At 44.1% G+C, this 72,089-nt stretch overlaps 1 protein-coding gene and 1 pseudogene across 2 annotated transcripts; both read left to right on the forward strand.

Moving 5' to 3' along the window:
• Positions 1 to 16,620: 16,620 nt before the first annotated feature.
• On the forward strand, positions 16,621 to 19,417 carry LOC123093326 (uncharacterized). 2 transcript variants are annotated; one of them, XM_044515259.1, is made up of 2 exons: positions 16,621 to 18,183; positions 19,022 to 19,417. In XM_044515259.1, the coding sequence occupies exons 1-2, from the start codon at positions 16,881 to 16,883 to the stop codon at positions 19,048 to 19,050; spliced, it is 1,332 nt and encodes a 443-aa protein (XP_044371194.1). In that variant the 5' UTR covers positions 16,621 to 16,880; the 3' UTR covers positions 19,051 to 19,417. The 2 variants fall into 2 exon arrangements, with proteins under 2 accessions (XP_044371194.1, XP_044371193.1); XM_044515258.1 differs by having other exon boundaries at positions 16,622 to 18,183; positions 19,019 to 19,417.
• A 2,999-nt stretch (positions 19,418 to 22,416) lies between these two features.
• LOC123089240 (uncharacterized) lies at positions 22,417 to 24,772 on the forward strand (annotated as a pseudogene).
• The last annotated feature ends 47,317 nt before the right edge of the window (positions 24,773 to 72,089 follow it).

Raw genomic sequence — 72,089 nt, forward strand, 5'->3', positions numbered from 1 at the left:
GTCCCAAGCCTGAGACTGAGTGCTTTTATTGCAAGGGGAAGGGTCACTGGAAGCGGAACTGCCCCAAATACTTAGCGGACAAGAAGGCCAGCAACACTAAAGGTATATTTGATATACATGTAATTGATGTGTACCTTACCAGTACTCGTAGTAACTCCTGGGTATTTGATACCGGTGCGTTGCTCACATTTGTAACTCACAGCAGGAGCTGCGGAATAAGCGGAGACTGGCGAAGGACGAGGTGATGATGCGCGTCGGGAATGGTTAAAAGGTCGGTGTGATCGCCGTCGGCATGCTACCTCTAAATTTACCTATGAGATTAGTTTTAAACCTCAATAATTGTTATTTAGTGCCAAGTTTGAGCATGAACATTGTATCCGGATCTCGTTTGATACGAGATGGCTACTCATTTAAATTCGAGAATAATGGTTGTTCTATTTATATGAGAGATATGTTTTATGGTCATGCCCCGATGGTCAATGGTTTATTCTTAATGAATCTCGAACGTAATGTTACACATATTCATAGTGTGAATACCAAAAGATGTAAAGTTGATAACGATAGTCCCACATACTTGTGGCACTGCCGCCTTGGTCACATTGGTGTCAAGCGCATGAAGAAGCTCCATGCTGATGGACTTTTAGAGTCTCTAGATTATGAATCATTTGACACATGTGAACCATGCCTCATGGGCAAAATGACCAAGACCCCGTTCTCCGGAACAATGGAGCGAGCAACCAACTTTTTGGAAATCATACATACTGATGTGTGTGGTCCAATGAGCGTCGAGGCTCGCGGAGGATATTGTTATGATCTCACTATCACCGATGACTTGAGTAGATATGGGTATGTCTACTTGATGAAACACAAGTCTGAGACCTTTGAAAAGTTCAAGGAATTTCAGAATGAAGTAGAGAATCAATGTGACCGAAAGATAAAGTTCTTACGATCGGATCGTGGAGGAGAATATTTAAGTCACGAATTTGGTACACACTTAAGAAAATGTGGAATCGTTTCACAACTCACGCCGCCTGGAACACCTCAGCGTAACGGTGTGTCCGAACGTCGTAATCGCACTCTATTGGATATGGTGCGGTCTATGATGTCTCTTACCGATTTACCGCTATCATTTTGGGGATACGCTCTAGAGACAGCTACATTCACTTTAAATAGGGCACCGTCTAAATCCGTTGAGACGACACCATATGAATTATGGTTTGGGAAGAAACCTAAGCTGTCGTTTCTAAAAGTTTGGGGATGCGATGCTTATGTCAAGAAACTTCAACCTGAAAAGCTCGAACCCAAGTCGGAAAAATGCGTCTTCATAGGATACCCTAAGGAAACCATTGGGTATACCTTCTACTTAAGATCCGAAGGCAAGATCTTTGTTGCCAAGAACGGATCCTTTCTGGAAAAAGAGTTTCTCTCGAAAGGAGTAAGTGGGAGGAAAGTAGAACTCGATGAAGTACTACCTCTTGAACCGGAAAGTAGTGCAGCTCAGGAAAACGTTCCTGTGGTGCCTACACCGAATGGAGAGGAAATTAATGATGATGATCAAGGTACTTCTGATCAAGTTGCTACTGAACTTCGTAGGTCCACAAGGACACGTTCCACACCAGAGTGGTATGGCAACCCTGTCCTGGAAATCGTGTTGTTAGACAACGGTGAACCTTCAAACCATGAAGAAGCGATGGCGGGCCTAGATTCCAACAAATGGCTAGAAGCCATGAAATCCGAGATAGAATCCATGTATGAAAACAAAGTATGGACTTTGACTGACTTGCCTGATGATCGGCGAGCGATAGAAAACAAATGGATCTTTAAGAAGAAGACGGACGCGGATGGTAATGTCACCATCTATAAAGCTCGACTTGTCGCTAAGGGATATCGGCAAGTTCAAGGGATTGACTACGATGAGACTTTCTCTCCCGTAGCGAAGCATAAGTCCGTCCGAATCATGTTAGCAATTGCCGCATACTATGATTATGAGATATGGCAGATGGACGTCAAAACGGCATTCCTTAACGGGCATCTTAAGGAAGAACTGTATATGATGCAGCCGGAGGGTTTTGTCGATCCTAAGAATGCTAACAAAGTATGCAAGCTCCAGCGATCCATTTATGGGCTGGTGCAAGCATCTCGGAGTTGGAACATTCGCTTTGATGAGATGATCAAAGCGTTTGGGTTTACGCAGACTTATGGAGAAGCCTGCGTTTACAAGAAAGTGAGTGGGAGCTCTGTAGCATTTCTCATATTATATGTAGATGACATACTTTTGATGGGAAATGATATAGAATTCTTGGATAGCATTAAGGCCTACTTGAATAAGTGTTTTTCAATGAAGGACCTTGGAGAAGCTTCTTACATATTAGGCATCAAGATCTATAGGGATAGATTGAGACGCCTCATAGGTCTTTCACAAATCACATACCTTGATAAGATTTTGAAGAAGTTCAAAATTGATCAGTCCAAGAAAGGGTTCTTGCCTGTACTGCAAGGTGTGAGATTGAGCTCGGCTCAATGCCCGACCACGGCAAAAGATAAAGAAGAGATGAGCGTCATCCCCTATGCCTCAGCCATAGGATCTATTATGTATGCCATGCTGTGTACCAGACCTGATGTAAACCTTGCCGTAAGTTTGGTAGGAAGGTACCAAAGTAATCCCGGCAAGGAACACTGGACAACGGTCAAGAATATCCTGAAGTACCTGAAAAGGACAAAGGACATGTTTCTCGTTTATGGAGGTGACGAAGAGCTCGTCCTAAAGGGTTACGTCGATGCTAGCTTCGACACAGATCTGGATGACTCTAAGTCACAAACCGGATACGTGTATATGTTGAATGGTGGAGCAGTAAGCTGGTGCAGCTGCAAGCAGAGCATCGTGGCGGGATCTACATGTGAAGCGGAGTACATGGCAGCCTTGGAGGCAGCGCATGAAGCAATTTGGGTGAAGGGGTTCATCACCGACCTAGGAGTCATACCCAATGCGTCGGGGCCGATCAAACTCTTCTGTGACAACACTGGAGCTATTGCCCTTGCCAAGGAGCCCAGGTTTCACAAGAAGACCAGGCACATCAAGCGTCGCTTCAACTCCATCCGTGAAAATGTTCAAGATGGAGACATAGATATCTGCAAAGTGCATACGGATCTGAATGTCACAGATCCGTTGACTAAACCTCTCTCGCGAGCAAAACATGATCAACACCAGAACTCTATGGGTGTTCGATTCATCACAATGAAACTAGATTATTGACTCTAGTGCAAGTGGGAGACTGTTAGAAATATGCCCTAGAGGCAATAATAAAGGGATTACTATTATATTTCCTTGTTCATGATAATTGTCTTTTATTCATGCTATAATTGTATTATCCGGAAATCGTAATACACGTGTGAATACATAGACCACAATACGTCCCTAGTAAGCCTCTAGTTGACTAGCTCGTTAGTCAACAGATAGTCATGGTTTCCTGACTATGGACATTAGATGTCATTGACAACGGGATCACGTCATTAGGAGAATGACGTGATGGACAATACCCAATCCTAAGCATAGCACAAGATCGTGTAGTTCGTTTTGCTAGAGCTTTTCCAATGTCAAGTATCTTTTCCTTAGACCATGAGATCGTGTAACTCCCGGATACCGTAGGAATGCTTTGGGTGTACCAAATGTCACAACGTGACTGGGTGACTATAAAGGTGCACTACAGGTATCTCCGAAAGTGTCTGTTGGGTTGACACGGATCGAGACTGGGATTTGTCACTCCGTATGACGGAGAGGTATCTCTGGGACCACTCGGTAATGCATCATCATAATGAGCTCAAAGTGACCAAGTGTTTGGTCACGGGGTCATGCATTATGGTACGAGTAAAGTGACTTGCGGGTAACGAGACTGAATGAGGTATTGGGATACCGACGATCGAGTCTTGGGCATGTAACGTACCGATTGACAAAGGGAATAGTATACGGGGTTGATTGAATCCTCGACATCGTGGTTCATCCAATGACATCATTGAGGAGTATGTGGGAGCCAACATGGGTATCCAGATCCCGCTGTTGGTTATTGACCGGAGAGCCGTCTCGGTCATGTCTGCATGCCTCCCGAACCCGTAGGGTCTACACACTTAAGGTTCGGTGACGCTAGGGTTATTAGGAAGACTTGTATGTGATTAACGAATGTTGTTTGGAGTCCCGGATGAGATCCCGGACGTCACGAGGAGTTCCGGAAGGGTCCGGAGGTAAAGATTTATATATGGGAAGTTGTCATGCGGACACCGGAAAGTTTCGGGGGCATATCGGTATTGTACCGGGGCCACTGGAAGGTTCCGGGGGTCCACCGGGAGGGGCCACCCCTTTCGGAGGGCCCCATGGGCCGCATGGGCCAGGGAACCAGCCCTTGGAGGGCTGGGCGCGCCCCCCTTGGGCCCATGCGCCTGGGGTTGGGGGGGAACCCTAAAGGGGGCGCACCCCCTTTGCTTGGGAGGCAAGCCCCCTCCCTGGCCGCCCCCCCTCTAGATCTCATCTAGAGGGGGCCGGCCCCCTTCCCCCTTCCCCTATAAATAGAGGGGCGAGGGGAGGGCTGAACACCTGATCCAAGGCGCAGCCCCTCCCCTCCCCAACACCTCTCCTCTTCCGCTAGCGCTTGGCGAAGCCCTGTCGGAGTACTGCCTCTCCACCAACACCACGCCGTCGTGCTGCTACTGGAGCCTCCTTTCTCAACCTCTCCTTCCCCCTTTCTGGATCAAGAAGGAGGAGACGTCATCCGTTCCGTATGTGTGTTGAACGTGGAGGTGCTGTCCGTTCAGCACTTGGTCATCGGTGATTTGGATCACCGCGAGTACGACTCCATCATCCCCGTTCCCTTGAACGCTTCCGCACGCGATCTACAAGTGGTATGTAGATGCAATCTCTCTCCCATGACTCGTTGCTTAGATGAACTCATAGATGGATCTTGGTGAAACCGTAGGAAAAATTTTAATTTTCTGCAACGTTCCCCAACACCCCCCCCCCCACTTTTTTTGAACTTATTGTTTTTTCTTAGTCGACCTTGCTGGGCCTGTGTTCGGGTAGTTTAGAGACGCATTTGGGCCCAAGTTGGCCTGTGAGCAAGGTTGTTTCTCGGTTCACTGTGTGTGCACTCTAATGTTTAGTCCTACCTCGCACGCGGAAGGCGCGCTTGACCTGTTTATAAGCTCTGGCGAGGCATACCGGTCGAACTCCTCTGGTTACTTATTTGGGCGCTTATACACGACGCTCGCAGTTATATCCTCTCTGACTTGTTGGCCCGTGTGTGTCCGGTCCCATGCATTGTGACTCAGAACGACTCGCCTTCTTTGGGCGCAGCCTACTACGAGACTGGCTGGGTCCGGCTCACCTGGGTGGTCAATTTTTTTCCTTTTGTATCTTTTTCAATGCTGGGGCGTGCACTGCTTTTTTAGTAAATCATCCTTGCACTGCATTGATTTAGTTTCACCACTGCATGTGCACGCATTCCATACTGCACGTGTTTTGCGTTACATTTTGTGTGCACTGCATGAGTATCATTTTTCTTTATGGTTTTTCCTCTTACGTATTTTTTTAGTGTACGGGTGTGCACTACTTTTGCGCCTTATGCGTACTGCATTCGTCATAGTCCTGTGCTGCAGGTGTACACATTTTGCACTGCGTGCATCCTTCTTTGTGCCCAAAAGTTGTGACTGGCTATGCCAATGCTGCGACATATAGTGCACTTCATGCACACATATAGTGAACTTCCTTGTAGGAACTTGGAGAACTGCATACATAAAATGGTTGTGGATTATAATTTTTTAGAGTATTATTATTAAATGATCTGCGGTTTTGTTCATGGTAACATAAGCCTTTATTGATTGTCCTTTATTCCTGGGAACATAATTTTCATTAAGTCCCCTTTAATTTTCATTTTTGACCTTTTTGCATTCCTCTTATATAAATGAAGGCTAACTTATACCCTTCCTTTGCATTCCATTTCTCCTCTAGCCGCAAGTTCTCTCCTTTCTCCAGCCTATAATTATTTTTTGCTTTTCTAGGTTTTTGTTGCGATGGCTCCAAGCCCCTGCGTGTATCTCTTCTGCTGCGGCCATGGTTGTGTTGTGCCGAGGCACTGCAATTGTTCAGCTTGCTCGCAGGCCCGTCATGCTCGTCGTGGTGGGAAGGTATTGTGCCGAACTGGGCGAGCCGAGCAGCTTGCATATGGTACAGTATTCACGGAAGGATTGGATATGGGCCAGATCAATGTTTCTGCGTTCTATTCTGCGCTGCTTCGTCGTGGCCTTGGTTGGACGAGTCCTTTTGTCCATCAGCTTACGCCAACAGATGTGGAGACTCACTACAAGATGGTATGTTTCGTTAGATATGTTTTTTTCTTTGTCTTTTTTTGTATAATTCCATTGTGTTCTGAACTTTTAGTATTTTAGGGACGCACTTTTTAGTTGTGTTTTTGAAGTGTACTGCAATGTGTTCTTATTTTTTATTTTTATTTTTTTGCTTGTGTGCATGGAGATTGTGTTTTAGTTTACATGGTTACAATATGTGAACTGCTTATATATTAGCTGAGCACTACATGTTTCCACATTTTTCCCAATTTGTATGGTGTGTACTACATGTAGCTAGTGTCCAGTACTGCATGATAGTTCTAAGCGTACTGCATATTTGCAAGTTCCATACTGCATATTGAAATGTGTTTTATCTGTACTACTTGTTGTAGTGTTGTGCACTTCATCTAGATCTATGCAGAGTATGAGAATTGTACTGCTAGTATCGTTCTCAAAAAGTTTTATTATTTTTTGCAGAAAATTCCTCAACGAGCTGTTAGGTATGTCCGGCTCAAGAAGAAAGGAATTCTTCAAGTTGTTCTTGGTAATGGATACCTCAAACCAGCCAAGTATAGTGTAGGCGTTGACGGGCGGCTGTGTCTGCAGAAAGGATGGAAGGAATTTGTCATTGAAAGTGGCCTGAAGTCTGAGGAAGTTGTTGTCCTCAACTTCTTTGAACTCGAGGATCGTACGGTTAGAACCACGTTTGATGTGATTGGCTAAGGTTACGAGGTTGATTTGTAATAAGTACTTTTGCGTGTTGAACGCTTCATCTTTTTGATGTGTTTTGTAATAAGCACTTTTTGTGATCTCAACCACTTCAATTATTATTCTGAACTTCGTGCTGCCAGTGAATAACTCATAGTCAACGGGAAATTTGTGTTTACATGGTTACAATATCTGAACTGCTTATATATTAGCTGATCACTACATGTTTCCACATTTTTTTTCAATTTGTATGGTGTGTACTACATGTATCTAGTCTCTAGTACTGCTTGATAGTTCGAAGCGTACTACATATTTTTTGCAAGTTCCATACTGCATATTGAAATGCGTTTTATCTGTACTACTTGTTGGACTGCAGTGAGCTAACAACATTTTTTACGTGGTTTTTGAATCAAAATGTGTCAATGTTTTACTCTAGACTGCTATATATATGGTATACTTTATATACCATTTTCTCTTTACATGGTTTAGTTGAATAACTCATAGTCAACGGAAAATTTGTGTTTACACAAAATTTAAACTGATACATAAGTCATAGAGATAAGCAAAGTGCTATGCATATGATTTAGTTATTGAAGTTCATCTATTTGGTCGTTAACCTGATGTTCTGCGAGGTGACTGGAGCGTGTTTAATGTCGCACTTTCTTTTGTTTTCCGTGGCGGTGTTGCTGGTTCTTGTCTCTGCACCTTTGTGTTTGTAGCTCCTCGCGTGTTGGTTGATGGCTGCTTCTGTTTTTCAGTGATGCGAACTGCATCCTTCTTTGTCCCCCGCGTGCTGGTTGATGGCTGCTTTGGTTTTTCAGCATTGTGGACTGCATCCTTCTTTGCTCCCTGCGTGTTGGTTGTTGGCTGCTTTCGTTTTCCAGTGCTAAGAACTGCATCCTTCTTTGATCCCTGCGTGCTGGTTGATGGTGGTTTTCGTTTTCCAACGCTATGAACTGCATCCTTCTTTGCTCCTACCTTGTTTTTTGAAAGTTGTGTTGTTCTCGGTTTTTTTTGTACAGCAGCATTTCCTTGGGGTGGTCTTGTTGGCATTGTTTCTTCATGTTCTTCGTCCTCTTCACTCTCTTCACTCTCTTCACTCTCTTCTTCCTCTTCATCATCTTCATCATCTGTTTCTTCATAAGCCACTGTTTCTTCAGTTTCTTCAGTTTCTTCACGTTCTTCGTCCTCTTCACTCTCTACTTCTTCCTCCTCTTCTCCATCTGCTTCTTCATAAGCCATTTCTTCTTCTTTGATCTCACCTTCTTCGTCTTCCTCATTTTCTGATCTTTTTCTTTTTCTTTTGAGGCAGGTTCTTGAATTGTGTCTCTTCCTCTTTTTGCATATGCTACAACGTCTCGGTTTCGTCCATTTCTTAGTGTTGTGAGTGGAATTTCTGTTTTATTGTGCATCGCCATGTCCTCGTTTTTCTTGTTCATTTCTTTTTGTACACGTCCTGGAATTGTGGCCGCTGATTTCATTACATGTTCTGCACATTCTTACTCCCAGTGGGTGACCATCACTGTCCAGCTCAGGCTGTGGCTTACTATTTTTGTCATCATTTTTATCCTTGCATGCCACTTTTTTCTGGGTTGCGTCGCCCCCTTTCTTCCTCCCTCTTGTGTTTGAAACAGGAGGTGGAAGAATTGTTTCTTTTTTGATAGCACCAGTTCCGTTGCGTTCAATATTTTCTACTTGCTCGGCATTATTGTCATGCTGGGATTTCTTTGCTTACTTTAGTTTTGCTGCTTCTTCTTCTTCTTCGTTGAGCACGTCAACTTCCTCGATCAGTGCCCTCATACCAGACAATGCTCTGTGGCACCCAGCGTCGGACCTTGTAGCTCTATTTGCAAGGTCCATTGTTGTTTATGTTAGCAATTTTCTATGGCAAAAAAGCGAGGTTCCATCTAGTGTTGTTTGTTCGTAGTCTCTTCTGCCAAACGTTGCATCTGATCTTCCGTTACGGGTGTATCTCTTCATGATGTACACCTCGGGAATCTTGAGTACTCTCAAATGAGAAAGCATGCATAACACATGGACGCAAAAGAGCCCTGCAGACAAACACATGATTTTTTTTGTAAGTGAACTACATGAAATTAGTAAATACATTTTTTTGTTATTTGTTCATTTTTAAAGAAGTGAACTTCATTTGGTTTTGTGAATTACTCATGCATGTGGACTTTTTAAAGTTCAGTAAGTGAGCTTTCATGCATGACTATCTGAATCTAGATTTTTTTTGCTAGGAGTCTCACCTGTGTGTGTCCAGAGTTTGCACTCGCATTTGTAGACACCTTTCTCTTCATCGGCGACCACTTGGAAATTATGCCTTGCCCAGTCAAATGCATCTGATCTGTTGTAGTGGTGTACGAGATACTTTATCGGGTTCTCAGGGCACCGTTCTGCTCTGAATGCAGTGCTACGGTAGAGTGTTTCTTTGAAATCTGGAAACACTGCCCTTGTATACACTTTTGATAGCTGAACTTCGAACCCAAACTTGGTTGTTGTTTTTACCTCTGACTGCATGATTACAAATGCACTGTTACGAACCAGAGAAATGAAAAAATTGTTTGTCTTTGCAGTCATATTTTAGTAGTTTTTGATTGACATTTTGTTTACCTCATTTGCTACTGTCTCTGCATGCTCGACGACCTTCCTGGTCTGAATGCACTTATCCACCTGCTGAGTAAACAGATGGAGATCATGCTTCTCCCTGACAAAATTCTTCTTCAGTATGCGGTTCATGCTCTCGCTTCTCTGTGTGGAAGTCATCCGAGCACAGAAAATTTTCTTGTAGTAAGCCGAGATCCACTCGTGCCTGTCATCCCACAACGAATTCATCACTTCGTCGTCTTGCAAGTTGTACCTCTGAATGAGGTTCTTCCATGCTTGTTCAAATTCTGACGGCGTTAGTGGGTGGTTCAGCACCGCATTGAGTTCATCCTTGAGTTTCTCATGCGCCTTATACAACAAGGCGAGGTGGTCTTTGTACTTCTTCATAATATGCCACCGACATAGCTTATGCAGAGTTTGTGGGAGGATAGTTTTTAATGCTGCCTTCATCGAAGAACACTGGTCTGAAAAGTGACAAATAGTGTTTTTTTATTAAGTTGTTTGCGTGTGTGCAATATAGATGGAAGAAACATAAGTGCACCAAAACAAACGTAAGTACGCAGGTGTTTTTTTTGTACCTGTGAGCATGCAGATTGGCGGCTTGTAGTTCATACACCTTAGAAAGGTTTTGAAAACCCACTCGAATGATGGTATTGTTTCATCTCGCACGAGTGCAACAACAAATATGGTGCTCCGTAGATGATGGTTCACCTCCACAAACACTTCCGGCAGCATGTGGAATTTGTTAGTTTTATACGTCGTGTCAAATGTAACGCAGTCTCCAAAATCTTCATACGATCCTTTGCAACTTGCATTCACCCAAAAGATGTTTCTTACATGGTTATCTGCATCAATGTCATAATCATAGAAGAACTCTGGGTTTATCTTCTGCATTTTCTTGAAGAAATCCAGAAGTTTCTTGACCTCATCTTCAGACTCTTCTCTGGCAAACTTCTGTTTCCTGCATTTTCAGACACAATGCAAACTCATCTCATCAAACAGGAAATAATTACTGACAGAATACTCAAGAGGATATGCTCTGTCACGTGCTTACTTGTTTACCCAGTCGCAGCTAGTATGTCCCAGGTACTGCAGACCACCGGACATACGCGACAGCGTCGACATCATCTGAGCATGTGTGTGGTTGTCCAGTTGCATGTCTTTCACTAACTGGTCTATCAAAGGATCGTCTTTTTTGTGCGATCGCATGTGCAAAAGCATCCCGGGGCTTTCCAGCATCTTGTGATTGTGGTTGAGTTGAACCATTTCTATCACAAATTTGCCATCCTTCCTATTTTTGACTCTAATCTTTGCCTTGCAGCCAATCCTTTTTGATGTCTTCTGACGTACCCGGTGATAATCTAACACAGTCTGCTTGTGCGTCCCTTCTCTTGAACAGACAATGTAGGCATTTGTCCTGTGTTTTGCCCTCTTGCGTATGCCAAACCCTGCACATCTTGCATAATTGTTGTAAAAGTCCCATGCCTTGTCGTACGTGGTGAACTTCATTCCAGCAGCAGGTACGAGGTTCAGCGGCATGTTTTTATCCTGTATTAATTGCAATGCTCTATGAGATAATTTGTTCTGTTCTGTTTTTTAAATATGAGGAGTGCATACGAGTTTAATAAAGCATTGCAATGTTCCTAAGTTTTCAGAAGAATCCAATGTATTAGATGCTAGGTCAAACCTCATAAGAAATATCAATATGCACTGCAATGTTATCTGAATGGACTGCAACTATATTTTTTCAGAACATGAACTTACATGTGTGTAGAGTCGTTCGCCCGATGGTGTTTGCAGCTCGCCGGGTTGTATTGGACATGGCGGGGTTATAGCAGATCTGTGTAGTTGAGGATCTCGCGGCAGCAATAGTGAGGAGGATTTGTACCTGCTGTTTACTTTTGACCAAGGTACCATTGGTGGTCGCAGCGTCAAAGTTGATGCAGCAGGTCTGCTTGGAGCTCTGTTTTTTGGTGCAACAGGTGGACGCTGAGCTCTGTTTTGGGGTGCGGCAGGTGGACGTGGTGGTAATCCAATGTTGTGACGACGTCTCTATAGATTGGTTTAAAATTTTTGGAGTAGTGGCACATCATCATAGTCATAATCATCATTTGCTGGAACATCGTGTTCAACTGCGTCATCATTGTCTATTCGGACATGCTGTCCAAACATAGTGAACTCGTGCTTATACTCTGGGTTGAGAACTATTATTGGTTCATCTTCATCGTCATCGTCTTCATCATCCCGTTGGTGAGAGCCTTCCCAGACGAATGTGACATCGTCGTCATCTTCGACTACATCTTCTTCCTGGAAAAAATCTTCTTCCAGAGAGTACTGCACCCTGTTTGTCATCGTGAAGAATCCTCGAGGAATCTCAGGGGTAACCCAGCCAGTATCTCTTTCAAAAGAAGCTCCACTCTTCTGAAAGTTGTTGTTCTCAGTGCTGTCAATTATGCGCGGCATTTTGTATCTGCTGAACGTCATTTCCTGCACACAAAATGACCGAGCTGCATTGTCAGGTTAAATGAACTGAATTGTGCGAACTGCAATGTGTTCAAAATGGTACTTCCAAAGCATTGCATGCTGACTGCATCACCCCGCAAGGTGAACTGAAGCAACCGGACTGCATTGTTATCCGTAATGAACCTATACAAGCGTACTGCATAACCGAGCAAGTGCACTGCATTTTCCCCACAGCGAAGCAAAGCAACTGCACTGCATAGGTTTTGTAGGCGCGTTGTACTGCTTGTACTGCTTTGTCTATGATAAGTACACTAAGATGGTTGAGGAAGTGTACTTCTTACCTCGTGCTGTAGTGATTTCTCGCGTTTACAGGAGGAAGTTCCCTTCTCCTCCGTCTGCACAACTTTGACATTCGCCCGTGCAGTCCACTTGCCCTTCAGAAGTTCATGAGCAGTCTAGACGTTGCTCAAGGTGAACGGGGAAGGAGGAGTTGCTCTGAAGGTCGATGCAGACTTATTCCAAGAAGCTACCCTGGATGAAGCAACCTTGCGCACACTCCTCCTTGCTCGAATTGGTTTGATGTCGAGGCAGCACCAATCCACATCTGATGAAGTACAGCTAATTGCAAGCCCGGAGGAGTTCGGTGGCGGCGCTACCGAGCTGCTGCCATGGGAGAAGGCCGATAGGCTCGTGTTGCTCGCTGCCTGCCGCGAAAGAAGGCCGAGAGGCGACGGGCGGTGTCGCTGCCTGGCCGCCGCCGCGGAAGAAGGCCGGGAGGGGAGGGGCGGCGTCGCTGCCGGCCGCCACCGCGGAAGAAGGCCGGGAGGGGAGGGCCGCCGCGGGAGAAAGCGGGAAGGGGAGGGACGTCATCGCTCCTAGGCCGCTGGCGCGGAAGAAGGCCGGGAGGGGAGGGGCGGAGGCGCTCCCAGGCCGCTGCCGCGGAAGAAGGCCGGGAGGGGCGGCGGCGCTCCCAGGCCGCTGCCGCGGTAGAAGGCCGGGAGGGGAGGGGCGGCGGCGCGACCTGTTGGTGGTGTGCAGAATAAGGCTGGTGTTATTAGAATAAGGTCTTAAGGGGTGTTATCATAAGATACTTGTGTGTTGTTAAAACAATCCTGGTGTATTAAACAATGTTCATCATTAACTTAAAACATGTTGATCACATAATCTCAAAATATATTCAAAATGTGTTTTAAAAAATGTTCATCATGTATTGAAAAATCTTAATCATGTATAAATACAAATATTCAACGTGTATTGTGAAAATATTCATTGTGTATATAAAAATAATAATCATGTATTGAAATAATGTTCATCATGAATTTTAAAATGTTCACCACTTTTCCTTTATAAAGTTCACCGTGTACAAAAAAAACTCCATGCATTTTTAAAAAATTCATCATGCATCTTAAAAGTGTTCACCATCTATTTCTAAAACATTTATTATATATTTAAAAATTAATTGTATGTGCAAGAAATGTTCATCCTGTGTATAAATGTTTATTGTGTATTTCGGGAATATTATCTTGCATTCAGAAAATAAATAGATTAATAAAGAATGAACATAAAAGATATAAAAGACAATAATAAAAAGTAAACAAAACATGGGCGACGCTACGCGTCGGCCGGCGGATAAAAAGAAAATATTCGCCGCCTCGCTAACCATTCGATCGACACATTAATGGCCGTCCGATATACTCGCGTAAGCAACCGCTTCCTGCAATAAGATTGGTGTTACAGAAGAACCTCTGCAACAACAAGCTTGTTGCAATCACCCAAGCCTATACGTTTTTATTTTTTTGCAACAAAGGTCTTGCTGCAGGAATTTCTGCAACAAAGGTCTTGTTGCATAAACTTTCGCAACAAATGTCTTGTTGCAGAAATTTTCGCAGTGTGTGATTTTTTGTAACAGAGATCTTGTTGCTTTTTTTGCAACAAAGCTCTTGTTGCAGAAAATGTGAAGATCAATAGAATCCTTTTGCAACATGGCTCATGTTCCAAAAAAATATGCAACTAGGGTAATGTTGCAGAATATTTTTGCCAACAAAGACCGTGACATGATGGAGAAGGTTTCAGCGGCAGGAGGAGCTTGAGGTGGTGGCGCCATGGCCGGCCACGGTCGAGCTGGTCGTTGGCGTCAGATGGCAGCCGCCTGTGTTCCAAGCGCCTCACTAATAATGGTTGTGGTGCGTGTGGTGGTGCCGCTCGCAGCTTCAATGCTCCAGGCACGCCGCTCACTGCCGTTATCATGGGCGGTGGCTGGACTTGGGAAGTCCACCCTTGCTAGCAAACAACGTTTGTGGTTTGTAGAAGATGACTGATGCAAGCGTTGCAGAATAAAAGGGAAGAAATGAGTGGAGGGAAGAGATTGAAGAAGAGACAAGGTCAGAAAGAGAGATGTGGATGGACCATGGGGACACGTGTTGTTTAGGGGAGGCGGATGACGCATTGGAGTTTTTAAATCAGTGGCGCAAGCACTTCCTACATATATTATGGGTGTTTTTAAACTGCCTTTTTCTGTGTGTGATGATTTAACAAACATGACGTGAAACTTCTATTGTGGTTCGAGTGAAGGAAAACGAAAGGTTCATTGGAAGGCTTGGCAAAAACTCCAGCAACCAAAATGTAAAGGCGGAGCTGGGTTTCGGGACTTTCGGATATTCAATCAAGCACTACTCGCACGCCAGGCATGGAGACTGTTGACAAAGCCGGATAGCCTATGTGCTCAAATTCTTAAAGCTCGGTATTATCCAAATGGGAAGCTAGAGGACACTGTGTTCGCAGGTAACGCCTCCTCCACGTGGACGGCGATTTCTCATTGCCTAGATCTTTTGAAGAAGGGGCTGATCTGGAGAGTCGGCAATGGCCGGCAGATAAGAATCTGGCGAGACAGTTGGATTCCAAGGCCTTTCTCATATAAACCTATCTCGCCACAGGGCACATGTCGGTTCCGCTTTGTCTCCTAGCTGCTCAACAACAATGGTTCATGGAATGTAAATTTGCTGCAGTCTATTTTCTTGCCATTTGATGTTACAGAGATCCTGAAAATTAGAGCCTCGCCAAGACTTGGAGATGATGTGCTTGCATGGGGACCCGGAAGATTGGGAGCCTTCTATGTGAAATCTGCTTACAACATGGCTTTTGAAGAAACCTGCAGAATGGCTTCAGTTGCCACTAGTTCGGCGCCTGATGGTCATAGGACGTGTTGGAAAATGATATGGGGTAGCAACGTCCCACCTACAATCAAGAATTTTGCATGGCGTGTGGCTGTGAACTCGCTTCCAACTTGGGAAAATAAACACAAGTGAGGACTAGAGGAGTCAGATGTGTGCCCAGTGTGTGACAGAGAAACTGAATCTTCCTTCCATGCTTTATGTCGCTGTCCCCTAGCCGTGGACCTTTGGAACTTCATGGGGGAGGCATGGCATCTGCCAAGATTGGGAGATATCAGTAACACGGGGACCGAGTGGCTCCTTGATATTTTATTTCCGCTAAGTGAGATTGAACGGGCGATGCTACTCTTCACACTATGGAGGTGCTGGCACAATCGAAATGAGGTTGTTCATGGCAAGATTCCACCTTCGATGGATGTCTCAAAGCAATTCTTGTGCAGCTACCTTGACTCGCTACTTGCGATTGCTCAAAACACAGAGTGTAATCCTTTGAAGGGAAAAATTGTAATAACTTATGCTAGTACCAAAACACCACATGAAATAATAGGTCAGGACCCACCTGTTAGGTGGGTTCCTCCACCGACGGGTTGGGTCAAGCTCAATACAGATGGATCATGGACAGAGCAAGGTGGAGCAGGAGCAGGCATGGTTCTGCGTGATTGTCTTGGAAAAATTATTTTCTCTTCTTGCAGGGTGCTCTTCTCATGCCGAGATGCACTTGAGGCCGAACTATGTGCTTGCATGGAGGGTATTTCTCTTGCTATCCAACGATCGGAGCTGCCGATTTGTGTGGAGATGGATTCTGTAGTGGCGGTGAATATGGTTAAAGACAGAGACAGAGACAGGTCTATATTTGCCTCCTTGGTGAATGAGATTAAACACTTGATGTCCCTTCGCACAACTAGTGTATTTCATATCAATCGTAGCCAAAATGTGGTTAGCGATTATTTAGCTAAATTTGCAAGAACTAAAGGTAGAACAGTAGTTTGGTTGGGCTCTGGTCCCCCACAGGTTGTGAACTTTGTGTAAACTGAATTGTAATTCCCTGGATCCTTGATTAATACAAATCTTACTCGCAAAAAGAAGAAGAAGAAGGGCAGCTTTTCCATAAAAATAATACGAAAAGGGTAGAAGTACCAAAACCGAACCATAGAAATCCATGCTGAAGAAAATCAAAACGAACGCAAATCAACAAAACACGGAAAACCGAACCAGAGAAACCCATGTAGAAGAACATGGCAAAACCTGCCTCGGACTGGGCCAGCCCACGTCGCCTGAGGCATCATAACATGCACCCAACCCAAATTCAGCCCAACAAATCCAGCAGTTTTCTCCCTTTCCCTTTGAGAAAAAAAGAAAGATCATCCAGCAGTTCCCCAAATCCCCGCATGCGCCGGTGACCGTGGACCTCGCCGCCGTTACGGAAGTCCAGCCGCGATCCCAAACCCACTACCCACCTGACCGCGTCATACGGGGAACCAGAAGACCCACAATTCGATCCCGGCCAGGCGGAGGAGAGCCAAAACCGACCAAAGCCCTGCAGCCAGCCCGCGATCCCCAAACCCCGATCCATCAGTCCCGCCGCCGCCGCGGAGCACGATGCTCGATTTGGACACGGAATGGATCCGCAAGATCTTCGCCGCCTCCTCCCAGCCCCCGCCGCTCCCTCCCCGCGACGCCGCGGCCCCTCCGCCGGCCTGGTTCCTGCTCGAGCCGCTCGGGTACATCGCCGACCACGCGAACGCCACCTCCGCGGAGGCCTCCTCCAGCACGGGCCACACCGTCCGGGTCACGGTCTGCGCCGCCGACCCGCTGGGCCTCTCCCACGTCTGCGTCCACTGCCCAGGCCTCACCGACGCCGACTTCTCCGACCGGCCTACCGTCGTCTGCTCCGAGAAGGACCTCCTCGTCCTCTCGGTCGTCTTCATCTTCGGCGCCTACGCCAAGGAGGGCCTCAAGGAGTACTTCGTCTACAGGGCCGGGCCCGGGCTGCCGTCCCTCCACCTGCTCCCAGGCCCCTTCCCGCGCGTCCTCACCAAGGCCGACGTCGCGCTCGTGCCCCGCGAAGACGGCGCGCATTTCCTCCTGCCCGTCCTGTGCTTCACGCTCGGACGCTGGGTCTATGACCTCCATGTGTTCTCCTCCATGACCTGGGCTTGGAGCGTGAAGGAGGTGGAGGGGGACGTGTCGCCCGGTGCCAGGGCTGAGGTGTCCCACATTATAGCTTCCAAGGTGATTCTGCTCGGAGAAGGCACGGTGGGATGGGTTGATCTCTGGAGGGGGATTGTGGTCTGCAATGTGCTCGAAGAAATGCCCGTGCTGCGGTTCATCCCGCTGCCCCCGCTGATGCCTGGCCACAGGGAGGGCCCCAAGTCATCCCCGTGGCCCATTCGGAATGTCTCCTGCAGAGATGGTTTGATCAAGTATGTTGAGATAGAGAAACATCAAAGGCACGATCCTGATGAAAGGCCGTTTGATGACATTGATACACTCTACGAGGCAGACTGCTTGAAGAAGCCCAAAGTAATGGGCTGGAAGGCCATGACATGGTATAGAAGGTTCTCTTGTGACCGTTGGAGCAAGGGGTCCGTGGCTTATGATAAGGAAATCTCAGTTGACCAACCAATGCATTCAGTGTTATTGCCTGAGCTGACAGATGATAATGCAGGAGAGTTGACACTAAAGGACATGCTAGCATCTTACCCTGTCTCGAGCTTGGCAGATCATTGTGATGATGTTGTTTACATGTTGTGTGAATCAAAATCTGGCACTAAAAAGTCATGGCTGATCACCGTTGACCTGAAAAAGAAGATATTGGTCGAATTGGCACCATTTCCTCTCGAAGGATATTACAGCCCAGCCCACCCTTCTGAATTGTCCAATTATCTGAACGTAGCTCCAGGTGAATATACCAATGCTTGTTTGTAGATCATACAATTTTTCCTTGGAGACATAGTACTCTGATTATGTTCTTTTGTTAAGCAAGTGTTTTTATTATGAGTACTTAAATGTGTTTTGTGCATCTCATTCTCTGCTGGTCTGGGTTGTTGTCACCATGGATGCAAATTGAGTAGCTCATGTCCTGATGAAAAAAATATTAATTTGGTTAGATCTCGAGATACCTTGACAGATGCTAAGCAATTGACTAACACATATTCACCCTTAGTTTGTTCATCTAAAGACCACCTTGCATTCACGATATCGATTCTGATTATTTTATCTTGTTTACATGTGATTGCTGAGTTTAGCATTAAACTGAAAGCAATTATACTGTCCGGGTAAGATTCATATGAAGAAACATGTATCAGGATTAAAATTTACCTGCAGGTGTGGTCGGCCACCTCTGAAATATTTGGATAATGTCAGTTGAGAAACTCATTTGATCATAGCAAAACACAATTCAGTCGGCCGAACAACTGGCAAAATGTATGTGGCCAGGAGATGTCACTGCCAAATCTGTAGGGATATAGAAACTTCTGACTACGTCATTTTTTTTTATGTCTAGGAGCTCTTTTTGTTGCCTTTTATGACTGAACTTCAATTGGCAATATACCTGACAATCGTGGGGATTTCCAGACCAGTTGGTGAGGTTTTGGGGATGAATGGTTTTTTATAGGATGCTTTTATGTTTGGTGTATGCGCTATTTTTAGTGTTGTGACGCGGAAGAAACTCTATGAACATAAGAGTGGCTTTGGAGCCTTCGATGGGCATTCATCTCACACTCTCTCTGATGCAGCAGAGGAAGAAGATACTTCAGAAGGACCCTGAGAAGGAGCTGGTGACAAGGGCATGTGTGGTGCTCCGGTGCCATCCTCGCCGTCCAGAAACCAACTCAAGCCTCCCTGGGAACGCAAACATGGAGAATTTTCTGGTGTCTCAAGCTCTGTTCTCGTCTTCAGCACAACTCTGCTGCTCCCATTTTATTTACTGGGGTATACTGTGTTTTGCTGCTACCTTTGAGTGGCTATCGTTTTATAATTAGCTTAGCTTTTGTGTTGAATGGTGTTCACAGTTTTGGTTAACTGGTCTTTGTATAGACCTTATGGTTTGCTTTTTCTTTCAAATCCTGGTAATGGAAAAACTTACTGTTGGGCGAAGATATGTTGAAGTGGCAGGAAAATAATCTGTGCAGTAACACAGATGCAGTATCCTTTTGTGCACTTGCCTCTCTTATGGCTCGTGGAAAAATGTCGAAAAGGGAATGAACTTTTTTAAATGAGACTTTCGTGGCTAGATGGTGCAAAAAGAAAATTTTCACCTATTCATTTGGGAGGCAGTGGATACCTCAAGTTCAGGGAGTTGTTCTTGACTTGGAAATGGCGAATAAGGCTATTGTGAAAATGTTTATAGATGTTTGGAAATCAATCGCGATTTTTGACAAAGAATGATGGCAGACAAAATATGATTTTCACATATCCTCGTCGTGGCGCTGGTCGCAGCCGGTTACGGTTATTTTTTTTTTGAAACAGAGGCAAAAGATTTGCCTCATCGATTAATTAAGAAGAAGATAATTGCCCAGTTAATTAACGGAAAACTGGACGAAAACCGATACAATAGACCACATGCGGACTACTCGCTAAAAAAGAAACTCCATGACCACACACGGTCAACCCGACAAACATACATAAGACGAAAGAACCACGATCCATCGCACTTCTACGCCGCAAAGAAATCATCAACGAAATCAAGGTTGAAGACAACGGACACCACCAAATCCACGGAGATGAGCCAATTAGAGACGGTGGTCGAAGAGGTTGAGTATCCTTCATTAAGCAGCCGCTGACGCCTTACCAATGGCGCCACTCTTCTTGCCTATGCTGCCGAGAGCCTTCTTCACCTTCTTGATTTTGCCCTTAGAAGCCTCCTCCGCTAGGAGGCAAGCAATTGTCTTGCCAGATCCAGGACTAGCTGCCTCCAAACGGGCGAGCAAGCCACCAAGCTTTTTCACGAAGACCAACTCGTCAATACGTGCCAACATACCATCACGATGAAAGACGGGCGGCCGGATGGACTTTAGCGCCTCAGAATTAGGTGCCAAAGCACCTACCTCATCAACCCCGGCACCCACAGATGCCACCTGGCCAACAGCCACAGGTGACAGAGCAATAGCAACATCCAAACCTCCATGGTCCACAAAGGCGAGCGGCTGACTGGGCTCTAGCAACGGCGGTGAGGTTGCGTTTGGCATCGTCAAGGCCCCTCCAAGCGACTCCATCTCCATAGGAAGCACCATCGAAATAGGCGAAGTGGGATCCCCGCAAAATTTCTGCAGCTCAGGCATAATCTGCAGCACCGGAGCCACGACCTCGACAACGGCTTCACTTCCAGATGTAATCAGCACGACAGGCAGCGGCGACGGGCAGGATGCACCGCGAGGGGAGAGATCTCCATACATGTGAGCTTCCACATCGGTAGAACCAACATGGATCTCGGGCAGCAGGGGTATAACGGGCACAGCCTGGAGCTTGGCAAGAGCGGCCTCTGCACTTGCCAAAACACTCTCAACTCTCGTCAAGTAGTCTTGCAGCTCGGTGCGGAGTAGCTCAGCCTGCTCCATGAGGACCGACTGTTGCGGTACACCTGCTGGGGTAGCATCATTGGCAGGAGCAGACATTGGTGGAGGTAGTGGAGCAGCATGACTTAGCGGCGTAGTCTGGTCTCTGGTGTGTTTTGCACGGCAATGGCGAGCAATGTGGCCAAAGCGAAGGCAGTTTCTGCATCGAATTGGGTCCCTGCAAGAGTGGGCATGATGACCTCTAGAGAGGCACCGAAAACATCGGTCCCTCAGCCACACTGGAGGAGTCCGTCGCGCATTGGAAGCGGGACGCTGGAAGTCTAATGAAGATGGCGAATGACGGCGCCCCTTGACGAGGTGCCAGTCCCCAAATGAATCTCCATGAGGTGCCGGCGCACAACACATCAGAGCAGCTTGAGACTTCTCTGTGCGGAAGCATCCAAGCCAATCTCCCCAACCTGAACGCACGGGAGAAGCGACTGGGATGGTGCAAGACATGCTTGCAGAATCGCCTGATGCCAGCGGCGACGACAATGACGTCTGGGGAGCAGTGTTCTCAGTCGGCGCAGCCGTCGGCGGGGGATCTGCCTGATCTGGTTCCGACAGGGGTGCAGGTGCCGACGCCGGAGGCGTCAACAGCTGGCCGGCGGAGTTGCTAGCAGGGGAAGTAGTGGTGGTGGCCTGCAGGACTGGGATGAATGCGCCAGCCATGGCAGCATGGATGACGGGCAGCCGCGCCGTAGTGGCCGTCTTCACGGTCTTTGGCAGACAGCAACCATGGGCCATATGACCACCTACGGCCAGATCGGCCTTGCGGGAGGCGAGCGCAGCCGCGGCCAGATCGGCGGCAGCGGTAGCCAGGGATGACCGAGCGGGAGCCAGCGATGTCGTCGGAGCGGCTAAGGTCTTGAGCACGGGGAGCATCACGGCCACGGCAGGGCGGGCCAGCGTTGGCGGCGGCGCTGGATCCTGATCCAGATCCAACCGAGAAGGGAACGGGGACGGCACCGGGATGACGCCCTGCACGGAGCCCGCGGGGAGCGCGGCAGGAGGCGGCGGCAGCATGCCGGCCGGCCGGACGCCGCAGGGCAGCGGTTACGGTTATAGTGGCCAAGATAAAGGTGCTGACTCCATCAATCTGAGGTTACCGTCGCCTGCACGACGGCTTCTCGTACCCCAATGCCAACACAGCACCGACACCGACGACAACAGAGGAAGAGGGTGGCAGCTCGCTGTGATCGCAGGCCCAGCTATCTTAGCAGTACAGTTTTTCCTTTTTTATATTGGCGATATTTTCTTATGCGTGTATGGTTATGGTGAATTGACAGCGCATGTGGTAAAGAGTGAAGCTGCAGCAACGAAGGTTTGTGTTTTTCTTTTCCAAAAAGGAAGGTTTGTGTTTTCTCTCATTATTACGAAAGTAAAAAAACTTGTGCCGTTGTATTTCATGGGCCAGGCACGGACAGACCGACCGCGTGCGTGGAAACAGCAAAAGGGCCAAGAACACGACAAGGAGGAAGTGTGAAGAAAGATGCAAAGCCACTTTATTTCCAGCTGCCCCCAACCGGCCTCCCCTCTCCCTCAGCACTCACAAAAAACCCTCGGGCCGCAACCGCGGCTCCCACTCCAGATTCGATCTGAACCCAGATAGATCCCGCCGCGCATCCCCGCCGCCGAGCACCATGCTCGATTTCGGCAGTAAAGACGCCATGAGCAAGCTCTTCTCCATGACATGCGAGCCCCCGACGCACCGGCCCCGCGACCCCGCGGCCCCTGCCCCCGCCTGGGTGCTCCTCGAGCCGCAGGCGTACCTCGCAGACGTGAGGAATGCCACCACCGCGGAGGCCTTCTCAAGTGCCGGCCACACCGTCCAGGTCACCGTCTGTGCCGCGGACCCGCTGGACGTCTCCTACCTATGCGTTCACTGCCCCGGAGTCCCAGAGGCCAACTGCGACAGGCCCAGCATCGTTTGCTCGGAGAAGGACTTTCTCGTCCTCTCCGTCCTCTTCCTGCCCGCCCTCAGAGGGCGTGAGTACTTCGTCTACAAGGCAGGCCCCGTGCCGTCATTGCGCCTACTCCCGAGCCCCTACCCGCGCGTCCTCACATCTTCGGATCTTGGCCTCCTGCCACAAGATGACGGTGACCATTTCGTCTTGGCCGTGTTGTGCTACTTACCGGCCCCTTGGGATTTCGCCCTCCATGTTTTCTCCTCCAGGACCTGGGCTTGGAGTCGTAAAGTGCTGCATGTGGAGGTGTCATCTGATGTCAGAGCGCAGATGTCATCGATTCAAGCTTACAAGGTGATTCAGTTTGGAGAAGGCACACTTGGATGGGTTGATCTCTGGAGGGGGATTCTGTTCTGCAACGTGCTCGACGAAATGCCTGTGGCACGCTTCATCACGTTGCCTAAGGTGATGGCTGGCAACACAGACAACGTGAAATCGTCCGCGTGGCCGCTTCGAAATGTTGCATATAGAAATGGTATGATCAAGTTTGTTGAGATAGAAAAATATGAAAGATCAGATGTCAACGAAAGGTTGTATGAAGACTTGGATACACCCTATGAGTCACATTGCTTGATGAACCCCAAAGAAATGGGTTGGAGGGCCATGACTTGGTATAGGATGACTTCTTAGGACCATTGGAGCCAGGGATTCATGGCTTATGACAAGGAAATCTCAGTTGATTACTCAAGTCATTCTAAGTTGTTGCCTGACCTGCCTTTGAGTGACACCTATGTAAGAGAGTTGACATTGAAGGACATGCTCGCATCTCACCCTGTCCTGAGCTTGACCTGTGATTGTGATGATATTGTTTACTTGTTGTGTAAATCCAAATTTTGCAACATAAAAGACATGGATGATCGCTGTTGACCTAAAAAAGAAGATGTTGGTTGATTTGGCACCATTTTCTCTCAAAGGATATTTTACCCCAGCCCACCCTTCTGGATTGTCCAAATATCTGAATATAACTCCAGGTAATTATGCTAATACTTGTTTGTATATCATTTGATTTCTTCTTAGAGGCAAAGTACTTTGTTAATGTTTTTCTCGTGAAGCAAGTGTTATGATTGTGAGTACGTTTGAGTATGGAGATTGGAGACATGTTTTAGTGGTGTATCTCGGTTATCCACTGCTCTAGGTAGGGTTCACTTACTACTCATGTCCTAATGGAATAAATAAATAAATTTAGTTACAACTTCAGCTGGCTTGATGGATGCAAATCAATTAATAAAGACACATGCACCCTTAGTTTGCTGATCCAAAGACCTATGTACCCTTTGTTTGCTGATCTAGAGTCCACCTTGCATGTGAGATGTTTATCCTGATGATTGCATTTTGTTCACATGTGATTGCTGAGTCTAGCATTAAATAGTGATACCCGTTATATTGTATGGGCAAGAATCAAATGGAGAAGCATGTATTGTTGTCAAAATTTACCCACATGCCTGGTTCTCAACCTCTGAAATATTTGTGTGTTCTAATTGACCAACAAATACAAGGATGATGGGTTGTTCACTGTCAGGTTATAGAGGATATTACTGCAACTAAACATACTAAAAATGATTATTGCAAAGTACATTTCAGTTAGCTAAGCAACTGGAAATATTGCATGTGACCTAGAGATGTCACTATGAACTCTGTGGGGATATAGAAACTTCTCACCACATAGTGTTTTGCTGTCCTCTAGCCTTTTTTAATATTATCTCACAATCACTTGCAGACTTTTGTGACTGAACTCTTAGTTGATCCGGTTTTGGTGATGAACGGTTTAATAGGATTATTATATTTGGTATAGTTGTTATTTTCTGGTGTTCTGATGCATAAGAAACAACATGACCATAAATTGATTTTGGACCCTTCGATAGTCATTTATCTCATGTTGTCCCTCATGCAGCAATGGAAGGTAGTTCAGGAGGACACTGAGGAGCTTGTAGCAAAGACATTTTTCTCTTGAGCGCCATCGTCATCATCTCAAAAACCAACTCAGGCTTCCCTGAAATGCAAACATGGAGATTTTTTATGGTGGACCTACCTTCTGTTGGTCGTCCTCTACAAGACTCTACTATTCCCATTTTATTCATCGGACTGTTTTGTGTTTTGTTTTATCTATGAGTGCTACCTACCATTCCAGTATTATTAGTTTACATTATGTGTAGTTCTATAGAGTATGTTGGTATGGTTAACTAGTTTCTCCAATTTGTGGACCTTGTTTGTCTGCTTTGCTTTCTTGAAAGCCAAGTAGTGAAAAGTCATATCGTTGGTCTAAAATATCTAAGTGTTGGCAAGAGAATTTGTTCTCTATATGTGGAATATTAGTTCTTCGCAAATTTAGTTTAAGTAGCAATACAACACCCTTTCTACATGCTTCTCTTTTATAACCCTCCAAAAATGTCAAAAAAGGAACAAACTTTTTATGGCAGATTTCTGTGGCAACGGGGCCAAGGGACAAAAGGACTATCTAGTCAATGTGTACCCCCAATCAAGTGGCTATTCTTAACTTGCCAATGATTAATAATGCTTTTGTGGAAATGGTTGTGTACGCATGAAAGTGGAAAGGACAGATGAAAATGAAAAGGGGTTAATTTTGCCGACAAAAATAAATAAATTGCCCGTCAGATTTTCTTTCAAGTTGAGGAAAACGGTTTTTGTACGAAAATTAGTTTTTGGGAGCACTCTTAGTTTTTTCCTTTTTGGTATGCTCTCTTTTTTCACAATGCATAAAGCTTCACTGTTTTACTTTTAGTAACACATATACTAAGAAAGGTTGTCAAGGTTCATAACATCGTTAGTTCGGTGGAGCTTCAGTGAATATCAATCATATCAATATGTATCTTAGACTCTTAGTTACTAATATTTCTAGGACACGATTCAATGTTTGTTTCGTGTGCAAGGTTGTTCTCACACTCTTAATGTTTTTTTACTGATTGCATAGAACCCTCAATGAAAATGGGAAAACTGGTTGTAATTGGCATTGTCATCGGCTTAGACATTCCTTTGTGTCCTACCATAAGATCCTAACATGGTTATCTCATTTTCTGTCCTTAGTTGGTTTTCTGTACTATTTTGCATTAGGGGAAATTGATATGTGAAAGGACAAGGAGACCAAGGATGGCAACAATTTAAAAGCTTAGTTGGTGTGCATATTCCGGCACTCCTCATTAGTTTCAGCAACTAGGCCATCTGATTCGTTTACCTTGTTAATCTCATATATTTGTTTCCTCACAATGCAAGCAAAAAAGCAAAGACCCGTACTAGCTCGCGAGTTTCAACCTTGTTACCACCACATGCTTTAATCCTTGTGATTTCCTCTCCTTCTCATTCACTCCTGCCCGCTGTCTGACGTCGTCCTCTCACCATTTGGCTACCTCCTGCTTGCCATAGCGTGATGACCCACAAGTATAGGGATATATCGTAGTCCTTTCGATAAGTAAGAGTGTCGAACCCAACGAGGAGCGGAAGGAAATGACAAACGGTTTTCAGCAAGGTATTCTCTGCAAGCACTGAAATTATCGGTGACAATAGTTGTGTGATAAGATAATTCCTAACGGGTAACAAGTGTAACTAAGGTGCAGCAAGGTGGCCCAATCCTTTTTGTAGCAAAGGACAAGCCTGGACAAACTCTTATATGAAGGAAAGCGCTCCCGAGGACACATGGGAATTATTGTCAAGTTAGTTTTCATCATGCTCATATGATTCGCGTTCGTTACTTTGATAATTTGATATGTGGGTGGACCGGTGCCTGGGTGACGTACTTACTTGGACAAGCCTTCCACTTATGATTAACCACTCTCGCAAGAATCCGCAACTACGAAAGAAGAATTAAGATAAATCTAACCATGACATGAAACATATGGATCCAAATCAGCCCCTTACGAAGCAACGCATAAACTAGGGTTTAAGCTTATGTCACTCTAGCAACCCATCATCTACTTATTACTTCCCAATGCCTTCCCCTAGGCCCAAATAATGGTGAAGTGGCATGTAGTCGATGTTCACATAACACCACCAGAGGAAAGACAACATACATCTCATCAAAATATGACCGAATACCAACTTCACATGATTACTTATAACAAGACTTCTCCCATGTACTCAGGAACAAATGCAACTACTCACAAAGCATATTCATGTTCAAAATCAGAGGAGTATTGAATATAATTAAGGATCTGAACATATGATCTTTCACTGATAAACCAACTAGCATCAACTACACGGAGTAATCAACACTACTAGCAACCCAAAGGTACCAATCTGAGGTTTTGAGACAAAGATCGAATACAAGAGATTAACTAGGGTTTGAGAGGAGATGGTGCTGGTGAAGATGTCGAGGAGAGGATCGTTGGTGATGACGATAGCTTCGATTTCCCCCTCCGTGAGGGAAGTTTCCCTGACAGAATAGCTCCGCCGGAGCCCTAGATTGCTTCTGCCCAGGTTCCACCTCGAGACGGCGGCGCTTCATCCCGAAAGCTTCCTTATGATTTTTTCCAGGTCAAAACCCTCCATATAGCAGAAGATGGGCACCGAAGGCCTTCCAGGGGGCCAACAAGCCCTAGGGGCTTGCCCAGGGGGTAGGGCGCACCCCCCAGGCTTTGTGGCCTCCTGGTGGGTCCCCTCTGTTATTTTCTTTGCCCAATAGTTTTTTATATATTCCAAAATAATTCTCTGTTAATTTTCAGGACTTTTGGAGTTGTACATAATTTGTCTCTCAGATTTACTCCTTTCCAATCCAGAATTCAAGCTGCTGGCATTCTCCCTCTTCATGTAAACTTTATAAAATAAGAGAGAAAAGGTATAAGTATTGTACCATAATGTGTAATAACAGCCCATAATGCAATAAATATCTATATAAAAGCATGATGCAAAATGGACGTATCAACTCCCCCAAGCTTAGACCTCGCTTGTCCTCAAGCGAAAGCCAAAATCGATAATCATGTCCACATGTTTAGAGATAGAGGTGTCGATAAAATAAAATATGGACATGAAGGCATCATGATCATCTTTAGTATAGCAACACATATTGTCATATAATTTCTTATGCCAAAGTGACAATTCATTACCAATGTAAAGTACGGAACAAGAACTTTATTGAAAACCAACAAACTATTATCTTAGTCCTTGAAGCAATTTCAATTTATAACATCAGAAAGAATCAATATAAGAGATTGTATAGGGACGCGGAGTTTCTACTCCCACGCTCATCTGCACCCCCTCCCAGAAAAAAATCAAAACAAATGCTAAAAAAACTAAAAAAAATCCACATTTTTTTGGGTGGTAGATAATTTGATGCGTCAGGTCTGCACCAAATTTCAACTCAATAAGACATCTGAGCAGCTCTCGGCAAAAAAGACAAAATCGGGGTCTGTAAAAATGATTACTGTTCACGCACTATTCTGACCCGATTTGTCTTTTTTGCCGAGAGCTGCTCAGATGTCCAAATGAGTTGACATTTAGAGCGGACCTCACGCATCAAATTATCTACGACCCAAAAAATTTGGATTTGTTTGAATTTTTATAGTATTTATTTTCATTTTTTCTGAGCGGGAGCAGATGAGCCTGTGCACCGAGTTGGATTTCCGCTTGTATAGCAAATCCACATACTCAACCATCTTCTAGTCTTTCATAATTGCTAATACTCATGCTGTATTTATGAGATCAAAGCTTCCATCAGACACATAGAAAGATAGGGGCTTAAAATTTTGCCACCCAAACTATTTACCTCAAGGGTAATGTCAACAATAATAACTCATGATCACCTATATCCGAGTGGGTATATGTGTCTAGATCTTTCCCCAACACATGACCCTTTCTAAAAGAAGAAGGCAAAATAAAGGAAGTGGTGAAAATCACCATGACTCTTGCATAAGGGTAAAATATAAAAGTGAAAGATATGCCCTTCGCAGAGGGAAGCAGAGGTTGTCATGCGCTTTTAAGATTAGATGCACAAAATCTTAATGCCAAGGGACGTCAATTTTTATTTCCACTTGTGATAAAGAACTTTATTATGCAGTCTGTCGCTTTTATTTCTTCCATATCACGAGTTCGTATAAAGCTTATTTTCCTCACACAAAAAGATCATACATTTTTAGAGAGCAATTTTTATTGCTTGCACCGATGACAACTTACTTGAAGGATCTTACTCAATCCATAGGTAGGTATAGTGGACTCTCATGGCAAAACTGGTTTAAGGGATGTTTGGATGCACAAGTAGTATCTCTACTGGGTGCGAAAGTTTTAGCTAGTATGAGGTGGAAGCAAGCGTCACATGTTAGAGGATCCCTGACAATATAACTTCTATCCGGAAATAAGCAAACATAACTCATTATGTTGTCTTCCTTGTCCAACATCAACTTCTTAGCATATAATATTTTAATGAGTGCTCACAATAATAAAAGATGTCCAAGATAATATATTTATATGTGAACCTCTATTTCTTTATTACTTCCTTTTAATTGCAACAATGACCAAAACTATGTTTGTCAACTCCCAACAAATTTCATGAGACATACTTCTTATATGTGAAGTCTTCACTTCCCATAAGATCATTATATAATCTTTTTATTTCTTTTATTCTTTATTTCAATTCCTCAAGATCATAGAAAGAAAGCAAAGCCCTCAACTCAAAACTAATCTTTAGTATATAACTCATGTACTCGATTACATGGAGGGAACATAAAGCAAAAACTCAAAAGTCTAGATCATACAAAAAACTTTTATTCCACTAGATCAAGATATAACCAAAAGGATCGAACTAAGAGAAATGATAAATGTAAAGATGTGATAGTGACACGATAGTTAGGCACCTCCGCCAAGCTTGGCAGTTGCCAAGGGGAGTGCCCATACCCATGTATTTAGGTCTCTTTCTTTAGAGGTGGTGATGTGATATTATTTGCGATGATGCCCTTTAGTATGCGATCTCCTCCTCAAGCTTATTCGTTTGCTGCTTAAGATCCATTATTTTCTTGTGGAATATGCATGTGACAGCTAGAGCTCCGATCACCCATGGATGCTTCCTGGCTGCGGGAGAAAAAGCAACACTCTTTTTCATGTTATCATAAGAGAGAAATCTAGCATTGGGAGGTATGACTGAATCCGGTATTGCTGAGCTCTGGAGTTCCTCCAGCATAGCTCTAGGTTGAAGGCGAGAGGTAGCTTCTTGGTCCTCCTCCATGGCACCCACCCTTTTTAGGTCAGCCTCCATATCTTCCTTTGCTGACCACCCAAAGTGGTCAGCTTCGCTGTATGCTCTTGGGCCCGGCATCAGGTGAGAGACCTGACTCTCCCCGACCGACTCTTGCGAAAACATCTTGCTCCAAATCTGCTGCAGAATTAGCTAAACACAAGAATAGAGGATTTTGTCGTGGTATGGTGGTCAAAACCTTCGGGAAATTATATAATGAATTTTTACCGACCAAAAGAAGATTACTACAAGAAAACGGAGTTCGGAGGGCACCCGAGGTGACGACAAGCTAGGGAGGCATGCCTAGGGGGTAGGGCACGCCCCTAGGGCTTGTCGCCTCCTCGTGCACTTTTCAGACTACTTTTTATTTTCCTAATTTTTTAAATATTCCAAAACAGAGTAAAATTGTCATTGGAAAAGTTTTGGAGTCGGTTTACTTAGCGTACCTCATACCTATTCCTTTTTGGGGTTTGAAACGTTCTAGTAGATATCCCTTATGTACTCCTCCGGTGTTATGGTATTAATAATATTGGTTTGAACATTTATGGGAGTACCCGAGATATAATTTTGATTCTTTGCCCATTTACCACCTTCGGGTTATTGCCTTTCGCGTTGTTGATCTTGATGGCACGGGAACGATAAACTTCCTCGACAATGTAAGGCCCTTCCCATTTAGAGAGAAGTTTTCCTACAAAAAATCATAAACGAGAATTGTATAGCAAGACATGATCACCTACGTTGAATCCATGCTTTTGTATCCTTTTGTCGTGCCATCTTTTAACTTCGTCTTTAAACAACTTGGCATTTTCATAAGCTTGGGTTCTCTATTCATCCAAAGAGCTAATATCAAATAACCTCTATTCACCGGCAATTTTGAAATCATAGTTGACCTCTTTATTTTCTCAATAAGCCTTATGTTCTAGTTCAAGAGGTAAGTGACATGCTTTTCCATGAACCATTTTATACAGAGACATACCCATAGGATTTTTATAAGCAGTTCTATAAGCCCATAGTGCATCATCAAGTTTCTTAGACCAATTCTTTCTGGATCTATTAATAATCTTTTGCAAGATCAATTTAATTTCTCTATTGCTCAATTCTACTTGCCCACTAGACTGAGGATGATTAGGTGATGTGTTTCTATGGTTAACATCATACTTAGCACGCAAATTACGAAAAGCACCATGAATGAAGTGTGAACCACCATCAGTCATTAAATATCTAGGGACTCCAAATCTTGGAAAAATAACTTCTTTAAGCATCTTAATAGAAGTGTTATGATCAACACTACTAGTTGTAATAGCTTCTACCCACTTAGTAATGTAATCAACAACAACTAAAATATGTGTATACCCATTAGAGGAAGGAAAAGGTCCCATATAATCAAAGCCCCAAACATCGAATGGTTCAATAACAAGTGAATAATTCATAGGCATTTCCTGACGTCTACTAATATTACCAATTCTTTGACATTCATCACAAGGAAAAAACATACTTATGAGCATCCTTGAAGAGAGTAGGCCAATAAAAACCAGATTGTAATACCTTATGTGCAGTTCTATCTCCAGCATGGTGTCCTTCATAAGCCTCGAAGCGACACTTGCTAAGATTTGTTACTGTTCATGCTTAGGTACACAACGTCTAATAACACCATCGATTTGCTCCTTCTTTATAAAGGTGTGGGTCATCCCAAAAGTAATGTCATGCGGTATTTATCATATATATTTTGATTTTTTCTAAGCAGGAGCAAATGAGCCTGGGCACCGAATTGGATTTCCGCTTGTATAGCAAATCCACATACTAAACCATCTTTTAGTCTTTCATAATTGCTAATACTCATTTGGTATTTATGAGATCAAAGCTTCCATCAGACACATAGAAAGATAGGGGCTTAAAATTTCGCCACCCAACTATTTACCTCAAGGGTAATGTCAGAAATAATAACTCATGATCACCTATATCCGAGTGGGTATATGTGTCTAGATCTTTCCCCAACACATGACGCTTGCCAAAAGAAGAAGGTGAAATAAAGGAAGTGGAGAAAATCACCATGACTCTTGCATAAGGGTAAAAGATAAAAGTGAAATTTAGGCCCTTCGCAGAGGGTAGCAGAGGTTGTCATGCGCTTTTAAGGTTAGATGCACAAAATCTTAATGCCAAGGGACGTCACTTTATATTGCCGCTTGTGATAAAGTACTTTATTATGCAGTCTGTCGCTTTTATTTCTTCCATATCACGAGTTTGTATAAAGCTTATTTTCCTCACACAAAAAGATCATACATATTTAGAGAGCAATTTTTATTGCTTGCACTGATGACAACTTACTTGAAGGATCTTACTCAATCCATAGGTTGGTATAGTGAACTCTCATGGCAAAACTGGTTTAAGGGATGTTTGGATGCACAAGTAGTATCTCTACTTGGTGCGTAAGTTTTGGCAAGTATGAGGTGGAAGCAAGCATCACATGTTAGAGGATCCCTGACAATATAACTTCTATTCGGAAATAAGCAAACATAACTCATTATGTTGTCTTCCTTGTCCAACATCAACTTCTTAGGATATAATATTTTAACGAGTGCTCACAATCATAAAAGATGTCCAAGATAATATATTTATATGTGAACTTCTCTTTCTTTATTACTTCCTTTTAATTGCAACAATGACCAAAACTATGTTTATCAACTCCCAAGAAATGTCATGCGACATACTTCTTATATGTGAAGTCATCACTTCCCATAAGATCATTATATAGTCTTTTCATTTCTTTTATTCTTTATTTATATTCCTCAAGATCATAGCAAGAAAGCAAAGCCCTCAACTGAAAACTACTCTTTATTATATAACTCACGGACTCGATTACATGGAGGGAACATAAAGCAAAAACTCAAAAGTCTAGATCATACTAAAAACTTTTATTCCACTAGATAAAGATTTAACCAAAATGATCGAACTAAGAAAAATGATAAATGCAAAGATGTGATAGTGATACGATACCGGGGCACCTCCCCCAAGCTTGGCAGTTGCCAAGGGGAGTGCCCATACCCATGTATTTAGGTCTCTTTCTTCGGAGGTGGTGATGTGATATTCTTTGCGATGATGCCCTTTAGAATGCGATTCTCCTCCTCAAGCTTATAGTTTTGCCGCTTAAGATCCATTATTTCTTTGTGGAGTTTGCCTGTGATAGCTAGAGCTCCAATCACCCATGGATGCTCCCTGGCTGCGGGAGAAAAAGCAACACTCTTGTTCATGTTATCATAAGAGAGAAATCTAGCATTGGGAGGTATGACGTAATCCGGTATTGCTAAGCTTTGGAGTTCTTCCAGCATAGGTCGAGGTTGAAGGAAAGAAGTAGCTTCTTGGTCCTCCTACATGGCATCCACCCTTTTCAGCTCAGCCTCCATCTCTTCCTCCGTTGACTACTCAAAGTGGTTAGCTTCGCTGTATGCTCTTGGGCCCGGCATCGGGTGAGAGACCCGACTCTACCTGACCGACTCTTGCGAAGACATCTTGCTCCAAATCTTTTACATAATTAGCTAAACACAAGAATAGAGGATTTTGTCGTGGTACGGTGGTCAAACCTTTGGGAGATTATATAATGAATTTTTACCGACCAAAAGAAGTGTACTACAAGAAAACGGAGTTCGGAGGGCACACGAGGTGACCACAAGCTAGGAGGCCGCCCAGGGGGTAGGGCGCGCCCCAGGGCTTGTCGCCTCCTCGTGCACTTTTCAGACTACTTTTTATTTTCCTAACTTTTTTAATATTCCAAAACGGAGTAAAATTGTCATTGGAAAAGTTTTGGAGTCAGTTTACTTATCGTACTTCATACATATTCCTTCTTGGGGTCTGAAATGTTCTGGTAGATATCCCTTATGTACTCCTCCGGTGTTATGGTATTAAAATATTTGTTTCAACATTTATGGGAGTACCCGAGATATAATGTTTGATTCTTTGCCCATTTACCACCTTCGGGTTATTCCCTTCGGCGTTGTTGATCTTGATGGCACCTAAACAATAAACTTCCTCGACAATGTAAGGCCCTTCTGATGCGGAGCATCCCATGATCATCCCCATGGACGTGCGTACATCTCGTACGACACCACTTGGACCTATGACAAGAGCTCGAGCAAAGGCTATCAAAGATAAGGTGAACTCGCTCCTCTCCGAACTCCCACTCCCTACTTATGAGACATGGCTACTTCCTCATGCGGAGACCCTATGTGTGATCAGGTGTTTGGAGGAGAGTCACGGATCATCTACACCCAATGGACAAGACGGCGAGGACACCAAGTTCAACGAACAAGAAGAAGTCCCACTCGAAACTCCCAGTCTTTGGACGACCGACGCCGACCAGACGTCCGATGCCTAGAGGCTATAGACGACCAACCAATCCCAGCCTTCGCATGCTACAGCGCTGGACGACCGACACCGACCGGATGTCCGACACCTCCCAGCGCCCGGACGACCGAGCCTCTCCGGACGACCGACACCACCACACCTGAGCCAAAACATCGGAAGAACGGAGACTTCCGGACGACCGACAATTCCTGACCAGAGCCGAAACATCGGACGCCCGACCGGTACCGGACGTCCGTACCCTCGTGAGCCTTCGGACGACCGGTGACCATCAGACATCCGACGCCTGTGCATCCGCCCGTGTGTTGGGTCGAAGCCTTTTACCCTTTCGTCCACTTAGACTATAAATAGACCTCTCCCACCCCCTAGTTAGGGTTAGCATTGTGATAGCTCATATTTTGAGATAGAGCCTTGCTCATCCATACGGATCTACTCCATCGTGAGGGACCGACACCTCTTCAGAGAAGATCCTTGTTGGATTCAAAACCTCCTTTCGGAGAAGACCCTCTTCAAGACCTCCTCTCAGAGAAGAACCGGTTACCCTATGTATCATCCTTTGTTGGATTCGTATCTTGTATCACTTTGTGTCTCGATGATCTAGTGCATGTGTGACTTTATTCTTGTTGGTTGAGTGTTCTCTCATGTTTTTCCCTCGTTCCCCTCCTCGTGTTCTTCGTGTTCTTGGTAGGATTCCCCTCCAAACGTGAAAGATCGGCCTCTAGGGTTCTACCCTACATCATCTTGGTATCATGAGCCACGTTGATCACGTTTTTGGAGCCCCTACCATTTGTTTTCTAGCTTGATTTTGTTGATTTCGTCCTAAATCCGAAAATCCCCACCAAAATTAGCCCCCAATTTTTTGTGTGATTTGTTGGTGTGATGAAGTTTTGTTGGATTTGATCCATGCATTTGTGTTGCCACGTGTGGCTCTAGCTTTCCCCCACCTTCTCCACCATTTCCTTCCACAAAATCGCTTGGATTTGACCTCTCCGCCATTCTCCACCACGAAAACGAGTTGTTCATCCCGTGCACGAAATTGCCCAGGCACCGGACGTCCGACCGACACCAGATGTCCGATGACTTCCGATCGTCCGACCACCATCGTTCGTCCGACCATTCCTGACGAAACTGAATATTTTCAGTTCGATTTCCCCACCGCTCCACCACCACTCCCGCATACGCACTTGCCTACCACCATCATTTTCCACAACCACCATTGCTTACCCATTTGGCACTCTAAGAAGTTTTGACACATTTTGGTGTTTGAAAATTTGAGTTTTGGTTCCCGTGTCCTATTGTGTTTCGGCTATATAGGTACGGTTCGACATCAACATCACCATCGCTCATCATCGCCAAGGACAGTGACCTCAACGACATCTTTGTCATTTCCATGCCATTGATTTGATAACCGTATAGCCTTACTTTTGCATTGCTTACCCATCGAGACTAGCCATTGAGTATTGATGGCAATGTGACTTGTGCACTTTAGTGATCATACTCCATAGCATACATACCATATCATACTGGTGCATATCTTGGTATCATCTTTTGTGTCACAAAAGTTGTCATCGCATACACAATTGCTATCTTGGTTCGTGAAGTTTTGCATGAGAAAAGAGCTCAAAAATGAAAGAGCCAAACAAGCTTTTAAGCAAGAAGGAAAGATAAGCAAAGAGCTTGTAAGAAAGAATCATATCATCATACTACATTAAGATTGTCATATCCGACCATCTTGGATCATACGATCGGAACACCATACATATAGCATACTTGGGATAGTAGTCCTTGCATTTTTGCTTAATAGGTTGTGCACAAGTTTCGTATCCGCCTATTGTACAATTGTGCTAGCGTCTCTCCAGTGTTGTGCAACACAAGCATTTTCGTGGTATCCACATTTTGGCTCATTCCTTGGTTGCACGACCCCATTTATCTATTTGCGTGTGTGTTTCTGTGTACCATACCTTGCTATTGGTCTACTTGTTGCATTTGCAAATTTGTGAATCTTTTCCAACATTATTGAAGCTCACTAACAATTGCATCAAATTTTGTGCCACCATCCTAATCGAGCTCCGCCATAAGCTTTTACTTGTGTAGGTGCGAGAACCGACAAGAATTGGTACCAATTGTGCTATTTCATTGTCCACATTTAAGTGATCATTGATCCATCTTCAACATCGGTCAAGGTACATTTGGTATAAGCTCTTCTCCTTCTCCCACTCACATTTGTGCTTGGAATGATGGATAGGCTGAGTTCTTCTACCAACCCACTCTTCATCGAGCAAGACGATGACATGTCATCATACATCACTAAGAGCCACCTCTTTGGTGCACAACGAGCATTGCATCAAGAGCAACAAGCAATGAGCAACCGCATCGACAATCTCTCCACTGACTTGCGACTCTCCGAGCAACAAACAATAGACTACTTCGACAACAAGCTCGACGCTCACAAGCAAGAGAACGATGCAAGAATGGACGAGATCCGTGCCTTGTTGGTGAACCGCCATCTTTCCACTTCTTCATACTCAAGACAGAGCCACTCAAGTCGACACACCGACGACACCTTCTCCGGCTCAAGTACACCGACATCAAACACTCTTCGATTAGCGGCGCGTCAAGACCGTCATGCCTCTCACAATCCTCTACACGGCAATCATTCACAAGAGCAAGTCGATGAGCAAGCACATCGTCATCAACCAAACCAAGTTCCACTTGAACAAGCTCAAGAACGACAACGTCAACATCACCAAGAGGAAGAGCGAGCGTGGCAACATCAAGATGAACAAGACGCCCAGGCTCAACGTCTTCAACAACAACAACATGAAGCACAAGCTCTTGAGGCGCAATGTGCCCTTCAAGAATCAAGTCGAGCCATTGCCAAATGCAACCACGATAGGCGCAATCAAGAGGAAGCACTTCGCAAAGAAATCCAAGGGCGGAACTACCAACCAAGAGTGCAACGTCAAGTTCCTCAACCTCCCCCACAAGCTCGACAAGCTCCTCCACAACCTCAAGTTCAACAAGAGCAACACGACTATGGAAATCCTCCGCACCAAGAACAACATGAGGTTGACAATCCTCCACGTCAAGGGCATCATCATCACCCTCGACCCCAACACAATGAAGAGCAACGCTACGGCAAGCTAAAGTTCACCATGCCAAGTTCAATGGAAGCAATGATCCCAAAGCGTACCTATCATGGGCATTGAAGGTCGACAAAATCTTTCGTTTGCACAAGTATGAGGAAGAGAAGAAGATCGCTATGGCATCCCTTGAGTTCCAATATTATGTGCTCATATGGTGGGAACAAGTCCTTGAGCGCCGATAAGCAAGAGGTGAACCACCAATCACCATTTGGGCTCAAATAAAAGATGTCATGTGAGCACGTTTTGTGCCCACCTACTACAACCGCGATCTCTTCAAGAAGCTCCAACTACTCAAGCAAGGAACAAAGAGTGTTGAAGAATACTATAAGGAAATGGAGATAGCCATGATAAGAGCCAATGTCGCGAAAGATGATGAGCAAACTATGGCACGATTCTTGAATGGTCTTAATCATCCCATCAAGAAGATTGCCGACTTCCAACCCTACTCCAACCTCATTGAGCTCGTGCATCAAGCTACCAAAGTGGAACTTCAAGTGCAAGATGACTTCAAGTATGCTAAGTACTCGTCCAAGAGCTACGTCTTCTCCAACAACCAAGCTTCAATGACTCCTCCAACTTCTACCTCAACCAAGCCATCTACAAGTAACGACGACAAGTTGAGTTACAAGAAAACTTCAGCAACCACAAGTCGTCCTCCTCCTACTACAAGCAACTTCAAGCCGCGCGCTTCCTCATCTACGCCAACCGATGAGACCGTCAAGGCAAGCTCCTTCAAGTGTTTCACTTGTGGCGGCCGAGGCCACAAGTCCTTTCAATGTACAAATAAGCACACCATGATCCTAAACGACGACGGAACCTATGACTTAATGAGTGAAGAGGACATGGAAGCCCTTGAGCAAGTGGCCATGCACCGGCGCGTGAATGAAACAAAGGCCAGCATCAATGGAAGGTCCGTCAAGGTCATCATCGATGGAGGTAGTTGTCACAACTTGGCAAGTGAAGAACTATGCTCCAAGCTCCACTTGGTCAAGATGAAGCACCCACACCCATACAAGGCCCAATGGCTAAGCGATTCTGGCACTATACGAGTTGAGCATACGGTCCAAGTCTCCTTCAAAATCGGAGCATATGTGTAGGATCTTGAAGTATGTCTAGAGGGGGGGGGGGGTGATTAGACTACTTGACCAATTAAAAACTCAACCTTTTCACAATTTTAGTCTTTGGCATATTTTAGCTTTCTTAGCACAAGTCAAGAAATCTTCATACAATTCAAGAAAGCATGCAACTTGCAAGAATGTAAAGGGTAGGGTTTGGAGAATTCAAACGCAATTTGAGACACAGATGTTTTTGTCGTGGTTCCGATAGGTGGTGCTATCGTACATCCACGTTAATGGAGACTTCAACCGACGAAGGGTAACGGTTGCGTGAGTCCATGGAGGGCTCCACCTAAGAAGGGTCCATGAAGAAGCAACCTTGTCTATCCCACCATGGTCGTCGCCCATGAAGGACTTGCCTCACTAGCGGTAGATCTTCACGAAGTAGGCGATCTCCTTGCCCTTACAAACTCCTTGGTTCAACTCCACAATCTTGTCGGAGGCTCCCAAGTGACACCTAGCCAATCTAGGAGACACCACTCTCCAAGAAGTAACAAATGGTGTGTTGATGATGAACTCCTTGCTCTTGTGCTTCAAATGATAGTCTCCCCAACACTCAACTCTCTCTCACAGGATTTGGATATGGTAGAAAGAAGATTTGAGTGGAAAGCAACTTGGGGAAGGCTAGAGATCAAGATTCATATGGTAGGAATGGAATATCTTGGCCTCAACACATGAGTAGGTGGTTCTCTCTCAGAAATGGTAAGTTGGAAGTGTAGGTTTGTTCTGATAGCTCTCTCCACTAATGAAGAGGAGGTGGAGGGGTATATATAGCCTCCACACAAAATCTAACCGTTACACACAATTTACCAATCTCGGTGGGACCGAATCAACAAACTCGGTCACACCAATTTAGTAAACCTAGTGACCGTTAGGGTTTTCGGTGGGACCGACATGCAACTCGGTAGGACCGATATGGTTAGGATTAGGGCATAACGTAATCTCGGTGAGACCGATTACACAAACTCGATGGGACTGATTTCGGTAATAAGCTAACCAGAGAGTTGGTCACGTAAACTCGATGGGACCGATTCGCTCATTTCGGTGAGACCGAAATGTTACAATAAGGAAACAGAGAGTTTACATTGCAATCTCGATGGGACCGATCGCTCACTTCGGTTAGACCGAAACGTTACGAAGGGAAACAGAGAGATTACAATCTCATCTCGGTGAGACTGAGATCCCTATCGGTGAGACCGATTTGCCTAGGGTTTGTGGCAGTGGCTATGACATCTAAACTCGGTGGCGCCGGATAGAAAGAATCGGTGGGGCCGAGTTTGACTTTTGGTTTGGGTCATATGTGGATATGAGAAAGTAGTTGAGGGTTTTTGGAGCATATCACTAAGCACTATGGAGCAAGAAACTCATTAAGCAACACCTCATCCCTCATTGATAGTATTGGCTTTTGCTATAGACTCAATGTGATCTTGGATCACTAAAATATAAAATGTAGAGTCTTGAGCTTTTGAGCTTGAGCCAATCCTTTTATCCTTAGTATTTTGAGGGATCCACTTTCCTCATCCATGCCATGCCATTCATTGAGCTTTTCCTGAAATATTTGTCTTGGAATAGTATTAGCTCAATGAGCTATATGTTGTTAGGAATTACCAAAACCACCTAGGGATAGTTGCACTTTCAATCTCCCCCTTTTTGGTAGTTGATGACAACATATAGATCAAAGCTTCGACAAATGATAATAAGATTGAAAAACATCGTCGCTTTGAGAAGTATGTGATAAGCAAGAGCTCCCCCTAAATTTGTGCATAGTTTAAGATTTGCTTTGGACTGCAAATGCACAAGGAGTTAGGCTCATGGTTACTCTTCCATGTCACATACATCTTGGTGGAGCGCTCAAAATAATAAAGATTGAATACATGCACTCATCACCAAGCAAAGTGAATGATCATATAAAGATACATGGGATAATGTCATCTAACAAGCATAAATGTAGCTTATGATCAAACACATGATCATCAATGTGTCACAGGCAATAACGTAGTATCTCAAGCAAGCAAAAGCAAATAAAGTTCAACCAGGAAGACAAGAGAGAACAAAAGTAAACTCTCTCTCTCTCGAAGCCTATGATCTATACATTTTTCTCCCCCTTTGGCAACAAGTTTCCAAAAAGTTCCTAGAAAATGCATAGTACTATTTCGTCTCTCAGGCTTGATCTTCAGGTGGTGGTGTAGAGATGGCTCCCTGGACGAAGACTTTAGTTGATGTGGATGGAGCTGGAGGAGTTGGTGCTGGAGCTGATTGCACTGGAGCTGTAGCTGGTGCAGATGAAGTGGCTCTGGTGTCTGTCACAGGCTCTGCAACTGATCTCTAAGCTTTAGGCACTCTGGCAAATGCATCAGTGGTTGTCCTGCCCTTCCTCTCCTGCATGTCATCCTGAAGATGCTCCACAACAGACTGGATCTCAGTTACTTTCACATCTAGGTCATAGAATTTTTGTTCCATGATTCTTTCCAGGCTCTCCTAGTTTTGAGTTAGGGTGGCCAACCCCTTCTCAATCCTCAGAGTTGATGCTATTAAGTAACCAAGCTGGTCCTGCTTGCTCTTCAAAAAGTACTCAGATGCCTCCTCTAAAGTTGGCATCTTGGCAGCCTTCTCCTTCTTTGCCTTCTCCTTCTTCTCTTGAGCTTGCACTAAAGATGGTTCATTCTCATTCATGACTACTTGGTTGTCCTCAAAATCTGGGTAGATAGCAAAGTGTTCCTTATCCAACAAATATTTTCCTGTGCCCATCTTGGAGTTGAGCACTCCTGGATCTGTGGGGCATACCCACAGCTTCTCTTCTGGTATGCTGCTATCCTCTTGATCGTCTCAACAATGAGGCTCATGACCTTGAATTTTGAGGCACATCAAATATGTGTAGCAAGTTTATTGCATGCCCTCTGATCATGTTGTGGTCACCTGACTTGGGCAAGAGAATGTGGCTTAGGATCCAGTTGATCATTGGCAACCCTGACAGAAGGAAATGGACAGACCCAAACTTGAAAGTCTCAAGAGCTTTGTCTGGTATCTCCTTATACATGTGTGACATAGAATTGTGATCCTTCTTCTTCTTGGAGTAGATATCCAAGTCATCTTCACTCTCCTCTGGGGCATTGATCAGATTTTCCCATTCCTCAATAGTTGATTGGTACCTTGTACCTTCAGACATCCAGACTATTCTGCCATCAGGATAAAAGTGAGATGTGGAGTAGAATTGCATTACAAGCTCATCATTCCAGTTTGTGAACTTCTGTCCAACAAACTCATCAACTCCACAAGCCTTAAAGCTGTCAAACACTCCTGGGTAGTGATCCTCATTTGCCTTCATGTATTTCCAGTCTACCCACCTCATATCACAAACTATGGGTTTCTTATCCAACAGCACAGTCTCATGAAAATCCTGTTGTTCCTTAGTGAGGAACCTGTAATCAACAACAGTCCTCCTTATGATTGCATAAGGATCAGATAATCTCCACTGCCTGAGCCCTGCATCCTTCCTTAGCTTCATGTTCTCAGCCACTGGATGAGCATCATTGTGGTCTGGAATCTTAGGTTCCAGCTTCCTCAGAACTTGTCCTTCATCTTCTTCCTCTTCAGCAACTTCAGGCACTGGGGCCTTGTTCTTCTCAGTAGCTGGTATACTCCTGGTATTCCTCTTAGGTGCAGACTTGGCTTTGGAGGCAGCTTTGGGTGCTTCTTTGGGCTTTGATGATGCAGCCCCTGACCTTATAGCATCACCCATAAGCTTTTGTGCCTTGGGTGCGGGTGCAGCAACCTCTTCTTCCTCCTCCTCTTCCATCATGGAAGGTTGTCCAACAACTCTGGCCATGGTCTTCTTGACCCTTTCCTTCCTCTTCTTCCCTTCTGCAGCAGCCTCTTTGGGATCAGGTTTCTCAGGTTCTTGAGTTGAAGCTCTGACTTTCAGCATAGGTGTCCTCTTGGCAGGGACCTTCCTATTTAGTCCTGGCTTGGTGGTTTTAGCTGAGCCATACTCCTTTTTGAGCACTATCTTCTTGGAAGTAGCCTCATCTTCAACTGCCACATAGTCTTCATCCTTAGAGTCTGAGGTTCTCTTCCTTCTGGCCCTGGTGGCTACTTTGGGCAAATTGCTAGGAGTGCTCCTGCTGCCATCATCTGAGGTGCTAGAGGGACTAGTGCCCTCACTCATGTGAATCTGCTCCTCTTCCCTGTTCTGGCTGTCACTTTGGTCTGACATGCTGCAAACACTGTCTGCTGACCCTGTGAATAGATGTAGTTGAGATAGAATGGATGAGCATCACAAAATGCATAGATTTTTGCAAAAGAATGATTCAAAAACTTAGTTTTAGTTTTCCACAGAAAGCATTTCGAATCAACCGATTTGCAAACTCGGTGATATCGAAGCAGCTTTTGTAACCTAAACTAGTGAACTCGGTCAGACTGAGTCACAGTTTGGTGGCACCGAGACTGCTAGGGTTTCACAGAGTTCTAAACTCGGTCACACCGATTTGCAATTCTCGGTCAGACCGAGAATCACTTGTGCAATGGCGTTAGCCGAATCGGTGGAACCGAGTTTTTCAACTCGGTGGGTCCGAGATGGTTTCGACGGAAACCTAACCGTAAATTTTCAATTCACATATGATTTAAGGATTGTTTTGACTAGATAGATGTGTTTCAATCGTGGCAAGAATCATAATGAACACAATGTGCTAGGAATTGGACCGGGATAGCACTGTGATCAAGTCCATACCCTAGTTTGACGATGAACTCGCTACGGCGGCAACGGCGGGGATGAATTCCGTTGACGGCGGCGGAGACCAGCAGCTGGAGGCGGCTGGCGACGAAGTCGACGATCCGGAGACCTTGGAGGCAGAGCGAGCTATGCGTGGGCGAAGGGGTTTGGAGAAGGTTTCCAAATTTTTGCCCGTGAGTATATATAGCCTGACCCTGTCGGTGTGACCGAGTGGAACAACTCGGTGGCACCGAGATGCATAACTGTTGACAGTTACAGCAACTCGGTGAGACCGAAAAGTTCAAATAGGTTGCACCGAGATTGAAAACCTAGATCGACTTAGTGATCTCGGTATGACCGAAATGGAAGAATCGGTCAGACCGAAACTCACAAAGAAGGTTTGGAAGTTTAAGTCCATGACGAATCGGGGACTCCGAGTGCTCCTCACACAGAGTGGTTCGAATCTGACTTGATCAAATTTTGTGATGTAGCATGAATAGAGTTTGAGACAAGAAAAGCATAGATAGCTAGAGAAGGTTCTTAGGCATTCTTGTTCATCCACTTGGCAAAAGAAAAAGAAGCCAATCAATCAAAGCAACAAGTGGATGTCCTCGAATGAGTAAAATGTGCAACCAACATGCTCACACAATAAAATGGCAAAAGAAATATGTGGCAAAGCATGCACAACCAATTCTAGCATCTATCAAACACTTGGCGATGACTAGGTCATCTATATATGAGTATATTGACTTAGGAGTCAAATGAGAACATTTGATCATAGGTCATACTCATCGCTTAAGCTCAAGTGGGGTTACCACTTTTACATAATGCATTGATGTGTTCACACCATTAGAGTTGCTTTGACTCAATTCTTAGAGTTAAGCTCCCCCTAGATGTGAGATCCCCCTTAGAGGGATGAACTAACCTTGGGGTTTGTCGATGATGACTTCATGTAGGTGTTGAAGATGTGGATGCTCAATGTTGATGAAGATCATTTGGAGCAATCCTTTGGAGTGAGTTGCACTTTGAATACCTACACGGGTTAGTCCCACAAGGAACAAACAAGTATATCCATAGACATAGAGTGATGCACACACAAGATGATGTCCATGAAAGCATTAGGTTACCTTGTCCCTTGTCTTACCAACATGAGGGTTTGTGACTCGTTGAACTAGTGCAAGATGTGGAAGTTGATTGCACTTGTCCTTGCCATAATGATACGAGTGAAGAATGTTGGCGGAGTCACCCTCAAGAACTCTCTAGTTCTTCTTCTTCAGGATCCACATCATCTTGATGGGAATCCTTGGAGTTGTAGTCATGCTTGATGAAGTAGAACTTGACGTAGTCTTGGGAACCCACTTGACCAAGGCCTTAGGAGCTTCTTCAAATGCATCAATCTCCTCTTGAAGCTTGTCCTTGCCTTTTTGCTTGTGGTCTTGTGGTGGAAGATCATCTTGAGCTTGTGTTCCCTTGAAGGAAGTAGGATCATACTTCTCTTGTTGAGGAACAAACTTCATCTTGGGATATTGATCTTCTTCCCACTCAACTCCATTGGCATTGAACTTTCGTTCAAAACCAACACCTTGGTTCTTCCGGTGCCTTCCTTGCTTGCGTATAATTTCCTCAAATTGCTTACTCCCGGCAAGGCTCTTGTAAACACCTTTCTCTATAATTCCCTTCAATAAGCTATTTTCTTGCTCAAGTGTAACTTGGCTAAGAGAATCATTAGTGGAATCAAGAGAACTACTAGAAGCAACAATATTGGATTCAGCATGATGATTGTTACTACTAGAGGAAGAATCCTTCTTGTTCTTGTTAGTGGACTTGACTTGAGGCATGTAAGTAGATAAGAGTAAACTCTTGGCAATGTAAGAAGAACTTTTCTTGCGAAGATCATCATTGATTGCCTTTAAGAACTCATGCTCTTGCTCAAGGTTGAGCTTTTCAAAGCGTAACTTCTCATGAGCCCTTAAAAGTTCTTGGTGATCTTCTAAGATAGTTTCTTGAGCTAACTTAAGAGTGTTTAGTTCTTTAGTTAGAAGCTCAATCTTCCCCTTATCATTGTCACTCGTTTTATCTTGATTAGCATGATTAATTGACATTTCATGATAGTATTCATCACTAGAGTTATCAACAAGTAAATCATCATCACCTAACAAGTCATCTTCATCACTATTAAAATCAACATACTCAGGGTGTGTTACCTTAGGGCCTTTAGCCATGAAGCATCTCCCAATTCCTTCATTTGGTGAATCAAATATGTCATAGGAGTTGGTCGACACAAGTGCTAGACCGGCAACACCTTCATCTTGAGTATGTTCGGAGTCGGAGTGATAGCTTCTCTCGGAGTGATGTTCAGAGTCAGAACCGGATACCCATTCACCAACATGAGCTTGATGTCTTTGTTTTGTGTAGCTCCTTGATGACTTGTCCTTCCTTTCCGAATCCTTGCTTCTCCGGGATGTTCTTCGTTCATAACGATCATCTCTACTCCTCCTCTCTCTTGGCGGTGATTCTTCTCTTCTACTTCTTCTCTTGGGAGAATCTTCTCTTCTTTTGTAGGGTGCCGTACACTCATTGGAATAGTGTCCGGGTCTCCCACAATTGTAGCAATTGCGCTCTCGACTGGAAGATCTTTTGTCATTGTATGACCTTGACTTGGAGCTTCTTTCTTTGCTTCTACTCTTGTAGAATTTGTTGAAGTTCTTCACCATTAAGCTCAATTCTTCATTGAAGGTTTGTTTCTCACTTGATGATGTAGGAGCTTCACATGAGGCTTTGTAAGCACCACTTGACTTGTTGTGAAGTTCCTCCTTATCCTTGAGTGACATCTCATGAGCAACAATTCTTCCAATGACTTCCGTTGGCTTGAGATTCTTGTAATTGGGCATCATTTGGATCAATGTGCACACTGTATCATATTTTCCATCCAATGCTCTTAGGATCTTCTTGATGATGAATCTGTCGGTCATCTCTTCACTTCCTAAGCCTGCAATCTCATTTGTGATAAGAGCAAGCCTAGAGTACATTTAAGCGACACCTTCACCATCCTTCATTTTGAACTTGTCAAGTTGACTTTGGAGCACATCCAATTTGGATTCTTTGACGGAGTCGGTACCTTCGTGCATATCAATCAAAGTATCCCAAATTTCCTTTGCATTCTCAAGACGGCTGATTTTGTTGAATTCTTCGGGGCACAATCCATTGAAGAGGATATCACAAGCTTGTGCGTTGTATTGCAGCATCTTCAACTCATCCGCGCTAGCTTCACGGTTTGGTTCTCTCCCATCAAAGAATTCTCCTTGCAAGCCAATACACACAATAGCCCAAACGGCAGGGTTATGTCCGAGAATATGCATTTTAATCTTATGCTTCCAACTAGAAAAATTAGTGCCATCAAAGTAAGGACCTCTAGGGTGATAATTTCCCTTGCTAGACGCCATACCCTCCTAGGTTGTGAAACCAAGGCTATGACCACCAAAATCTATGGAAATCAAAGCAAATGGAGACCAAAGCTCTAATACCACTTGTAGGATCTTGAAGTATGTCTAGAGGGGGGGGGGGGTGATTAGACTACTTGACCAATTAAAAACTTAACCTTTTCCCAATTTTAGTCTTTGGCAGATTTTAGCTTTCTTAGCACAAGTCAAGCAATCTTCACACAATTCAAGCAAGCATGCAACTTGCAAGAATGTAAAGGGTAGGGTTTGGAGAATTGAAACACAATTGGAGACACAGATGTTTTTGTCGTGGTTCCGATAGGTGGTGCTATCATACATCCACGTTGATGGAGACTTCACCCCACGAAGGGTAACGGTTGCGCGAGTCCATGGAGGGCTCCACCCAAGAAGGGTCCACGAAGAAGCAACCTTGTCTATCCCACCATGGCCGTCGCCCATGAAGGACTTGCCTCACTAGCGGTAGATCTTCACGAAGTAGGCGATCTCCTTGCCCTTACAAACTCCTTGATTCAACTCCACAATCTTGTCGGAGCCTCCCAAGTGACACCTAGCCAATCTAGGAGACACCACTCTCCAAGAAGTAACAAATGGTGTGTTGATGATGAACTCCTTGCTCTTGTGCTTCAAATGATAGTCTCCCCAACACTCAACTCACTCTCACAGGATTTGGATATGGCGGAAAGAAGATTTGAGTGGAAAGCAACTTGGGGAAGGCTAGAGATCAAGATTCATATGGTAGGAATGGAATATCTTGGCCTCAACACATGAGTAGGTGGTTCTCTCTCAGAAATGGTAAGTTGGAAGTGTAGGTTTGTTCTGATGGCTCTCTCCACGAATGAAGAGGAGGTGGAGGGGTATATATAGCCTCCACACAAAATCTAACTATTACACACAATTTACCAATCTCGGTGGGACCGAATCAACAAACTCGGTTAGACCGATTTAGTAAACCTAGTGACCATTAGGGTTTTCGGTGGGACCGACAAGCAACTCGGTAGGACTGATATGGTTAGGGTTAGGGCATAATGTAATCTCGGTGAGGCCGATTACACAAACTCGGTGGGACCGATTTTGGTAATAAGCTAACGAGAGAGTTGGTCAGGTAAACTCGGTGGGACCGATTCGCTCATTTCGGTGAGACCGAAATGTTACAAAAAGGAAACAGAGAGTTTACATTGCAATCTCGGTGGGACCGATCGCTCACTTCGGTTAGACCGAAACGTTACGAAGGGAAACCGAGAGATTACAATCCCATCTCAGTGAGACCGAGATCCCTATCGGTGAGACCGATTTGCCTAGGTTTGTGGCAGTGTCTATGGCATCTAAACTCAGTGGCGTCGGATAGAAAGAATCGGTGGGGCCGAGTTTGACTTTTGGTTTGGGTCATATGTGGATATGAGAAAGTAGTTGAGGGTTTTTGGAGCATATCACTAAGCACTATGGAGCAAGAAACTCATTAAGCAACACCTCATCCCTCCTTGATAGTATTGGCTTTTCCTATAGACTCAGTGTGATCTTGGATCACTAAAATATAAAATGTAGAGTCTTGAGCTTTTGAGCTTGAGCCAATCCTTTTATCCTTAGTATTTTGAGGGTTCCACTTTCCTCATCCATGCCATGCCATTCATTGAGCTTTTCCTGAAATATTTGTCTTGGAATAGTATTAGCTCAATGAGCTATATGTTGTTAGGAATTACCAAAACCACCTAGGGATAGTTGCACTTTCAATATGAAGACACTTTGGAGTGTGATGTCGTCCCGATGTCTGTTTGCCACCTCCTTCTTAGTCGACCATGGCAATTTGATCGCGGCGTCATCCAGAACGGGCGTACCAATCACTATAGCTTCAAGATGAAAGTGAAGGAATATGTGCTCTGACCTATGTCTCCTAGTCAAGTGATCTCCGACAAGCAAGCCACCCATCATGGAGAAAAGAGTGAGAGAGTGATCCACCCAAAAGAGAGTGAGAGCCACAAGCCAAAACCGAGTGCCTCCATGATGAGCGACAAGAAAAACTTCGTCCTATTTGCCACCAAAAGTGAGATGAGAGAAGTGTGTGAGAACCCATCGAGTGTTATGCACTTTGTCCTTGTGTGCAAGGAAGAGACACCAAAAACTAACACCTCTCATGATCTAGCTTTAGTGTTATCTTCTCTTTTGCAGGAGCTCAAAGATGTTTTCCCTGATGATCTACCTATGGGTCTACCTCCCCTACGTGGCATTGAACATAGGATCGACCTCATCCCCGGAGCACCTCTACCTAACAAAGCTCCCTACCGCGTCAACCCCGAAGAAACTAAGGAGATCCAACGGCAAGTACAACAACTCATCGACAACAGACATGTACGTGAAAGCTTAAGCCCTTGTGCCGTTCCGATTATACTTGTGCCCAAGCAAGATGATAGTTTTTGCATGTTCTCAAATTGTAGATCTATTAATGATATCACCGTTTGTTATAGGCATCCCATTCCTTGCCTAGATGATATGCTAGATGAGCTTAGCGGTGCCACCATTTTCTCAAAAATTAATCTTAAAAGTGGCTATTATCAAATCTGCATACAAGAAGTTGATGAATGGAAAACCGCTTTCAAAACAAAATTTGGCTTGTACGAGTGGTTGGTTATGCCTATAGGTTTATCGGAAGCTCCCGGTACTTTCATGCGTCTTATGCATTTGTGCTTCGTCCTTACATTGGAGTGTTTGTTGTGGTCTACTTCGATGACATACTTGTTTTTAGAAAATCCATGAACGATCATCTAAATCATGTTAGGGCTATTTTGCAAACTCTTCGCAAGGAACGTCTCTATGGAAACATGAAAAAGTGCACGTTTGGTGTTGACAAACTTGTTTTCTTGGGTTTCGTTGTTTCCTCAAAGGGTGTCCATGTTGATGAATCTAAAATTGAAGCAATTAAAACTTGGCCCCAACCCACTAATTCGCAACAAGTGCGTAGCTTTCTTGGCCTTGCGGGTTTCTATCATTGCTTTGTGAAAGATTTTAGCACTATCGCCGCACCTTTGCACGCCTTGAGTAAGAAAAATGCTCCTTTTTTTGGGGACCTTTGCAATCTACCGCTTTTGACGAGCTCAAATCTTTACTTACTCATGCTCCGATTCTTGCTTTACCCAACTTTGACAAAACTTTTGAGGTTCATTGCGATGCAAGCGGTAATGGCATTGGTGGAGTTTTGATGCAAGAAAAGCGAGCTATTGCATATTATAGTGAAAAACTCTCCGGTGCTCAACTTAACTATCCCATCTATGACAAAGAATTGTATGCTTTAGTACGTGTGCTACATGTTTGGGAACATTATCTTAGACCGCATGAGTTTGTCATACATACTGATCATGAAACGCTTACGTGCTTAAAAGGACAAACTAAGTTGAACAAGGGTCATGCAAAATGGAGTGAATTCATCGAGTCATTTCCTTATGTCATCAAGTACATCAAGGGTAAGGAAAATGTAGTGGCGGATGCCCTTTCCCGCACATGCACGCTTGTAACTAAACTTGAATTGAATGTTATTGGCTTTGAGCACATAAAAGACTTGTATGTGAATGATTCTACCTTTGCTACTCCTTATGCTAAGTGTTTGACGCATACTTCTTGGGAACGATACTATATCAAAGATGGTTATCTTATGAGAGCTAACAAACTATGCATTCCTGAGTCTTCTCTTCATTTGTTACTTTTGCAAGAGGCTCATGGAGGTGGACTCATGGGACACTTTGGACGCGACAAGACTTTTGCAACGCTTTCCAAGATGTTTCGCGGCGTCTCACGCTTCACCAACCGATGCTCTACATGTCGCAAAGCGAAGTCTAAAGCTCAATCCCATGGTCTTTACATGCCTCTTCCTATTCCTTATCATCCTTGGGAAGACATTAGCATGGATTTTGTACTTGGTTTGCCTAGGACTCAAAATGGAAAGTATTCCCTGTTTGTTGTTGTGGACCGATTCTCTAAAATGGCTCATTTTATCCCATGCAACAAGATAGAAGATGCTTCACATATTGGCAATATCTTTTGTAGGGAAATCTTGCGCCTACATGGAGTGCCCAAGACGATCGTCTTGGACCGCGACGTCACGTTCTTGAGTTACTTTTGGAAAACTCTATGCGCCAAGCTCGGAATCAAGCTCTTGTTCTCTTTGGCATACCATCACCAAAACAACAGCCGAACGGAGTTGACGAACCGTACACTTTCCACTCTACTTCGTGTCTTGATCAAGAGGAACATCAAGGAGTGGGAGGAGTGCGTTGTTGATCTTGATGGCACCAAAACAATAAACTTCCTCGACAATGTAAGGCCCTTCTGATGCGGAGCATCCCATGATCATCCCCATGGACGTGCGTACATCTCGTACGACACCACTTGGACCTATGACAAGAGCTCGAGCAAAGGCTATCAAAGATAAGGTGAACTCGCTCCTCTCCGAACTCCCACTCCCTACTTATGACACATGGCCACTACCTCATGCGGAGACCCTATGTGTGATCAGGTGTTTGGAGGAGAGTCACAGATTAGCTACACCCAATGGACAAGATGGCGAGGACACCAAGTTCAATAGACAAGAAGAAGGCCCGCTCGAAACTCCAAGTCTTCGGACGACCGACGCCGACCAGACGTCCGATGCTTGGAGGCTCCAAACGACTAGCCAAGTCCCAGCCTTCGCATGCTATAGCGGCCAGACGACCGACGCCGACCAGACGTCCGACACCTCCCAGCGCCCGGACAACCGAGAGTCTCCGGACGACCGGCACCACCACACCCGAGCCAAAACACCGAAAGAACAGAGACTTCCGGACGACCGACAATTCCTGACCAGATCTGAAACATCGGACGCCCGACCGGTACCGGACGTCTAGACCCTCTTGAGCCTTCAGACGACCGGTGACCGTTGGAAGTCTGACGCCTGTGCGTCCGCCCGTGTGTTGGGCCGAAGCCTTTTACCCTTTCGTCCACTTAGACTATAAATAGACCTCTACCACCCCCAAGTTAGGGTTAGCATTGTGATAGCTCATATTTTGAGATAGAGCCTTGCTCATCCATCTGGATCTACTCCATCGCGAGGGACCAACACCTCGGAGAAGATCCTTGTTGGATTCAAGACCTCCTTTCGGAGAAGACCCTCTTCAAGACCTCCTCTCGGAGAAGAACTGGTTACCCTATGTATCGTCCTTTGTTGGATTCGGATCTTGTATCACTTTTTGTCTCGATGATCTAGCGCATGTGTGACTTTATTCTTGTTGGTTGAGTGTTCTCTCATGTTTTTCCCTCGTTCCCCTCCTCGTGTTCTTCATGTTCTTGGTAGGATTCCCCTCTAAACGTGAAAGATCGGCCTCTAGGGTTCTACCCTACATCACCTTCCCATTTAGAGAGAAGTTTTCTTGCAAAAAAATCTGAAACGAGAATTGTATAGCAAGACATGATCACCTACATTGAGTTCACGCTTTTGTATCCGGTTGTCGTGCCATCTTTTTGTTGGGGAATGTAGTAATTTCAAAAAAAATCCTACGATCACGCAAGATCTATCTAGGTGATGCATAACAACAAGAGGGGAGAGTGTTGTCTACGTACCTTCGTAGACCGAAAGCGGAAGCGTTATGACAACGCGGTTGATGTAGTCGGACGTCTTCACGATCCGACCGATCCTAGCACTGAAGGTACGGCACCTCCGCGATCTGCACACGTTCAGCTCGATGACGTCCCATGAACTCTAGATCCAGCTGAGCTTGAGGGAGAGTTTGATCAGCACGACGGTGTGATGACGGTGATGATGAATTTATCGAGGCAGGGCTTCGCCTAAGCACTACAATGATATGACCGAGGTGGAAATCTGTTGAGGGGGGCACCGCACACGGCTAAACAACCAACTTGTGTGTCTATGGGGTGCCCCTCCCCCGTATATAAAGGAGTGGAGGAGGGGAGGCCGGCCCTCTCTACGGCGCGCCCAAGGGGGGGAGTCCTACTCCCAGTAGAAGTAGGTTTTCCCCCTTCCCTAGTTGGAGTAGGAGAAGAAGGAAGAGGGAGAGGGAGAGAAGGAAAGGGGGGGCTTCCCAATTTGGATTAGGCTTGGGGACGGGGGGGGGCCCACCTTGGCCGCCTCCTCCTCTCTTCCACCATGGCCCATTAAAGCCCATTAACTCCTCGGGGGGTTCCGGTAACCTCCCGTTACTCCGGAAAAATGCCTGAACCACTAGGAACCTTTCGGGTGTCCAAACATAGCCTTCCAATATGTGAATCTTTATGTCTCGACCATTTTGAGACAATTCGTCATGTCCCTGATCACATCCGGGACTCTGAACAACCTTCGGTACATCAAAACACATGAACTCATAATACCGGTCGTCATCAAACGTTAAGCGTGCGGACCCTACGGGTTCGAGAACTATGTAGACATGACCGATACTCACTTCCAGTCAATAACCAATAGCCGAAACTGGATGCTCATGTTGGTTCCTACATATTCTACGAAGATCTTTATCGGTGAAACTGCATAACAACATACATTGTTCCCTTTGTCATCAGTATGTTACTTGCCCGAGATTAGATCATCGGTATCTCAATACCTAGTTCAATCTCATTACCGGCAAGTCTCTTTACTCGTTCCCTAATGCATCATCCTACAACTAACTCATTATTCACATTGCTTGCAAGGCTTATAGTGATGTGCGTCACCGAGAGGGCCCAGAGATACCTCTCCGAAACACAGAGTGACAAATCCTAATCTCGATCTATGCCAACCCAACAAATACCATCGGAGACACCCGTAGAGAATCTTTATAATCACCCAGTTACGTTGTGACGTTTGATAGCACACTAAGTGTTCCTCCGGTATTCAGGAGTTGCATAATCTCATAGTCATAGGAACATGTATAAGCTATGAAGAAACCAATAGCAACAAACTAAATGATCATAGTGCTAAGCTAACGGATGGGTCATGTCAATCACATCATTCTCTAATGATGTGATCTCGTTCATCAAATGACAACTCATGTCAATGGCTAGGAAACTTTAACCATCTTTGATCAACGAGCTAGTCAAGTAGAGGCATACTAGTGACACTCTTTTTGTCTATGTATTCACACATGTACTAAGTTTCCGGTTAATACAATTCTAGCATGAATAATAAACATTTATCATGATATAAGGAAATATATAAATAACAACTTTATTATTGCCTCTAGGGAATATTTCCTTCAGTTTCCCACTTGCACTAGAGTCAATAATCTAGATTACATTGTAATGATTCTAACACCGATGGATTCTTGGTGTTGATAATGTTCTGCTCGTGAGAGAGGCTTAGTCAACGGGTGTGCAACATTCAGATCCGTATGTATCTTGCAAATCTCTATGTCCCCTTCTGACACTTGATGATGGATGGATTTGAAGCGTCTCTTGATGTGCTTGGTTCTCTTGTGAAATCTGGATTCCTTTGCCAAGGCAATTGCTCCAGTATTGTCACAAAAGATTTTCATTGGACCCGATGCACTAGGTATGACACCTAGATCGGATATGAAATCCTTCATCCGGACTCCTTCATTTGCTGCTTCCGAAGCAGCTATGTATTCCGCTTCACACGTAGATCCCGCCACGACGCTCTGCTTAGAACTGCACCAACTGACAGCTCCACCATTCAATATAAACACGTATCCGGTTTGTGACTTAGAGTCATCCAGATCAGTGTCAAAGCTTGCATCGACGTAACCATTTACGACGAGCTCTTTGTCACCTCCATAAACAAGAAACATATCCTTAGTCCTTTTCAGGTATTTCAGGATGTTCTTGACCACTGTCCAGTGATCCACTCCTGGATTACTTTGGTACCTCCCTTCTATACTTATAGGAAGGCACACATCAGGTCTGGCACACAACATTGCATACATGATAGAACCTAAGGCTCAAGCATAGGTAATGACTTTCATTTTCTCTCTATCTTCTGCAGTGGTCGGGCATTGAGTCTCACTCAACTTCACACCTTGTAACACAGGAAAGAACCGTTTCTTTGACTGATCCATTTTGAACTTCTTCAAAATCTTATCAAGGTATGTGCTTTGTGGAAGTCCAATTAAGCGTCTTGATCTATCTATATAGATCTTGATGCCCAATATATAAATAGCTTCACCGAGGTCTTTGATTGAAAAACTCTTATTCAAGTATCCTTTTATGCTATCCAGAAATTCTATATCATTTCCAATCAACAATATGTCATCCACATATAATATTAGAAATGCTACAGAGCTCCCACTCAATTTCTTGTAAATACAGGCTTCTCCAAAAGTCTGTATAAAACCATATGCTTTGATCACACTATCAAAGCATTTATTCCAACTCTGAGAGACTTGCACCAGTCCATAAATGGATCGCTGGAGCTTGCACATTTTGTTAGTACCCTTTGAATCGACAAAACCTTTCGGTTGCATCATATACAACTCTTCTTCCAGAAATCCATTCAGGAATGCAGTTTTGACATCCATTTGCCAAATTTCATAATCATAAAATGCGGCAATTGCTAACATGATTCAGACAGACTTAAGCATCGCTACGGGTGAGAAAGTCTCATTGTAGTCAACTCCTTGAACTTGTCCAAAACCTTTCGCAACAAGTCGAGCTTTGTAAACAGTAACATTACCGTCTTTGTCGGCCTTCTTCTTAAAGATCCATTTATTTTCTATGGCTTGCCGGTCATTGGGCAAACCCACCAAAGTCCACACTTTGTTCTCATACATGGATCCCATCTCAGATTTCATGGCCTCAAGCCATTTCGCGGAATTTGGGCTCATCATCGCTTCCTCATAGTTCGTAGGTTCGTTATGGTCTAGTAACATGATGTCCAGAACAGGATTACCGTACCACACTGGTGCAGATCTTAGTCTGGTTGACCTACGAGGTTCAGTAGTAACTTGATCTGAAGTTTCTTGATCACTATCATTAGCTTCCTCACTAATTGGCGTAGGAATCACTGGAACTGATTTCTGTGATGAACTACTTTCCCATTCGGGAATAGGTATAATTACCTCATCAAGTTCTACTTTCCTCCCACTCACTTCTTTCGAGAGAAACTCCTTCTCTAGAAAGGATCCATTCTTAGCAACGAATATCTTGCCTTTGGATCCGTGATAGAAGGTGTACCCAACAATCTCCTTTGGGTATCCTATGAAGACACATTTCTCCGATTAGGGTTCGAGCTTATCAGGTTGAAGCTTTTTTACATAAGCATCGCAGCCCAAAACTTTCAGAAACAACAACTTGGGTTTCTTGCCAAACCACAGTTCATATGGCGTCGTCTCAACGGATTTAGATGGTGACCTATTTAACATGAATGCAGCCGTCTCTAAAGCATAACCCAAAACGATAGCGATAAATCAGTAAGAGACATCATAGATCGCACCATATCTAATAAAGTACGGTTATGACGTTCGGACACACAATTTCGCTGTGGTGTTCTAGGTGGCATTAGTTGTGAAACTATCCCATGTTGTTTTGAATGAAGACCAAACTTGTAACTCAAATATTCTCCTCCACGATCAGATCATAGAAACTTAATTTTCTTGTTACGATGATTTTCCACTTCACTCTGAAATTCTTTGAACTTTTCAAATGTTTCAAACTTATGCTTCATTAAGTAGATATAACCATATCTGCTCAAATCATCTATGAAGGTAAGAAAATAATGATAGACGCCGCGAGCATCAATACTCATTGGACCGCATACATCAGTATGTATTATTTCCAACAAGTCTGTTGCTTGCTCCATAGTTCCGGAGAACGGAGTCTTAGTCATCTTGCCCATGAGGCATGGTTCGCAAGTATCAAGTGATTCATAATCAAGTGATTCCAAAAGCCCATCAGCATGGAGTTTCTTCATGCACTTTACACCAATATGACCCAAACGGAAGTGCCACAAGTTGCACTATCATTATTGAACTTATATCTTTTGGCTTCAATACTACGAATATGTGTATCACTACTATCGAGATTTAATAAAAATAGACCACTCATCAAGGGTGCATGACCATAAAAGATATTACTCATATAAATAGAACAACCATTATTCTTTGATTTAAATGAATAACCGTCTCGCATCAAACAAGATCCAGATATAATGTTCATGCTTAACGCTGGCACCAAATAACAATTATTCGGGTCTAAAACTAATCCCGAAGTTAGATGTAGAGGTAGCCTGCCAACCGCGATCATAGCGACTTTGGAACCATTTCCCACGCGCATCGTCACCTTGTCGTTAGCCAATCTTCGCTTAATCCGTAGCCCCTGTTCCAAGTTGCAAATATGAGCAACAGAACCAGTATCAAAACCCAGGCTCTACTGCGAGCATTAGTTAAGTACACATCAATAACATGTATATCAAATATACCTTTCACTTTGCCATCCTTATCCGCCAAATACTTGGGGCAGTTCTGCTTCCAGTGACCAGTCCCTTTGCAGTAGAAGCACTCGATCTCAGGCTTAGGTCCAGACTTGGGCTTCTTCACTTGAGAAGAAACTTGCTTGCCGTTCTTCTTGAAGTTCCCCTTCTTCCCTTTGCCCTTCTTCTTGAAACTGGCGGTCTTGTTGACCATCAACACTTGATGCTCCTTCTTGATTTCTACCTCCGTAGCTTTTAGCATCGCGAAGAGCTTGGGAATTGTCTTATCCATCCCTTGCATATTATAGTTCAACATGAAGCTTTTGTAGCTTTGTGGCAGTGATTGAAGAACTCTGTCAATGACACTATCATCAGGAAGATTAACTCCCAGTTGAGTCAAGTGGTTGTGGTACCCAGATATTCTGAGTATATGTTCACTGACAGAACTATTCTCCCCCATCTTGCAGCTATAGAACTTATTGGAGACTTCATATCTCTCAATCCGGGCATTTGCTTGAAATATTAACTTCAACTCCTGGAACATCTCATATGCACCATGACGTTCAAAATGTCATTGAAGTCCCAGTTATAAGCCGTAAAGCATGGCACACTAAACTATCGAGTAGCCATCAGCTTTGCTCTGCCAGATGTTCTTAACGTCATCAGTAGCATCTGCAGCAAGCCTGGCACCCAGCGGTGCTTCCAGGACGTAATTCTTCTGTGCATCAATGAGGATAATCCTCAAGTTACGGACCTAGTCTGTGTAGTTGCTACCATCATCTTTCAACTTAGCTTTCTCTAGGAACACATTAAAATTCAACGGAACAGTAGCACGGGCCATTTATCTACAACAACATAGACATACAAAATACTATCAGGTATTAAGTTCATGATAAATTAAAGTTCAATTAATCATATTACTTAAGAACTCCCACTTACATAGACATCCCTCTAGTCATCTAAATGATCATGTGATCCAAATCAACTAAACCATGTCCGATCATCACGTGAGATGGAGTAGTTTTCAATGGTGAACATCTCTATGTTGGTCATATCTATTATATGATTTACGCTCGACCTTTCGGCCTCCAGTGTTCCGAGGCCATATCTTCATATGCTAGGCTCATCAAGTTTAACCCGAGTATTATGCGTGTGCAAAACTGGCTTGCACCCGTTGTATGTGAACGTAGACCTTATCACACCCGATCATCACGTGGTGTCTCGGCCCGGCGAACTGTCGCAACGATGCATACTTAGGTAGAACACTTATACCTTGAAATTTAGTGAGAGATCATCTTATAATGCTACCGCAGAACTAAGCAAAATAAGATGCATAAAGGATAAACATCACATGCAATCAATATAAGTGATATGATATGGCCATCATCATCTTGTGCCTTTGATCTCCATCTCCAAAGCACCATCATGATCACCATCATCACCGGCTTGACACCTTGATCTTTCATTGAAGCATCGTGGTCATCTCGCCAACTATTGCTTCTACGATTATCACTACGGTTTAGTGATAAAGTAAAGCAATTACATGGCGATTGCATTTCATACAATAAAGCGACAACCATATGGCTCTTGCCAGTTGCCGATAACTTTAACAAACATGATCATCTCATACAACAATTTATATATCAGCACGTCTTGACCATATCACATCACAACATGCCCTGCAAAAACAAGTTAGACGTCCTCTACTTTGTTGTTGCAAGTTTTACGTGGCTGCTATGGGCTTAGCAAGAACCGTTCTTACCTACGCATCAAAACCACAACGATTTTTCATCAAGTGTGCTGTTTTAACCTTCAACAAGGACCGGGCGTAGCCACACTCGATTCAACTAAAGTTGGAGAAACGGACACTCACTAGCCACCTGTGTGCGAAGCACGTCGGTAGAACCAGTCTCACGTAAGCGTACACGTAATGTCGGTCTAAGCCGCTTCATCCAACAATACCGCTGAACCAAAGTATGACATGCTGGTAAGCAGTATGATTATTATCGCCCACAACTCTTTGTGTTCTACTCGTGCATATAAATCTATGCATAGACCTGGCTCGGATGCCACTGTTGGGGAATGTAGTAATTTCAAAAAAAATTCCCATGATCACTCAAGATCTATCTAGGTGATGCATAGCAACGCGAGGGGAGAGTGTTGTCTACGTACCCTCGTAGACTGAAAGAGGAAGCATTATGACAATGCGGTTGATGTAGTCGTACGTCTTCACGATCCCATCGATCCTAGCACCGAGGGTACGTCACCTCCGCCATCTGCACATGTTCAGCTCAGTGACGTCCCATGAACTCTAGATCTAGCTGAGGTCAAGGGAGAGTTTCATCAGCACGACGGCGTGATGATGGTGATGTTGAAGTTATCGACGCAGGGCTTCGCCTAAGCACTACAACGATATGACCGAGGTGGAAATCTAAACAATCAACTTTTGTGTCTATGGGGTGCCCCATCCCCCGTATATAAAGGAGTGGAGAGGGGAAGGCTGGCCCTCTCTATGGCGTGCCCAAGGGGGGAGTCCTACTCCCAGTAGGAGTAGGTTTCCCCCCTTCCCTAGTTGGAGTAGGAGAAGAAGGAAGAGGGAGAGGGAGAGAAGGAAAGGAGGCCTGACCCCTTTCTCAATTTGGATTCAGCTTCGGGGAGCGTGCCCCCACCTTGGCCTCCTCCTCCTCTCTTCCACCATGGCCCATTAAGGCCCATTAACTCCCTGGGGGGTTTCGGTAACCTCCTAGTACTCCGGAAAAATGCCCGAACCACTCGGAACCTTTCCGGTGTCCAAACATAGCCTTCCAGTATATCAATCTTTATGTCTCAACCATTTCGAGACTCCTCATCATGTACGTGATCACATCCGGGACTCCGAACAACCTTTGGTACGTCAAAACACGTGAACTCATAATATCGATCGTCATCGAATGTTAAGCGTGCGGACCCTACGGGTTCGAGAACTATGTAGACATGACTGAGACTCACTTCCGATCAATAACCAATAGCGGAACCTGGATGCTCATAATGGTTCCTACATATTCTACGAAGATCTTTATCGATCAAACCGCATAAACGTACGTTGTTCTCTTTGTCATCGGTATGTTACTTGCCCGAGATTCGATCGTCGGTATCTCGATACCTAGTTCAATCTAGTTACCGGCAAGTCTCTTTACTCGTTCCGGAGTGCATCATCCCGCAACTAACTCATTAGTCACATTACTTGGAAGGCTTATAGTGATGTGCATCACCGAGAGGGCCCAGAGATACCTCTCCGAAACACGGAGTGACAAATCCTAATCTCGATCTATGCCAACCCAACAAATACCATCGAAGACACCTGTAGAGCATCATTATAATCACCCAGCTACGTTGTGATGTTTTATAGCACACTAAGTGTTCCTCCGGTATTCGGTAGTTGCATAATCTCATAGTCATAGGAACATGTATAAGTTATGAAAAAAGCAATAGTAACAAACTAAACGATCATAGTGATAAGCCAACGAATGGGTCATGTCAATCACATCATTCTCTAATGATGTGACCCCGTTCATCAAATGACAACTCAAGTCAATGGCTAGGAAACTTTAACCATCTTTGATCAACAAGCTAGTCAAGTAGAGGCATACTAGTGACACTCTTTTTGTCTATGTATTCACACATGTACTAAGTTTCCAGTTAATACAATTCTAGCATGAATAATAAACATTTATCATGATATAAGGAAATATATAAATAACAACTTTATTACTGCCTCTAGGGCATATTTCCTTCACTTTTAACCATTTCTTTAAACAACTTGGCATTTTCATAAGCTTGGGTTCTCCAGTCATCCAAAGAGCTAATATCAAATAACCTCTTTTCACCGGCACGTTTGAAATCATAGTTGAGCTCTTTAATTGCTCAATAAGCCTTATGTTCTAGTTCAAGAGGTAAGTGACATGCTTTTCCATAAACCATTTTATACGGAGACATAGCCATAGGATTTTTATAAGCAGTTCTATAAGCCCATAGTGCATCATCAAGCTTCTTAGACCAATTCTTTCTAAATCTATTAACATCTTTTCGCAAGATTAATTTAATTTCTATGTTTCTCAATTCTACTTGCCCACTAGATTGAGGATGGTAAGGTGATGCGATTATATGGTTAACATCATACTTAGCACGCAGTTTACGGAAGGAACCATGAATAAAGTGTGAACCACCATTAGTCGTTAAATATCTTGGGACTCCAAACCTCAGAAAAATAACTTCTTTAAGCATCTTAATAGAAGTGTTATGATCAACAATACTAGTTGGAATAGCTTCTACCCACTTAGTAACATAATCAACAACAACTAAAATATGTGTATACCCATTAGAGGAAGGAAAAGGTCTCATATAATCAAAGCCCCAAATGTTGAATGGTTAAATAACAAGTGAATAATTCATAGGCATTTCCTAATGTCTACTAATATCACCAATTCTTTGACATTCATCGCAAGAAAAAACATACTTATGAGCATCCTTGAAGAGAGTAGGCCAATGAAAACCATATTGTAATACCTTATGTGTAGTTCTATCTCCAACGTGGTGTCCTCCATAAACCTCAGAGTGACACGTGCGTAAGATTTGGTCTTGTTCATGCTCAGGTACACAATGTCTAATAACACCATCTACTCATTCTTTATAAAGGTGTGAGTCATCCCAAAAGTAATGTCTTAAATCATAGAAAAACTTTTTCTTTTGCTGGTATGTGAAACTAGGTGGTATAAATTTAGCAACGATGTAATTAGCATAATCAGCATACCATGGAGCATTATGAGAAGCATTTATGACAGCTAATTGTTCATCGGGAAAGCTATCATCAATAGGTAGTGGGTCATCAAGAATATTTTGTAACCTAGACAAGTTATCAACTACGGGGTTCTCGGCTCCCTTTCTATCAATAATATGCAAATCAAATTCTTGTAGCAAGAGAACCCATCTAATAAGTCTAGGTTTAGCATCTTTCTTTTCCATAAGGTATTGAATAGCAGCATGATCGGTGTGAACAGTTACTTTGCAATCAACAATATAAGATCTGAACTTATCACAAGCAAATACAACCGCTAATTTCTTTTCTTCAGTAGTAGCATAGTTTCTTTGAGCATCGTCTAGAGTTTTACTAGCATAATGGATAACATTTAATTTCTTATCAACTCTTTGTACTAGAACAGAACCTACAACATAATCACTAGCATCACACATAATTTCAAAGGATAGGTTCCAATAAGGTGGTTGAACAATAGGTGCATAAATTAAGGCTTTCTTAATTATTTCAAATGCTTCTACACAATCATCATCAAAAACAAATGGAACATCTTTTTGCAAAAGATTAGTGAGAGGCCTAGAAATTTTAGAGAAGTCTTTAATAAACCACCTATAGAAATGAGCGTGACCAAGGAAACTTCTTATACCTTTGATATCTTTTGGACATGATATTTTTTTAATAGCACCAACTTTAGATTTATCAACTTAAATACCTATTTTCGAAATTTTATGCCCCAAGACAATACCTTCATTAACCATAAAGTGGCACTTCTCCCAATTCAAGACAATATTAGTTTCTTCACATCTCTGCAAAACTCGATCAAGATTGCTTAAGCAATCATCAAAAGAAGTTCCTTAAATGGAAAATCATCCATGAAAACCTCAACAATCTTTTCACAAAAGTCAGAGAATATAGTAGTCATACATCTTTGAAAGGTAGCAGGTGCATTGCAGAAACCAAAAGGCATATGTCTATAAGCAAAGGTACCGAAAGGGCAAGTAAAAGTAGTCTTTTCTTGATCCTCTTGTGACATGGGCATTTGAGAAAAACCAGAATAACCATCTAGAAAGCAAAAGTGTGTATGGTTGAACAAGCTTTCTAGGATTTGATCAATAAAAGGTAGAGGGTAATGAACTTTCCTAGTAGCATTGTTTAATTTTCTAAAATCAATTACCATTCTATAAACTGTGACAATTCTTTGTGGAATCAATTCATTTTTATCATTAGGAACAATAGTAATACCTCCCTGCTTAGGGACACAATGAACATGACTTACCCATCTACCGTCAGCAACAGGATAAATTATAACTGCTTCCAAAAGCTTTAATATTGCATTCCTTACCACTTCCTTCATCTTACGATTTAACCACCATTGATGAACAACAACTGGTTTAGCATCAGGCTCCATATTAATTTTATGCTGACATAGAGTGGGACTAATGCCCTTAAGATCATCAAGAGTATATCCAATAGCAGCACAATGCTTCTTTGGAGTTTTCAAGAATTTCTTTTCTTCATGCTCTGAAATGTTAGCACTAATAATAACATGATATATCTTCTTTTCATTAAGATAAGAATATTGAAAGTATCAGGCAATTGCTTAAGATCAAAAACAAGATCACTCTTGGGTGGTAGAGGATCTCCCAGAGTCTCAACAAGCAAATTGTGTTTCAAGATAGGTGTCTATTTAAAGAAAATCTCATCTAATTCCCTTATTTCATTCAGAAACATATCATTTTCATGGTCTAGTAAATATTGTTCTAAAGGATCAGTAGGAGGCACAGCAATAGAAGCAAGACCATTAATCTCATCTTTACCAAACAATTCTTTTTCATGGGGTCATGGTTTTGTCACGACAGATGCCTTTGCAAAAGGACTTAGGTGTGGAGCCATCACAACGTTGGTTAGCTCGAAGGAGTTGAACGGGACAAGGGACACGAGTTTACCCAGGTTCAGCCCCTCTCAACGAGGTAAAAGCCTACTTCCTGCTTGTGTTGTATTGCTTGAGTATCAATTAAAAGGGAGCGGAATTGCTTGACCTAGCTATCGATCAGTTGTTTCTTGAGTTAACCCGTCGCAGGGTCTCTCCTTTATATACATAGGTCGAGGCCCTAGGCTTACAAGAATCCAAGCCGGATCACACAACATGACCAAATCGGGTTCTAAATCGCCTTGCCATACAAGGCAAGTCACCACAGGGCGGATCACATCTCCAGGTCACGGCGCCTTCCTCCAGGTCATGGGACTTCCTCCAGGTCTTGGGTTGTGACACCCTGATTTTTGGCCCTTTCTTTTTCTTTTGATTTTCTGTGAATTTTGCTTGGATTTCTTTTTCTGTGGCTCTGTGGTCCTGAAACTTGGGAAGATCATCTCTTCTCAAGTCTCACAAGTGGCTTGCCATCATCTAATCCATCCCAAGATCATGTCATTCCCCATCTTGGACCAATCCCAATATTCTTTTTTATGGGAATATTCCTTTTTCAATTAAAGGAATAACCCTATTTTCCCTAGGTTGTCAAGCAACCTATATTCTATCACTCCCCAAATTGCCAAATAATTCTCATAGTTTTTTTGGGTCATATCTTCATCAAATATGGCAAAACTTTTCCTTGCCATGTTTAAAAATAATTACCAAATATTCCTTTTAATATTCTGCCCTAGATGGCACTTTGTGAAGCAAGTGCCATTTATCTTTGCTCGATTGCTCCCAATGTTTTTGGACCCTCTCTCGTGTCCATATCATTGCCCCATGACAAAATTCAACTTAATTTGCCTAGTGAACCTTCCTCGGCAAATTTCCAAAGTTTCTGTCAGGTGGAAGCCTTGTTGAAGGAAGTACCAACTAGGAGTATCCAAATGAGTTGAAATTTTGCAAGGTCCTTCCTGTGCCCAAATAACCCATCTTCACCAAATTTCAACTTAATCCAATCATTTATGGGAGTGCTACTTCATCATTTCCTAATCTGGTCAGTAGGGCACTTTCTATAGCAAGTGCTAGCTAAACACCTCCAATTAATCTGAAACTTTGCCACCTTGCGTATCTTAGCATGTGATCAACCCCAGACAAACTAGTTCCTTTGTTCCCAAGCTTGTGCTCCCTCTGCACAGCACAAACAGGTTGTTGTTGCTCTGCTTTGGATCCAACTGCAAATCTCTTCTTTGCCCCTACTCTTGTTTCTTTATTCATTGGCACTAATGATAGCATCGTCAATCGCCTAGACATGATTTGGCCGCTCGGAGTGCATCGTGTGCGCCAGTGCACGCGGTGACCACGGGGCAGACGAGCCAAATCTCGTGCTCTGGCAAACCGCGTGCCCTGTAGCCACCTCTTTCCTCCTCGTCTCGACGCCCCGCCATGTCTAGTAGCTCCCCTGTGAGCCTCTGTGTCGCCCTGACTCGTTGCCCCGACCTATCTCGTCTATGTTTAGTCGCTTTCGAGCTTGCCTGTGCCGCTACCTCCTCTGATCCATCTTTTTCATGTCGGCCGAGCTCTCTAGAGCCTCCCCGAGACCTTCCCGTGGCTATATATAGCACCCTCGACCTCCTCCGCTCCTGCAGCTCCTTCCCCTGCCTTCCCCACCCACCGGAGGTGCCCCCACGTCACCTCCATCCGCCTTGCCCGGTTCGGCCCTCTCTTGATTTTGGTCGTCCCGAGCCTCCTCCTCCCTCCCTGACCATAGCACCACCTTCCCCACTCTCCGGTGATCCCCCCACCGCCTCATCTTGTCGCCGGACCGACCAGAGCCGCCTTCCCAAAGATCTTGGCCACCACCCGAGCTCTCTGTCTCGGTGGGCCGTTGCGGCCACACCCCTCCCCGGTGTCCGTTCGTGGCCAGGATGGAAGCGACACACCTCACCGAGCTCCCCGGTGGCTCCAGCTCGGCCGGAGGTGGCCGGAGCCGGCCGGGCTATCGTTGATGCCGCGCCCCTCCCCTGCTTCCTCTGTCCCACACGAGGGAACAACAGGAGGAAGAGGACAATGATGCCCAGCCCAGCTGGCCAGGCGGGCCCCACTACCTTATCGGCCCCCACCTGTCATCTAGAGAAGCCCCGGGTCTGCGCGGAATAACTAGAAGCGTATTTTGTGCTTCACGCTTTCGTTTTAGTGAAAGCGTAAAGTGTTGCGGCTTCGGCTTGAAATACGTTTTCTCTGTCCTGAAACCGTAGTTCCTAGAATACGTTTTCTCTTTTTCCAACCAGGGGCCTGTTTGTAGAAGTTATTTTTATAGATTGGTCCCTAAACTTCGCCTGGCTATATCTTTTCACTCGTAACTCCGATTCAGGTGAATCTAACGCCTACTTCTTCGTCTCGTCAAGATCTATCTGTTGGTATCATTTTCACTAGGTGGTCCCACTATGAAAATGACCTCTATACCCTTGCCCTTATCTAGCCCCCTCCAAGGGAGAACCGTTCCAGCGAATCTTTCCATGGTATCACCGAACTTCTTCCCGAAGTACCTTTCATTCCCAAGCAAGCCACGACAGCCACTTGCATGATGGCCATGCAGTAGCCTTGGTTTTCAATCTGAATATTTAATAACTGTCTACTTGGTTGCACCCGTTATACTGTTGTTTCGGTTATGCTTATGGATCTTTGTTCACTATCATGCTATGTCTTCATGCACTTTGTTATCAAGTACTACTTGCTAGTATTATTTTCATATGCCATGCTTGTTAGTAGTACATGCTGGAGATAGTGATGTCCATCTGATGCATGTTTATCGTCTGTTATCAGTACCATTATTATGCAAGTTCATCTACATCCAATAGCTAAGTGCTTTATTATTGTTAATAAATGCTTCACACGTTAAGAGGTTCAATTTCCAGTACATGTTCATGTTGATATCATGTTTATATGCATTATGGTTGCATCATGTTATTTCATTATGGCACAGCTGATTACTTTTCAAGTTTAGCCAGATATTAAATGAACTTGAACACTTGTTGGCTGAGTCATAGTGCCATCGAGATGAACTGACCAATGCAACCACATTTGCCTTTATGGGAAGTCCCTAATACGGTTTATTGTCATGCCTCTCGCTAGTGCCTCCAACGAGGGAAGGTTATGGGTGCGCGCTACCCTGATCAGGTAGGCGGACATAAGCCTTGTGAGCCCGAGTTTGGTTATGTGCACATGTCCCCATTTGGGACCGTTTATTGTTTTGCCACGATGGTGCCGTTAGGTGTCACGAGGTGACACGAGGCCACCCATGACTTAGCCCAAAGGGGAGTTTGTTGGAATGGCCGGGAGAGTGTGATGGAAATATATCGATTTTGTTGGAACGTCGTTGGTCCACCCGAATGGGAGTGCGAGGCCATGGGTTCTGTGGTGTGGGTACAGTGTACTAACCTCTACAGAGTGTGTGTGTATAATCTATCAATAGCCGTGCCCATGGATAAGGGCCCAGTTCGTAGTAGGTCACACTATGAGTCAACAGAAATGAAAACCTGACTAATAAACAACCCCGGTTTGATGAGGAAAGAAGTTGGTTGATCTTTATGTGGTCACGGGAGGATCACGATGGTATTCTTGATAATGATGAGGTGGTCCTGAGAGGATTCCAATGGTATTCTTGATAATGATGAGGTGATCTTGTGAAGATCTTGATGGTATTCTTGATAATGATTGAAGTGATCTCGTGACCATGATGGTAAGTGAGAATGACATATCTATGGTGGTTACAAGGTAACCCTGAATAGAGTAAGTGATATTTGTAAGCATGTTGCATGCTAGTATCATCATTGTTCATGTCTCGAGTAATATGTTCATGCCATGCTGATAATGTTCTAGTGGTATCATGTTCATCTTGTACACGCCATGTTGTTCTGGTAGTATCATGCTCATCATTGCCAAGTAACCTGTAAATGCCATGTTATTGTTTGTCTTGATTGCTTTGGTTGCCGTGAGCTTGCAAATACATTCAATGTACTGACCTAGCGTGTCATGCCAGTTTGCAGGTCATGTTTCGCCTGCTCACTTGTTTCCCGTGGATCCCTTGTTGGCGAGCTAGGATAAGCGTTCCGGCCAGAGTCCCTGCAGAGTGGAGTCCATCGCTATCATCATTATTCTGCTGCTATGTGTTGTTCTGCTGCTAGCATAGAGCAACCTTGTCAGGCATAGAATCGATGTGCCGATGTAATTCCCGGTTATATTGGAACCCTTGTATCCCCGAGTTTTTGTAATAAAGAGCTGATTTGTTCTATGCCAAGCAGTGCCGTATTACAGAAGACTTGATCTCTGGGCTGAAATACGGGGTGTTCCGGTCTCTCTGAGCTGGGGTGCCACATGGGCCTTTAACGGGCCTGTCTTGCAAACCGCCTCTAGTCTTCATATCATATCTTGTTAGGCCTATTTGGGCTTTCACCTCGCCTACAGTGTAACCCGACCCCTCTTGGCCAGGTCTCACCGAGGGGTCATATCCCCAACATTAGGCCGCAGATTGATTTGAACATGTTCATGTCAATCTTCACTGCGTCCGGTTGGCGAGTCTTCCCCTGATTCCTCCCAATGGTTAATTTGAACCGAATCTTTGTAACCCGCCATGTTCTCATGCAAAATAAATACAGAAAATCTTGTGACATCACAACGGATCTTTTTTGCATTAACTGGTCGTCCGAGAATCGAGGTGCCTCTACTGTTGAGATAATCATGACGCCTCCTCGATTTATGTGCATGCCATTTTACTGTTTCACTTTTCCTTTATAAATAGGCAGGGGGATTTTTCACTTTTACCCCCTTTCACCTCAATTTCTTCTTCCTCCTTGCGACCTCCACCGCGCAAGAGCTCTGCCGCTCCAGCCAATCTTCACCAGCAACTCCATCAAAGGCCGTTGCATCAACCTGACCGAACCAGAGAACCGCGACGCACTCCCGCTCTTCATCAACACCATCAGGTATCATCTTACCCTTTCTTAGATCCACATTAGAATGCCCTAGTTTGTCGAGTTCGCCGGTGTTCAACCAAGTTTTACTCAAGTTCATCCAACTCTCGTATAAAAGGATAACTCAATCCATGAATTAGGAAAAAACGAAGTGGTACTTGTCCAAAGCTCTTATTTTACATCTAGCATAGATCTTTTCCTCTTTAGAATCCATGCACAACCTGCTACTTTTTTCGCCACTATACCTTAGGTTTAGCAATTGTTCTTCATTTTCAAGGCTGCAGTAGATCCAAAATTATAGGCATAAACTGTGAAACTTGTTTGCCCTGTCACTGGTATGCGTTGGTGCTATACAAACGGTTTTGAACCCCTTTCTGCAACGACATTTGGAACTGTCACCTAGTGAGTGTGGGAGATTAGGGGGTCCTTCCCACACGACCCAGAAACCGTCGGGGATAGGGACCCTACAATACTCCTTTTCATTTGTGGTCTCACTGCCATCGCAGTCGGTATTCTGTGGTGCTACGCTTACGATGCCCGACCCATCACAAACAGTTCACTATTATAGAACGTGTATGATAAGCATACAATCACACACATTCGCTTTTCACAAACCGTATGTGATAACTAATTAAGAAGATTAGCTAATCGCCATACGAGTGTCGGATAGGATTACGAAACATCGGACCGTCGTAACATCGTCGTACACTACAACTATCGCACATGCTATTCTGTGGTGCAACGTTTACAATGCATACTTCATCAGAAATAGTTCATGGTTGTGAATCATGTACGATAAGGAAACTATCGCACATGCTATCTTGTGGTGCAATGTTTACGATGCATACTTCATCAGAAACAGTTCATGGTTGCAAATCGTGTACGATAAGGAAACTATCACAAATGGTTAGTTTGCCAGCACTGTTTGTGATATTGTCTGACATCGAACACGCTTTGCAAACGGCAACTATGTGCATGCTTGCACACGTTTCCTCTCTGTGAGCAGTCTCAGATTATGGTGTATGTCGCAAACGTTTGTCTTTTACCAACCGTGTGTGCCGTAACAACCTAGAGAGCGTAATTTCACCATAATTTAATTGCTGCTATATCAAATTGAAATTGAAATTGAATGTATGCTATAGCTTTATTCATATCCATCAGGTTCAGACAACCAATGAATTATTCGATTCATAGGTACACATCAAGAATTACATAAGAACCAAATAAAGAATGATGAACCACAATTGTATACTTGTACTATTAACCATTTCTCCCTAGGGAAATCAACATGAGTGGCAAATGATTCACAGAAAGAAGCTACTATCTCAGAGTCAAGTCCATATTTAGTGCTAAATTCACGAAAAGCATTGGTATCCATAAAAGATTTAACATAGTCAAACTTAAGGTTTATACCTGACTCCTTACCTTCGTCAAGTTCCCAATCTTTAGAGTTGCGTTTAATCCTTTCCAACAAATCCTATTTAAATTCAATAGTCTTCTTCATAAAAGAACCAGTACAAAAAGTATCGAGCATGGATTGATCATTACGAGAAAGTCGAGCATAAAAACTCTGAATAATAATTTCTATTGAAAGATCATGATTGGGGCATGAATATAGCATTGATTTAAGCCTCCCCCAAGCTTGAGCGATACTTTCTCCTTCACGAGGCCAAAAATTATAAACATAATTCCGATCACGATGAACCAAATGCATAGGATAAAACTTCTAGTGAAATTCCAATTTCAATCGGTTGTAGTTCCAAGTCCCAATATCATCGCATAGCCTATACCATGTCAACGCCTTCTCCTTCAAAAATAAAGGGAAGACCTTCTTATTGACTTCATCTTGGGCAAACCTTCAAGCTTAAATAATCCACAAACTTCATCCACATATATTAGATGCATATCAGGATGTAATGTTCCATCTTCTGCATAAGGATTAGCTAGCAGTTTCTCTATCATACTGATATGTCTCTGTCGTATCTATAATTTTGATTGTTCCATGCCAATATTATTAAACTTTCATATACTTTTGGCAACTTTTTATATTATTTTTGGAACTAACATATTGATCCAGTGCCCAGTGCCAGTTCCTGTCTGTTGCATGTTTTATGTTTCACAGAAAACTCATATCAAACGGAATCCAAATGGGATAAAAACAGACAGAGAATTATTTTGGAATATTTGGGATTTTCCGGAGGAAGAATCAACGCGAAACAGTGTCCGGGGTGGCCACGAGATAGGGGGGCGCGCCCTCCCCCCTGGGCGTGCCCTGGACTCTCATGGACCACCCGTAAGGCGGTTGATGCCCTTATTTTGCCACAAGAAAGCTAATTTTATGAGAAAAATCTGGGCGAAAGATTAACCCCAATCGAAGTTACGAATCTCCAGATATAAAGGAAACGATGAAGGGGCAGAAACAGAGAACGCAGAAACAGAGAGATAGATCCAATATTGGAGGGGCTCTCGCCCCTCCCACGCCATGGGAACCAAGGACCAGAGGCGAAACCCTTCTCCCATCTAGGGAGAAGGTCAAGGAAGAGGAAGAAGAAGGGCGACTCTCTCCCCCTTGCTTCCGGTGGCGCCGGAACACCGTCGGGGGCCATCATCATCACCGCGATCTTCACCAATACCACCGTCATCTTCACCAACATCTCCATCACCTTCCCCCCACTATCTACAGCGGTCCACTCTCCCGCAACCCGCTATACCCTCTACATGAACATGGTGCTTTATGCTTCATATTATTTTCCAATGATGTGTTGCCATCCTATGATGTCTGAGTAGATTTTCGTTGTCTTGTTGGTGGTTGATGAATTGCTATGATTGATTTAATTTGCTTGGGGTTATGTTGCTGTCCTATGGTGCCCATCATATGAGCGCGCGTGTGGATCACACCATAGGGTTAGTTGTATGTTGATAGGACTATGTATTGGAGGGCTAGAGTGACAGAAGCTTCCACCTAGCATAGAAATTGATGCATACGGGATTCAAGGGGGATCAATATATCTTAATGCTATGGTTGGGTTTTACCTTAATGAACATTAGTAGTTGCGGACTGCTTGCTAATAGTTCCAATCATAAGTGCATAGAATTCCAAGTCAGGGATGACATGCTAGCAGTGGCCTCTCCCACATAAAACTTGCTATCGGTCTAGTAACACAGTTAATTGCTTAGGGACAATTTCGCAACTCCTACCACCACTTTTCCACACTTGCTATATTTACTTTATTGCATCTTTATCTAAATAGCCCCTACTTTTTATTTAATTTCTCTTTATTAT

This window comes from Triticum aestivum, chromosome 4B, assembly GCF_018294505.1.
Source record: "Triticum aestivum cultivar Chinese Spring chromosome 4B, IWGSC CS RefSeq v2.1, whole genome shotgun sequence".
In the NCBI taxonomy this organism is placed as follows: domain Eukaryota; kingdom Viridiplantae; phylum Streptophyta; class Magnoliopsida; order Poales; family Poaceae; genus Triticum; species Triticum aestivum.

Bases quoted from the DNA above. Each gene is read 5' to 3' on its own strand.
- LOC123093326 (XM_044515258.1), top strand. From the start codon at position 16,881: ATGCTCGATTTGGACACGGAATGGATCCGCAAGATCTTCGCCGCCTCC. The intron at 18,184-19,018 runs GTGAATATACCA...TCTCTGATGCAG, and splicing joins TTATCTGAACGTAGCTCCAG to CAGAGGAAGAAGATACTTCA.